Source organism: Notolabrus celidotus, chromosome 7 (assembly GCF_009762535.1).
Source record: "Notolabrus celidotus isolate fNotCel1 chromosome 7, fNotCel1.pri, whole genome shotgun sequence".
Taxonomy (NCBI): Eukaryota; Metazoa; Chordata; class Actinopteri; order Labriformes; family Labridae; genus Notolabrus; species Notolabrus celidotus.
Window position 1 is genome coordinate 37,230,191 of NC_048278.1, and position 71,146 is coordinate 37,301,336.

Consider the following 71,146-nt stretch of genomic DNA (forward strand, 5'->3'; position numbering starts at 1 on the left):
CCACCAAGTCAAACAAACCAAATGAAGGACAGACATCTGCAGAAACCACGGTTACCGCCCCAAACAAACACCAAGGAAACTCTTTTTAATACCTACACAAAGCAAGTCTCTGCAGCCCCCATGGTGGTTTCTCTCTTTGTTTGGTCGTATGGGAACAAAGCAATCAGAGCAAGATGTTACAGAGTCAGAGGTTTCACTTGGACCAAGACCCGTCCATGACCGGTATCCACACAGATATTTAATAAATGAACCATAAGTGGCTCCAAGGGATCTGCTGAGTCCAGACTAAGGGAGAACACTACTCAGTCTAAGGAGCTTCAACACATCCTCCTCTTCTACCCTGTACACTTCTTCCTTCTCATCTTTCTCTCTTAAGATGCAGCGTAGTGGATATGACAAATATAGGGGACAACGCACAGACACCCGAACAGGTTTAATGACGCTTCATTAGCACCATTTTTCTCACTGAGGGGCTGCAGGGGAAATGGTGAGATGATAATTAGAGATGGATGGAGTAAGAGGTAGAGGGAGAGGCTGATGTGGCGATCATTAGGAAAGAAACTGAGAAACAAGGTGTGTGTGGAGAAGGAAGGAGAGAGAGGGGAGGGACTGGGGAGTGATTATGAAACAAGACGAGAGAAGCATTTGGTTACAGAAATAAAAGACTTCAGCTACTTTATGACTGCATGGTGGTGGTTTGCTGGTCCGGTGGAAGTGATGCTTTTAGAACTCAAATATACAAGTTTCTTTTTACAATATGTGAGCATTCCCGGGACCCAAAACCCTGTGTGATGCTACTTTTTTGGTGCTTTATGCAAAACAGAACCTCAGCAGTTCTTGGTAATTTATTGCTGATATCATATTAGGGCAACAATTCACCAGAGTGCACCAACACCGACTTGTGCATGCAGAATCTATGAATCACATGGCTGCAAACCAGCACAGAATATAGTGACCTTTACATGCACGGTCAGCGGTATGTCAATTAGAAGATGGTTTACATGAGGCAGTGTTTTCAGTGGACGTGCCAGACTCCAGCTGCTACAACTACTACTATCCGTCTCCCCACTATCATCTCTCTCTCTCTCTTCATCTCCCTCTATCCCTCTCTCCAACACGGTCTCAGCAGATGTGTGTCTAACATGAGTCTGGTCCTGCTGGAGGTTTCTGCCTGTTAAAGGAAGTTTGTCCTTGCCACTGTAACTTGCTACATGCTGCAAAGTGCTCTGCTCATGGTGGATTAAGATGAGATCAGACTGAGTCCTGTCTGTAAGATGGGACCGGATCTGATCCGGTCTTGATGTTGGGTCTTTGTTAATGATAGAACATAGAGTACGGTCTAGACCTGCTCTGTTTGGAAAGAGTCTGAAGAGAACATTTGTTGGGATTTGGGGCTTTATAAATAAAGACTGATGATTGATTTATTTCAGCCGCACTTGGTACCAATGTTAGTACAACTTGTGACCAAACAGCAACAACATTATCTCTTTACGATGGTACATGTCAGTTGATTGGATATCCTCAAAGTTGATGAGCTAGAAGAGAGGATGTGAGTGACTTTGAGAAGAGTCTGTGTCTCCGGGTCTGCAGGGGTCAGTATTCATACCAAAAGTGGTCCAAGGAAGGAAAACCAGTGAATCGTTGACAGGGTCATGAGCCACCAAGATTTATTGATGCACATGAGGAGTGAAGTCTGGCCCAACAGAGGAGCTACATGAGCTCAAACTGCAGGAAATGTGAATTCTGGTTCTGATAGAAAGGTGCCAGAACACTCAGAGCACCTCAGTAGGTGAAGCTGCAGACTCATGAGGGTAACCATGAGGACTGCTGTCTACCCCTGAAAAAAAAAATGCAGCGTGCACTTGATAATCAGAATTGGACTGCAGAGCGATGGACAATGGTGGAACACAACCAGTCAAGAATCTGTGGGACGTGCTGGGCATCCATGGGGCCCAATTGTGCAACTTCCAGGACTCAAAGGTCTTCGTGTCAGATACCGCAGCACACCTTAAGAGGTCTAGAGGAGTCCTTGTCTTGTTACAGCCAGGCTGTTTTGACCCCAGGGGCCTACACAATGTGAGGCAGGTGGTCTTAATGTTATGGCTGATTGGAGGACCATGTCAGATTATACAGTGTCCTCATAAAGGGGCTAAATCAAGTTTCCTGTGTGTGTTTGATTGCCGTCCAAGCTTGCATGTGGCACCTCAGTTTCCCGCTGTCTGCCCGACTGTGTCTGCGCTAACGCTGATCCTCCTCACACTCAATTAGACGCCTCACTGGCAGCTCCCCTTACTGGCACACACACACACACACACACACACACACACACACTTTGGAACGCACTTCCATGCAAAGCTAGATGAATATTTTTCTCAATGAATCATGCCCAATTTATATAATGATGCATCCAGGAACAGAAATAAACAGACACGCAGTCTGAGAGTGTGTTTTTTCAATTAGCTGTGCCACCGGCTGCTCTGGGTAGTCTCGCTGGTTTCATTTGTTTATGTTTGTGTTGTGGGTATCCAGGAAGTCTGCACTACACACATGCACACAATCACACACAGACACACAAACACACACACAGACACACACACACACACAGACAGACAGACACACACACACTAGTAACCACTTTCCCCTTCAGATACTTAAAGATAAAACATTACTGTCAGATGCAGACCTCAACGTGAACCTTCTCTCATTCCCGTCCGAACGCACACACACACGGACAGAGTTCGCTGAGTTCTTTTAGGGTCAGGCGTAGAGTCAAAGTAGATGCTACAGAAATACCATCATGATGTGTCAATACTGGGAGTTTTTGAAAAGCCTGCAGTCCTGTAGATGTAATTATTAAATCCTGGCGTCAGTCGAGCTGGAACAATCTCCAATAGAATCAGCTGAATCTGTTGATGGGTTTGAAAACCTCTTGAAACCACTGTGCATGATCAGAAGCTTTAGGTTTCTAGGATATTAACAAAATGTCTTTTTTGCAGGCCAACACAAACTTTGCTTTTCTTGGAGAAGGAGTTAATACTGGTGTTGATCAATAATAGTAATGCATGAACTAGGGCGGACACAATCTCAGATTATCATGGCCCAAAAAATGCACAATAACAATATTTACTGAAACTTTGGGGGGGGGGCGCCATGCTGATGTTTCTCAGGTAGAGTACCTAACCCTAACCCCCCAAATGTTTCTCGGGTAGTGTACCTAACCCTAACCCCCAAAACGTTTCTCAGGTAGAGTACCTAACCCCCCAAATGTTTCTCAGGTAGAGTACCTAACCCTAACCCCCCAAATGTTTCTCAGGTAGAGTACCTAACCTAACCCCCAAAAGGTTCTTTAAGTAGAGTACCTAACCCTAACCCCCAAAAGGTTCCCAGGTTAAGTACCTAACCCTAACCCCCAAAACGTTTCTCAGGTAGAGTACCTAACCCTAACCCCCAAAAGGTTTCCCAGGTAAAGTACCTAACCCTAACCCCCAAAACGTTTCTCAGGTAGAGTACCTAACCCTAACCCCCCAAATGTTTCTCAGGTAGAGTACCTAACCCTAACCCCCCAAATGTTTCTCAGGTAGTGTACCTAACCCTAACCCCCAAAACGTTTCTCAGGTAGAGTACCTCACCCTAACCCCCCAAATGTTTCTCAGGTAGAGCACCTAACCCTAACCCCCCAAATGTTTCTCAGGTAGTGTACCTAACCCTAACCCCCAAAACGTTTTTCAGGTGGAGTACCCGACCCTAACCCCCCAAAAGTTCCTCAGGTAGAGTACCTAACCCCCTAAAAGGTTCTCAAATAGAGTACCTAACCCTAACCCATAAAAAGGTTCCTCAGGTAGAGTACCTAACCCTAACCTCACTTTCATCTGTCATCTCCTTGGACATGATTTGCGCAGAAGCCACACTGCTGTAATGGCTAGTAGGCCAGCTAACAACCGAGTGTTCTACGCTTGCTCCTGCTGCTTCTTCCTCGTATGTCCTCCACTTCAGGGCGGGAGGCAACCAGTGACAACAACCACCACCTCCTCCGACTATGAACCAGTTAGTTACGCGGTATTACTGTCTGCTCATTTTTGGCATGATATCAACATTTTGTTTCTTTTAAAAGATCATCAATACTGGTTATTGCAACAGCCCTAGGATGAACCTCATGTTGACAAATGTTGTTTCGTCAATGTTTTTTCAATCCTTTGAAGTTCCTTAAATAAAGGAAGAGTTATAGTTATAGAAACCTGTGTTTGCTAGCTTTAAATCTGCTTTTATTTATGTTTTATTATAAAAGTTTACAAATGGACCCCTAAAAATGATCTGGGACTTGGTTGAAGGTAAACTTCCCACTCAGGGCTGCATGGTTCTGAAAAGAGCAATGGCTCTACGTCCACTTTTTTCACCCTGCCTCATTTTCACACACTTTCCCTCTTTCCTCGTCTCAGATAACCACGCTCATCACCACCCAGAGGGACATCCATTTTTCAGCGTTGCCATGACAATCCGACAGAAGAGGGGGGTGTTTGGTTTGACTGGTGGAGTCACCTTGATAAATGACCCTCTTATTACCGCCTGTCTCCCAGGGAATACTGTACACACACTCTGTCTCTCTCTCTAAAACACACACACCGACTCTCTCTCCCCCAGTGGCTAGCTGTCCAGCTGACACACACACAGACACACACACACACACACACTCAGATCACTTTACATGCTAATTGGGCGACAAGCCCTTTAACAAATAGCTGTTTAATGAGTTCTCCCTCTGCTCTGTCTGAGTCTGCAGGGCGGCTCGCTGCTGCAGCTCTGACAGGAGGAAACAATCCAGGGTCAAAAGGTAACGCTGGCTAAGTCTATGCTGGTCAGTCTGGAAATGTCTCCCTACTTTTAAAGGGTCAGTTATCACATAGACTGAGCAATCCGTTATTATATGAAAGATATTATTATAGTGGAAGAAATGAATAAAAGCAACAGAATGAAGTTTAGTGAAACTGGTGCAGAAAAATGAAATATATTTTGCTCAAGGGTTAGATTTTATTCTTGTGTTCCCTGGGTTCTCCTTTGTGTGTTGGGTTCTCTTGATGGCGGGTTAAGTCGTTGTTTGGGTTCTTCTTTTCTTGTTTGTGTTTTTGATGTTTTGGGTTTTTTTTTTTAAATATATTTTGGGCCTTTTTGCCTTTATTGACAGGACAGCTGAAGAGAGACAGGAAATGTGGGGAGTAGAGAGTGGGGGAAGACATGCAGGAAATGGTGGACCAGCCAGAAGTTGAACCTGCGACCACTGCAACAAGGACTGTAGCCTCTAAACGTGGGGTGCTTAGACCGCTAGGCCACCAGCTCCCTGTTGATGTTTGAGTTAAATTGTTATTCAAGCTCTCTATGCTGTTCGGTTCTTATGCTTTGTTGTTATTATTAATTCAAAGCCACTGTAATGAGTTTTAAGCATATTCAGTTTCAGTGACGTCACCCATTTCTTGTTTCTGAAGCTGAGTTTTGAAGCCTATCAACGGCGGTCACCAGATTGGAAATGCTGACTCAGCCTAACTTTGGTGGATCTAGCATGAGGCAAAGAGGTAGAGTTCAGGCAGGTCTTTAGGCAAGGCAAGTTTATTTATAAAGCACCATTCATACATAGAGCAACAAATCTCTAGAAAGTGATGTCTTCAAGGACAACGGGAATTCTGTGTGCCATCAGAGGATGTCAAGCCACACAACAACGAATATCTTACACCGGATGTCCGGCACAAAACTCTGAAGTACGTCATATCTTTACTTCTGCATTCAAATGTAGGTGAATATGTGCGTGAAAAGATAAATTAGCTCTTCAGACCCCCCCAAAAAAAGTCGTACCAGGCTGTAAACATGTTTATTTCTGCTTTAAAGGGCAGCTTTTTAGGATGGGTGTGTATGTGGCTGCAAAGCTTGTGGCAAGCCCCTAGTGGACATTTAATGAACTGCATTTTTTGGGGGGGGCTTTTTCCCCTTTATTTGTAGAGGAGAGGACAGTGGATAGGGTATGAAACCAGGAGAGAGTGGAGGAATGACATGTGGGTGGGGGGCTGCAGGCTGGAATTCAAACCCGGGCCGCCTGCTACATGGGTGCACAATTTAACCATTGGGCTAAATCCACGCCTGAGGAACTGCAGTTTTTAGCACTTCCACATTTGCTTCTTTCTAAAGACCTGGGGCAACCGCTTTAGTTGAACAAAGCGGAGAGGTTGCGGACCAGTTACAGGACCATGAATGTTTGTCAAACTGCCATTAAAGTTCATCCATTTAGGGTTTTAAAGCTACAGATTCTGGTCCAGTCCTTTGACGTCTGTGCATAAACTGTTAAATGTCACATGTGAGTTTAAACTTCTACTCTATAAACTCCATCTTTCCTCTGCAGGTGCATACATAGATCCTCAAGTCCTCTTTCTGTTTCCCCCACTCTGTCGGTTGTTATTACTCTGTACGGCCTGAAGCCCTCTAGCAAAGGAACAGTTACCATCTCAGCGATATTAAAGACAAACGAGCAAGTGGGTCTGCAGGCTCACTGTTTTTTCCGGGCCATTTCTCTTTGACCGGGGGGGCCCGAGACCTCGTCCCTGATCATAAAGCTATCAGGCTCGGAGGGGGAAAAGCATCTTCCACGCTACAGTAAACCAGAGAGCAGGAGGGATAATGTATCTCTGCTGGCACCCCTGACAATCATCAATTATTCACACACAGCCACTCTAGGACCTGAAATAAACACACACACACTTACAATATACAAGCCAATACATGTTCACCCTGCACTGAGGGCAGCACAGACAGTACATACAGTAAAAACTGTACATGCACGGAACATGATACTTAATGTAGGGACAGATCATGTGAAGGGTTTCTGGATTTATGTAATCCTTCGTCCACACTGGCAGTTTCTACAGGTGTTCAACTTCAGGTTATAAAATTAAAGCTGCAGAATAAAACTTACAGTGGCATGGCTTTTATTTCAGGGCTAATATTTCTGGTGTATTTTTCTTATTCTTCTACTACAGAGCCATGCGGTTGTAATGCGTGCAGAATGTGGTTTGGCTGAAATCTGTAAGGTCTTCCTGAAGAACTCATTGTCTAGATGGCAGCATATGTTGCTCCTAAACCTGTAGATATTGTTCAGCATTAATGAAGCCTTCACTGATGTGGAAGCTACCCATGCCATGGACTCTTATGATCCCCATACCATCAGGGACGCTGGCTTTGAACTGTGAGCTGATAACAAGCCGGGTGGTCCCTCTCCTCTTTAGAGTGGAGGACACAGCGTCCAGGATTTCATCAAACCACAGGACAGTTTTCCACTTCCCCTCAGTCCATCTTAAACGGGCTCAGGTCCAAAGAAGTCTCTGTGGATCTGGATCAGGTTTATATATGGGTTCCTCTTTGCATGGTTCAGTTTTAACCTGCAACTGTGGATGCAGTGACTTCCACTGCAGAGTCATGTCTGTTTTTAATGCAGTGACTTCCACTACAGAGTCATGTCTGTTTTTAATGCAGTGACTTCCACTACAGAGTCATGTCTGTTTTTAATGCAGTGACTTCCACTACAGAGTCATGTCTGTTTTTAATGCAGTGACTTCCACTACAGAGTCATGTCTGTTTTTAATGCAGTGACTTCCACTACAGAGTCATGTCTGTTTTTAATGCAGTGACTTCCACTACAGAGTCATGTCTGTTTTTAATGCAGTGACTTCCACTACAGAGTCATGTCTATTTATAATGCAGTGACTTCCACTACAGAGTCATGTCTGTTTTTAATGCAGTGACTTCCACTGCAGTCATGTCTGTTTATAATGCAGTGACTTCCACTACAGAGACATGTCTGTTTTTAATGCAGTGACTTCCACTACAGAGTCATGTCTATTTATAATGCAGTGACTTCCACTACAGTCATGTCTGTGTTTAATGCAGTGACTTCCACTACTGAGTAATGTCTGTTTTTAATGCAGTGACTTCCACTGCAGAGTCATGTCTGTTCTTAATGCAGTGACTTCCACTACAGAGTCACGTCTGTTTTTAATGCAGTGACTTCCACTACAGTCACGTCTGTTTTTAATGCAGTGACTTCCACTACAGAGTCATGTCTGTTTATAATGCAGTGACTTCCACTACAGAGTCATGTCTGTTTTTTAATGCAGTGACTTCCACTACAGAGTCATGTCTGTTATTTAATGCAGTGACCTCCACTGCAAAGTCATGTCTGTTTTTAATGCAGTGACTTCAACTACAGAGTCATGTCTGTTTTTAATGCAGTGACTTCCACTACAGAGTCATGTCTGTGTTTAATGCAGTGACTTCCACTACAGAGTCACGTCTGTTTTTAATGCAGTGACTTCCACTACAGAGTCATGTCTGTGTTTAATGCAGTGACTTCCACTACAGAGTCATGTCTGTGTTTAATGCAGTGACTTCCACTACAGTCATGTCTGTGTTTAATGCAGTGACTTCCACTACAGAGTCATGTCTGTTTTTAATGCAGTGACTTCCACTACAGAGTCATGTCTGTTTTTAATCTAGTGACTTCCACTACAGAGTCATGTCTGTTTTTAATGCAGTGACTTCCACTACAGTCATGTCTGTGTTTAGTGCAGTGACTTCCACTACAGAGTCATGTCTGCTTTTAATGCAGTGACTTCCACTACAGAGTCATGTCTGTTTTTAATGCAGTGACTTCCACTACAGAATCATGTGTTTTTAATGCAGTGACTTCCACTACAGAGTCATGTCTGTTTTTAATCTAGTGACTTCCACTGCAGAGTCATGTTTGTTTTAATGCAGTGACTTCCACTACAGAGTCATGTCTGTTTTTAATCTATTGACTTCCACTGCAGTCATGTCTGTTTTAATGCAGTGACCTCCACTACAGAGTCATGTCTGTTTTTAATGCAGTGACTTCCTCTACAGAGTCATGTCTGTGTTTAATGCAGTGACTTCCTCTACAGAGTCATGTCTGTGTTTAATGCAGTGACTTCCACTACAGAGTCATGTCTGTTTTTAATGCAGTGACTTCCACTACAGAGTCATGTCTGTTTTTAATGCAGTGACTTCCACTACAGAGTCATGTCTGTTTTTAATGCAGTGACTTCCACTACAGAGTCATGTCTGTTTTTAATGCAGTGACCTCCACTACAGAGTCATGTCTGTTTTTAATGCAGTGACCTCCACTACAGAGTCATGTCTGTTTTTAAAGCAGTGACTTCCACTACAGAGTCATGTCTGTTTTTAATGCAGTGACTTCCACTACAGAGTCATGTCTGTGTTTAATGCAGTGACTTCCACTACAGAGTCATGTCTGTTTTTTAATGCAGTGACTTCCACTACAGAGTCATGTCTGGGTTTAATGCAGTGACTTCCACTACAGAGTCATGTCTGTGTTTAATGCAGTGACTTCCACTACAGAGTCATGTCTGTTTTTTAATGCAGTGACTTCCACTGCAGAGTCATGACCATCTTTCCTTCTGAGAGACTCAGCCTCTGGAGTGTCCTTTGACAGGTAGTGTATGTCTGAAGGTTGATCAGTGCAGCAAGAATACCTGATGATACAGTGTTAAGAAGTTTGCTTCCTTCATAGTTTGACTTCTTTACTAATAGATTAAAATAACACATTTGGCAGCAACGGCTTGGTTCATCCAGATTCAGTGATTTGGCTTTTTTAATCACACTTTAGGCCAAAAAACAAAACAAAAACTAATCCCCTCACTTGTGTGATGAGGTTACTCAGCAGGTGCACACGTTCCTGTTTTCACTTTAATGAATCTCAGGAGAGGAAAGCGACTTCAGAGGAACAACACACAGCCGCATACACTAAGACTGCTGCTTCACTTCTCTGAAACTTGAGCCATTGTTGTGGTTCAGCTGAAACTAGAAACAGAGAAGAAATGAAAAGAAGAGGAGAGAAGAGGAGTTTCAAGGCACAGCTCTCTGACTCCTGAGAGGCAAGCGGTCAGTGAAAGTGTGTGTGATATGAAGTTAAACAGACGAGTGTTCAGAGGACTGGAATGAGCACGAGAGGAGGAAATACTGCAACAAATCTGGAATTACACACAGAAGCGTGGGCAGACAAACACACACACACACACACACACACACACACACACACACACACAGATACATGAAAACTGCTCCGCGGGTGAGTCACGAATAATCAAACGGAGCACTACAGAGCAGTTTTCACTCACACACACTGACACAGATATCTCATGCGTCCTCTCAAGTTTGACACACACACGCCTTTTATCTGCACAAAACACACATTTCTGCACTCGTGAAGAAGGGATTGAAAAAAGCTCCGTGCTCCTTTAAGCGTGGAGTAGCATCATGCCGTCACTCTGAAGGATTCCCCTCATCCATGCATGTCTGATTCTCTGGTCCTCACAAGTATAGAAGCATCTACGTGGTTTCGATTCATGATTACTTACAGCCTCTCGGTGCCTCTGGGGATGCTTTTGGGTACGGAGTGGATCCCCAGGCCGTGACAGTCCACCGTGTTCCCCAGGCAGCTGCAGGGAGACGGGCACGCCTCCACGCCTCCCGGTCCTGCCGCCAGCACCAGGACGACCCACGCCAGCAGCATCCGCAGCCCAGACGGCGGCGAAGAAGAAGCCTGACCCCGGGACGCTGCTACCCTGCAGCCTCCTGACCCGGCTCCATCCCTGCGTCTCCCAGCAGGCATCCTGCTCTCCTGCTGCACTGCAGAAAGCAGCTGAAAGATCCCTATCACCTCTCTTTTCCTGCCTTCTTCTTCTTCTTGGGAGGACTGACCACCAACTACTCGCACCACAACCTCTTCAGAAAGTGGACAGATGGCTTCAAGTGCAGAAAGTGAAGCGGTTCACACACAGGTGAAGTTTTCTGCTGCCACTTGATCCCAAAGTGGCCTTTAAGGGAAAGAGAGGAGGAAAAAAGACAAGTATATCCTCTTCTTCTTCTATCTTGTCCCCGGCTTCAGTGCTCCCTCCAATTGGCTCCTCTTCTTCTACTCTCCTGTGTGTGTGTGTCTCCCTCTCTCTCTCTCTCTCTCCTGCAGCCGTACAGTGTGTTTGCCTCTCCCCTCCACTTTTCATTGAGTCATTGTGCACTGAACAGTGAGCCACTAGAAAAAAAAAAGAAAGGGGGGGACTCCCTCACTCCCTCTATCTCACACACACACAGAGCAATCATCCATCAAAAGCCTTTACAAATAACAGCACAGAGACTCCTCCCACACCCTCACACCCCCCCTCCAGTTACACACATACATGTACACACACAGCAGCAGCAGCAGCAGCAGCACCCGGAGTGAACTCACATCTATTCAGTGACAGCAGAAGCGGGAGCCACCACCTCAAGTGACGGCAGCCTTTTTTCCTCCCCTCTCTTCCCCCTCTCCCTGCTTCTGTCTATCTCTCTCGCCCACATGCGCTCTCCTCTCCTCCCTCAAGGGGGGGGGGGGGGGAGAAAAGAGCCCAAGGCTGCATGGACACGATGAGAAAGAAAAGAGGGAAAGAGGGGGAGAGAGGAAGGAGGAAGGGAGGGAGAAAAGGAGAGGAAATCGTGATCACGCTGAAGCATCCGACCAAGAGAGGCCAGAGAAGGAGGGAGGATTTGTGGAGAAATGTGGAGTGAAAGAAGCGCTGAGGGAGTTCTGTGCTGTGTGTGAAAAAATGATTATATTATTTTGCCACGGATCAGTGCCAAGGCAGCACACCGGGGCGGCAGGAACTTGGTTTGGTTAAGAAGTGGAGGGAGGGGAGGGAGGGAAGGGGTTTCTTGAGAGACTGGCATAACTGGAATGCCATAAGCTGCCAGAGAGCTTACTCAGAAGTCTATTATGAATTCACTGGCAAAGCTCTGAGAATCAAACGGAGCCTAGCTGAGTTTTTTAATCTCCGCAGAAATGCTGGTTTGGGCTTTTGTGATGGCCATATCACCGGGGAGGAAGAGGGGAGAGAAGAAGAAGAAGTGTGAATCATCGGGGATGTGGCGGAGGGAAAAATCCACCACCAAAAAACACCACAAAAACATTTCTACAACACTTTGTAGTTGGGTTTTCTGTTTTAAAAATGACCTTTCAGCACTAAAAAAGTGACCGATAGTCAAAAATCAATGAACGCACAACCATTATGATGATGGATTAATAATTTCAGACATTTCTTAAAGCAAAAACATCAAACATTCAATCATTTGAGCTTCTTAGCTGTAGGACAGTTCTGCGTTTCGTGTCATTTTGAGCCCATGCAGTGACTTCCACTACAGAGTCATGTCTGTTTTTAATGCAGTGACTTCCACTACAGAGTCATGTCTGTTTTTAATGCAGTGACTTCCACTACAGAGTCATGTCTGTTTTTAATGCAGTGACTTCCACTACAGAGTCATGTCTGTGTTTAATGCAGTGACTTCCACTACAGAGTCATGTCTGTTTTTAATGCAGTGACTTCCACTACAGAGTCATGTCTGTGTTTAATGCAGTGACTTCCACTACAGTCATGTCTGTTTTTAATGCAGTGACTTCCACTAAAGAGTCATGTCTGTTCTTAATGCAGTGACTTCCACTACAGAGTCATGTCTGCTTTTAATGCAGTGACTTCCACTACAGTCATGTCTGTGTTTAATGCAGTGACTTTCACTACAGAGTCATGTCTGTTTTTAATGCAGTGACTTCCACTACAGTCATGTCTGCTTTTAATGCAGTGACTTCCACTACAGTCATGTCTGTGTTTAATGCAGTGACTTCCACTACAGAGTCATGTCTGTTTTTAATGCAGTGACTTCCACTACAGAGTCATGTCTGTGTTTAATGCAGTGACTTCCACTACAGTCATGTCTGCTTTTAATGCAGTGACTTCCACTACAGTCATGTCTGTGTTTAATGCAGTGACTTCCACTACAGAGTCCTGTCTGTTTTTAATGCATTGACTTCCACTACAGAGTCCTGTCTGTTTTTAATGCATTGACTTCCACTACAGAGTCATGTCTGTTTTTAATGCAGTGACTTCCACTACAGAGTCCTGTCTGTTTTTAATGCATTGACTTCCACTACAGAGTCCTGTCTGTTTTTAATGCATTGACTTCCACTACAGAGTCATGTCTGTTTTTAATGCAGTGACTTCCACTACAGAGTCATGTCTGTTATTAATGCAGTGACTTCCACTACAGAGTCATGTCTGTTTTTAATGCAGTGACTTCCACTACAGAGTCATGTCTGTGTTTAATGCAGTGACATCCACCAGAGTCATGTCTGTGTTTAATGCAGTGACTTCCACTACAGAGTCATGTCTGTTTTTAATGCAGTGACTTCCACTACAGAGTCATGTCTGTGTTTAATGCAGTGACTTCCACTACAGAGTCATGTCTGTGTTTAATGCAGTGACTTCCACTACAGTCATGTCTGCTCTTAATGCAGTGACTTCCACTACAGAGTCATGTCTGTTTATAATGCAGTGACTTCCACTACAGGGTCATGTCTGTTTATTATGCAGTGACTTCCACAACAGAGTCATGTCTGTATTTAATGCAGTGACTTCCACTACAGAGTACATGGTATCAGTGATCTGTTGGAGATATCATGTAGAGATTAATAAGGTCTCAGGTTTGATGAAGCGTGTCTTTGCAGTTTGGGGACCAGCAGCTGGAGGGCACAGTTTACCCAGCTTTTTATTTACCTCCATACATGAGTGATTATTGCTCGTGGCCTCACTTTGTCTCCTCCCTGCAGACTCGCTATGACGGGTTAATTTAACCAGCCGCTCTTCACAAGTGATGGAAAACAAATTGGCCACAGGCAGCGCCCGTCTGCGGCTGAATTGAATGACTCATTCGGGCGATAATCTGCAACAAAGGGAGGGACGAGATGTTGACATCTCCAGGGAGGGACCCCCTTATTCCTGGGGGGCATAATAGCTTTCTGAGGCAGGGGGTGGGCGGGGAGACGCGTCTGAATTGATTTCTGGGAGGACAGAGCAGATGCTTTTGTTTAAAGACGTCAATCCACCAGACCCTCAGGTTTCAGGAATGAATGAACGTCATGTAGCACAAAAACTATCATACCACTGACAAGAAGCGGATTATCCTCTGATATAGTCAGCCAATGAGAGCATGTTTTGTCAGTTTGATCTATTTAAACAGCAGATTACATTATTATACACATATTTATAATCTGGCATGTCAACGAAGTTCAATCAGGGGACGAAGTTAAAACAATCGACCATTATCATTTCATCTTTAAGCAGATATCAACTAACTCTTAAAACCTCTGCAGGAAATTAAAGCTCATCTGTGAATAAATCAATAAAATTCAAATACCTACCTTGAGTCTTAGACCGTCACAGGAGGTGGAAGAATGCACCTTCAAAAATGTCACACAAATAAAATCAAGGCCAGGGTCTGAGCTGAAATAAAAAGGAAAAACTGCAGTTCCTCGAGTGTCCACTAGAGGCTGGTTGCACAAGCAAAGGACTCTCCATTAGGTCCAGTGTTAAAATGACTATAATTCAACAAAATTTAAGAAGTTCAGGGGAGTACAAGGAGGGTCCATTTCCGGTCCGCTGCTGTCTAGCGTAGCAGGACCTCCGGACAGCTGGAGTCATGTGACCGAGGTTTTCCCCGCAGTAATCACTGAATCAAGGATCCTCCTCCTCCTCCTCTCCTCATCCATGTTGTCTTCCTGGTCCTCTGAAAACCTCTGACCTGTTGACTCCAGGCCTGGCTCCGCTCATCATGACTTTGGTTTGTTGTTGCAGTTAAGTGAAATACGATCTGGTGATAACACAGAGTGTTTTATTCTGAAAATTAACCGGATGTTTTCATTTTGTTTTGGTGAAACCTGACTTCCTGTCCCGCTCCATCTGCTCCGTTGAGATTGATGCGTCGTGCTCCGGCATCCTGCAAAATAGAAGTCTTGAGTATCTGATCCAGAGGGCTCCGACTTGCTGGATCAGAGACGCAGCCGGAACGCAACGGAGCAGATCCAGTGGAAGTTAACACATTGACTAGAATAGAAACCTATCAGATCCAGTGTTGTGATGGATTGGTGATGGATCTGGTGGAGTTATGTTCATAACTTTTTGTCTTAATGTCTTTGAAACAGATGAGTTTAGCTGGTATCTAAATATGGGCGTAAATGAGGATGTGGGGCGTTTGGAGCCAGCCTCAAGTGGACACTCCTGCTGAAGCTAAACTGATGCACTACTGCATTTTTATTGTCCTGTCTTCCATCAGTAATTTGAACACCCCATCAGGCACTCAACCCAATCTAATTAAAGCTCTAAATGTCACTTTGAGCTCTGGGAACCTTTTTCACTGCAGGTAAAAACCTAAAGCCCAGCCCTCATTAAGAAACCTGTCAGATTTCCTTGAGCATGCATGAACAGTTAATCTAAGATTCAGGGTAAAGCTCTATTATCAAGGGTTATATACTCATCTTAAAGCTGCTGGGATGAATCTTTGTTTGAGTCAACTTTGGCGCCCCCCTGTGGAGAAAGCTGATCTCATCATGTTCATGTCTAAGTCATGTTCCCACTCCTGCTTTCTTTTAACTGTCACAATTATCAGACATCATGAAGGCGAATCTGCTGGTTGAAAGGTGTCATTCCATGAAGTCTAGACTAGAATTTAAAACCTGACCTACAAAGCTCTTAATGGTCAGACACCTTCGTATCTTAAAGGGTTCATAGTGCCCTATTACCCCTCTAGACCTCTACGCTCCCAACATGCAGGCCTGCTCATCGTACCTAAAGTCTCTAAAAGTAGTATGGGAGGTAGAGCCTTCAGTTATCAGGCCCCTCTCCTTTGGAATCATCTACCAGTCAGGGTCCGGGAGGCAGACACCCTCTCTACTTTTAAGAGTAGGCTTCAAACTTTCCTTTTTGATAAAGCTTATAGTTAGAGCTGGATCAGGCTTGGACCAGGTCTTAGTTATGCTGCTATAGGCTTAGACTGACACACTGGGATCCTGTCTTTCCCTCTCTCTCCTCTCTCTGCCTGTCTCTCACTTTAACTCTTCCTGTCCCATTAAAGTTACTAACCATAGACCTTTCTGGAGTCCCTGAGCTCCCTTGTCTCGTAGGTTCCTCTGGGTCTCTGCTGTGGATTCCTTTTTTGGGGTCTGTTATTCATCCTTTCTTTCTTTCTTTCTTTCTTCCTTATTCATTTCATTCCTTCTTTCCTTTGATTCCTTTCTGCTGTCTTTTTTTCCTTCTTTTCTTTCTTTTTTCATTCCTTTTTCCTTTCTTCCTATCTTTCTTTCTTTCTTCACTTCTCTCTTTTCTTCTTCCTTCCTTTCTTTTTCTTTCCATGTTTCTTCATCCTTTATGTCTCCTTTTCTCATCCCTTCCTTTCCTTCTGTTATTCCTTCACCATTTATTCTCCTCTTTTTCTTTCTTCTGGTCTCCCTCTCTTTTTTCTTTTCTTAGACCTTTCTGGAGTCCCTGAGCTCCCTTGTCCCCGTAGGTTCCTCTGGATCTCTGCTGCAGATTCCTTTTTTGGGTCTGTCATTCATTCTTTCTTTCTTTTGTATTACTTTAATTACTTTTTTCCTTTTATTCCTTTCTTTCATTCTTTTATTCATTTTTCCTTTCTTTGTCTTTCTTTCTTATATTCCTTTACCTTTGATTCCTTTCTGCTGTCGTTCTTTCCTTCTTTTCTTTCTTTCGTATTCCTTTTTTTCTTTTTTCTTTTATTCCTTTCTTGTCTTCTTCCTTCCTTTCTTTTTCTTTCCATGTTTCTTCATCCTTAATGTCTCCTTTTCTTATCCCGTCCTTTCCTTCTGTCATTCCTTCACCATTTCTTCTCCTCTTTTTCTTTCTTCTGGTCTCCCTCTCTTCTCTCTTTTCTTAGACCTTTCTGGAGTCCCTGAGCTCCCTTGTCTCGTAGGTTCCTCTGGATCTCTGCTGCTGTGGACGTGCCAGACTCCAGCTGCTACAACTACTACTATCCGTCTCCCCACTATCATCTCTCTCTCTCTTCATCTCCCTCTATCCCTCTCTCCAACACGGTCTCAGCAGATGTGTGTCTAACATGAGTCTGGTCCTGCTGGAGGTTTCTGCCTGTTAAAGGAAGTTTGTCCTTGCCACTGTAACTTGCTAAATGCTGCAAAGTGCTCTGCTCGTGGTGGATTAAGATGAGATCAGACTGAGTCCTGTCTGGAAGATGGGACTGGATCTGATCCTGGATCTAGACCTGCTCCGTTTGGAAAGAGTCTGAGGATAATGTTTGTTGTGATTTGGCACTTTATGAATAAAGATTGATTGATTCAATAAAGGTGATTAAATGCTCAAGGCTACCTGTCAGCAGAGTTAAGGTGGCATCTCACTCAAGAAGAAGAATGACTGTCTGCTCTGCTGAATCTCTTTCGACTCCTCTTCACTCTGCACTGACTGACCCTGACCTCTGATTCACCTGGAGGAGGAGGAGGAGGAGGAGGAAGAGGAGGAGGAGGAGAGAGAGAGAATCACTCACATGTAGTAAGATTACCTCAATCACCAACCTGTACAAAAGCTTTCACAAACACGATGAAGAATGGACTACACCTCATTTGAAAGAGCTTTACTCAAACACTCATATTTTTGACCAGTTACAACATGTCTCTGCTCCCTGGCTCTAGATTATACCACAGCGCCCTCTAGTGGATAAGAGGAAGCATTGCAATGATGTAAATGCATCAGGTTTTCTATGAGCAGGTTATTCCATACACTGACTTATTTTGCAAGCAACATGTGGACACTGCTAGTGCCAAGCTTAAGATAAACAAGAAATCAGAGGTGACTGGTTTGCTTTTAGTTTTGATTGTAAAGATTCAAAGTGGAATTAAAGAGCTTATCTCTGGGCACTGATTTGGCCTAATGGTAGCGGTTGGCACTGGTTCAGTTCCAGCCTGCCGCCCCCTTTCCCTGCATGTCATTCTTCCAGTTTCCAGCTATGTCTACTGTCCTCTCCTCTCTGATAAAGGTACTAAAGCCCCCCAAAAATATACCTTTAAAGAGCTTATCTTTTCTGGAAACTTCCTCCCCAGATGTGATTTTCTTTTACTTGGTACTGACCACAGACTGTTTAATAAACGGACGTAGTATCCGTGACGTCACCATCAGTTTCTGAAGCGGTTTTGAAGCCGATCGTCGATGGGTGCCATATTGGAAATGCTGACTCAACCATAACTTTGTATGAGCTAGTGTGAGGTAAAGAGAGGGGGCTTTAGCCTCTTTGCTAACAGCTACAGTGTTCCCGCCTATCAATCAAGTCAGCCATGCCCTTATTTGGGCATACCTCGTTAGTTTAATATCTTACAATATAACAAGTCATAAAAAAAATTTCACCCCTGTACAGTGTGTGCCGATAGAGAAATTAGCTATTCAGACCTAAACAGTTTTTTGAACCAGGCTGTAAACATGTTTATTTCTGCTGTAAAGATCGTCTCTTTGAATGGGTGTGTATGTGGTTTCCTGTGTTTCTGCAGCCAGCCTCAAGTGGACGCAAAGCAGCAACCTCTGGACTCAAAACTATGAAGCTCATGCAGAAGCAGTTCATCAAGAATCTTCTTGAGGCTGGCTGCAGAAACACAGGAAACCACATTGACGCCCATTCAAAGAAGATGATGTTTGCAGCAGAAATAAACATGTTTACAGCCTGGTTCAAAAAACGGCTTGGCTCTTCGTAGCTAATTTCTCGAGTTTTAGCCCAAATAAGGACATGACTGACTTGACTGACAGGAGGGAACACATAGCTGTTGGCTAGGGGGCTCAAACCCCGCCTCTTTACCTCACACTCTATTGGATGAGTTCAGCATTTCCCAGTCCCTCCAGGATTTCGCGGGAATTTTTGGGATTGTTGCGGCCCTAAAAGCCTGATTTTGCGGCAGCTTTTAGAAAAAATTGCGGTGAAAGTTGCGATTTTTTTTTTTTTTTTCCCAATAACATCTCAGGGGCAAGTAAATACGCTAAATTACAGTTGTTTTTAGATTAAATTCTTGATGTGACCACTGTGACTGTATTTTGATTCTCTTGATTCACAGAAGAATGCCATGAAAGGGCTGTGTTTCACATTTACGACGGTCCCTGAATGCACCTCGTAGTGACGGGCACTTGACAGGCAGTTCACGGCACTCTGAAATTAATCTGCATCTTTGACTACAAGGAGTTGATCAAAACTTACTAAATGTGTCTGATGTTTCACCAAACTAGAATAAATCAAGCTGTAGACGCAGAGCTTTTTACGATGATGGCGGCAACAACGTCAAACCTCAAATAGTAATACCTTAAATAGTAAACAGACGCCCCGTGGATGTGTCTGTGTCACTAACACACACACTGGGGGTAAAATCATCAATGAAGATGAGACAGATGCATGGAGGTGAGGAGAGCTGGTTCATAAAGCACACCTGCTGCAGGTAGAGACCAAGCTAACACTGAGCCCCTCAATCTATAAATAACAACGTTGTCATGGTCACTTGTCCTGCCTGCTGTCCTCTCTTTTCACCCGTTCTCTGTGCGTGTTTTGCTGTTGAAAAGTGCCGATCAAGTGAGGACTTACGTTTAAGGAAGTGAAATTGATGACAAAACCGATGACGTACAGGGGCTGAGGTTAAGGTAATTGGGTCAAATTTGCGGGAAAGTTGCGGTGATTGTATAAAATTGCAAGGCCGCGAAAAAATCGCGCTGATTGGTTGAATTTGCGTTAATAGTTGCGATCGCGAAATCGCAACTTCCTGGAGGGACTGATTTCCAATATGGCTCCCGCCGACAATTGGTTTCAAAACAGCGCTCAGGAACAGACGGGTGACGTCACGTATACTACGTCCATTATTTATACAGTCTATGCTGTAAACATGTTTATTTCTGCTGTAAAGATCGTCTTCTTTGAATGGGTGTGTATGTGGTTTCCTGTGTGTCTGCAGCCAGCCTCTAGTGGACGCTCAACGAACTGCAGTTTTTAGCACTTATGCATGGGCTTCATATTTTAAGACCGGAGGTTGCCGCTTGGTACCGACACTGAAAGTTGAAAAGCAAGCTCAAAATTTCTTGGCTCTACTTCTGAATCTCACAGCTCGTCATAAAAATGCATCCAAACATGTAAACACACAACAGAATCAAAAGAAACTTAACAACAGACTTTAGTTTGGAAAACATAAAAAAGTTTTAATCCAAAGTGGATGTTTGACCAATCATCTGTACAGGGTTAACTTATTTTACACCAAAATACAAACAGGTTACCACAGAAGAGGAGTTCACTGAAAGGGGTTTAAACTTTACCTCCAGATGAAGTGCTTAAATCATGTCCAGAGGAACTCGTGTACAAAAAGATATCAGTAACAAAGTGTCACATTTAAGTCAGGGGGAAAAAACAACATATTAATGCAACACTGACAGTGAGACAGTGTTTCAGAGTAACAGCTGAGGTCTTGGGGGGGACAAAAATAAACAAAGTACCTTAAATATGTCTCGTTAATTCTCCCATACAGAAAGACGGCGATCTGTCCTCAGCGTCAGTTTGCTCTCTGTGCAAACACGTCCGTTAGAAGCTGCCTGAAGACGCCTCGGGGAGATCCCAGTTTAAAGTTTGACGCGTATTCCCCTCCTGAGATGAATCCGCTCGGATTGATCCGAAACAAAACGTTCAAAAAAAAGTCAAATATAAAAGTTTAAGGTTTAAATATCCATCTGCATCCATCTTTATCACTTTCAACAGACCCTTCATGACAACGTCCACAACACCTTCAAAGACACCAAGATGCTCCGGTAACAGACTCCAAACACCCGGCAGAGAAAAAACAAACACGGCATACAAGTTATAAACCGTTCATCGAAGATTATCCAAGAGATTTCTCCCATCATTCTGCAAAATCAGCAACTTCTGGGGTTTTATTTAGAGCTGGTAGCGGTTCATCCGTGTGTGCTACGACACAAACTGAGCAGAGGTCGGTTAAGTCGAGTGAAGTCTGAGTAGAGCTGAAGGAAATGGCTCTTTGGATCGTACAGGTTTTTGTGTTAAGGGAAGATCCTGGAGGATGCTCGGGCTCTAAACACGGCTTTTAGAAGATCAATGCAGACCGCCAGGAAGCTCTTAATGCTGCAACCTTCCTCCTTTCCTACTTCTTCGTTTCCTTTCTTTCTCTCTCCTCAGACTGAGATGGTGCCCTCAGGCACCAGAAGGAGTCCACCTGACTGTAACCGATCTCAATTTGAGTGAAGTCTGAGTAAAGTTGAAGGAAACGGCGCTTTGGATCGTACAGGTTTTTGTGTTAAGGGAAGATCCTGGATGATTCTTTAGGGTTGTTTTGAGGTAAATGTCTGCACAAAGCTCAGGTTCTAAACACAGCTTTTAGAAGATCTAACAGAATCCTCTTAATGCTGCAACCTTCCTCCTTTCCTACTTCTTTATTTCCTTTCTCTCTCTCTCCTCAGACCGAGAGCGTAGCCTCAGGCACCAGAAGGAGTCCACCCGACTGTAGCCGATCTCAAGTCGAGTGAAGTCTGAGTAGAGCTGAAGGAAACGGCACTTTGGATCGTACCGGTTTTTGTGTTAAGGGAAGATCCTGGAGGATTCTTTAGGCTTGTGATGAAGCAAATGTCTGCACAAAGCTCGGGCTCTAAACACGGCTTTTAGAAGATCTATCAGAAACCTCTTAATGCTGCAACCTTCCTCCTTTCCTACTTCTTCAGTTCCTTTCTTTTTCTCTCCTCAGACCGAGATCGTAGCCTCAGACACAAGAAGGAGTCCACCTGACTGTAACCGATCTCAATTTGAGTGAAGTCTGAGGAGAGTTGAAGGAAATGGCGCTTTGGATCGTACAGGTTTTTGTGTTAAGGGAAGATCCTGGAGGATTCTTTAGGCTTGTGATGAAGCAAATGTCTGCACAAAGCTCGGGCTCTAAACACGGCTTTTATAAGATCTATCAGAAACCTCTTAATGCTGCATCCTTCCTCCTTTCCTACTTCTTCATTTCCTTTCTTTCTCTCTCCTCAGACCAAGATCATGGCCTCAGACGCCTGAAGGAGTCCACCTGACTGTAACCGATCTCAAGTCGAGTGAAGTCTGAGTAGAGTTGAAGGAAACAGCGCTTTGGATCGTACAGGTTTTTGTGTTAAGGGAAGATCCTGGAGGATTCTTTAGGCTTGTGATGAAGCAAATGTCTGCACAAAGCTCAGGCTCTAAACACGGCTTTTAGAAGATCTATCAGAAACCTCTTAATGCTGCAACCTTCCTCCTTTCCTACTTCTTCATTTCCTTTCTCTCTCTCCTCAGACCAAGAGCGTAGCCTCAGACGCCTGAAGGAGTCCACCTGACTGTAACCGATCTCAAGTCGAGTGAAGTCTGAGCAGAGTTGAAGGAAACAGCGATTTGGATCATACAGGTTTTTGTGCTCAGGGAAGATCCTGGAGGATTCTTTGAGCTTATTTTGAAGTAAATGTCTGCACAAAGCTCGGGCTCTAAACACGGCTTTTAGAAGATCTATCAGAAACCTCTTAATTCTGCAACCTTCCTCCTTTCCTACTTCTTCATTTCCTTTCTCTCTGTCCTCAGATCGAGATGGTGGCCTCAGACACCAGAAGGAGTCCACCTGACTGTAACCGATCTCAATTTGAGTGAAGTCTGAGTAGAGTTGAAGGAAACGGCGCTTTGGATCGTACAGGTTTTTGTGTTAAGGGAAGATCCTGGAGGATTCTTTAGGCTGGTTTTGAGGTAAACGACTACACAAAGCTCAGGTTCTAAACACAGCTTTTAGAAGATCTAACAGAATCCTCTTAATGCTGCAACCTTCCTCCTTTCCTACTTCTTCATTTCCTTTCTCTCTATCCTCAGACGCCAGAAGGAGTCCACCTGACTGTAACCGATCTCTGCTCCACAACCAGAGTAAACTCAGACTTCACGTAAAACCATCGACACACTTTCGTTTTTTAACTTTTCACCTTAAAAAAATAATAATTTAATAATTTCATCCGACACTCTGGGAATGTAACGTCTCCTTTCTGAGAGAGCTCTAGTGTTTTCATCATAAAGTGTGTTAAAAGAAGAGTTGAATCCAGCTCGTACACGAAGGAGAAACATTAAAATATAAAGTGACCTGCTCACTCATTCTGTACAACACACACACACATACACACACACATCGTTTTCCAGTAACCAACACACTCTAAAAAACGTAAACACAGACTGTACAACATGTATACACACCCTACACTCTACGGCGGACGGTTAGTGGTCATCGTTTCTGATACAGCAGATTACAAAAGTTCAAGTTATTACTGGCACAAGCCGGTCTGAGGCCGGCGGAGCCAAACCAACGCGCAGAGATCCAGAAGATGAAGAGATTTAATCACAGGTGCTTCGTCTCTCATCGCTCGTACTGGAGAGATGAGCTCAGAACATGTGCTGTAAAAACCAAACACACTGTCAAACACTCGGTCCATGTGTGAAGTCAGGGCGCCCCCTGCAGGACAACCAATCCTTCCATGAGTTGCTCTGCACCTGGAGGATTTGTACACCAGGACTCATTTTCTGCTTGTTCTCGCCTGGAGCTTTTGACACTTCGGTCTCGGCCAGGTCGCTCGTAAAAGGAAGCTCTTTTCAAATCACAGGCTCAAGGCGAGACACGTTCACCCCTCGCCTTCCGTGTGAAGGTCACAGAGGCTTGATGGCGGGACGGAGGAGGTAAATGGATCAGTATGAAAGTCTGAAGACGTGCGGCACGAGGAAGATTATATCGTGCATTCCCTGACGCTCATGGGTGAGAAGTTTCACGTTTCAAAACATGATCTTCTTCAAAGTGACGTCCAAACGAAGAGGAAATATAAACAAAGGATATCCTGTGATTTGAAAAGAGCAAGATTTAAAAGCTTGGACCATCATTCAGGATCTTAACTAGATTTAAAGAATATCAGAAGTTCCTCACAGAAGAAGTGAGAAGTGGAAACTCTCTCCGGTCTTGATGAACGAGCAGGAGGAGTTCTGAGCGTTGGTTTGGCTGCTCTGGCGGAGACTCAAGCCGCTGTATGTTAGTCACAGTTAAATCAAACGTACTACCATGAAAGCACCGAGATAAACACGGGGGAATAATAATATTAATACTGCCCAGGTCCTGCTCCAGAGGACGAGGACGAGGACGAGGAGGAGGAGGAGGTGTTGTCTCTTAAGCCGGAGAGAAATACGTCCTGGTGACGGAGGGAGAGTCCTGCTGAGAGACGGGAGGTGGATGGAGGGATGGATGGATGGATGAGGAGAGGAATTTATAGCTGACACTTCTCTAAGAAACATTTGGAAACATAAAAAAAAGAGAGCTGGCATCACGTGTGTGTGTGTGTGTGTGTGTGAGGAGCAGGATGTGAGTCTATGTTTGTGTGCTGTCCTGAATGAAGAAACGGCCGCCTGTGTTTCGGAGTGGATTCTGCATTCAAGTTTCTGTTCATGGATCTAAGAAGAGCGATGTCAGGTTTGCCAAAGTCTCCTTTATTGTGGATACTGCAGTGTGTACCGGACATGCGGAGGACTGAAATTAAATCTGTTGGGCAACCAATCAGGCGTTTTTCAACCGGAGGAACTTTACCCTGGAACTAGGTGTGTTTTGACCGGTGGACCCAGGGTCTAAATTTAGTTCAGGGGTAGATAATCTCCCCCCTGAAAAGCCCCTGCTAGGGGGGTAGTACTTTTCAAATGTCCTATCGGGGGGCGGGGCCTGCAATGCTGAACTTGTCTGATTGGTAGATTAACCGCAGTGCTTTTATTCAGCCCTCCGTCCACAACAACATCACACACTTCTGTGATTCTCTTGATTTAGCAGCTTGTAACAGTAGTCTTCTCTCAGCCCACCGTGAATGCGTGACCCTGTAAACTGGAGACCTTCAGCTGAACGTGTCAGTGTTTGTGGAGTTTACACAGCTGTTGAAACACAGAGGGAGTTCCTGGGAATTCAAACTAGTTTAGTTTTTATTAAGATTTCAAAATATCCTCATCAGATATTTAATGATGGTCTACAGACGTTTATGAGGGATGCATCCGGCTGAGAGTCTCCAGTTAACAGGGTCGCTGTTTGAACCAAAACACCGGCCGATCTCTGCGATCACGGCTTTTTGAGTTCAAAAGGATTTTGAAGCGTTTTTATTTTTTGTCAAAACATTTTTTTGTCAATTTTTTTTTTCAAATATTTTTTTGGGGCAATATTTTTTTAAATTTTTTATTTTTCAAATTTTTTATTTTTCAAATTTTTTTTGTAAATTTTTTTTTTTGTAATTTTTTTTTTTTTTTTTTTTCAAAATGGCGGATTTCATTTCTGTGTTGGGCAACCAATCAGTGGCTGGCAGTCGAGTCCGTCGATGTCACCTTGTAGTATCGGCTCAGCTCACTTGGAACCAGAGCAGAGCAGGTACGAAAAACTGGTATCTGACACGAGGTGCCGCCGCGCCCCGTGGAAACACAACACAAACCGAGTAGAGTCGAGTCAAGGGCCGGTGGAAAGGGGCCATTTGATTCTCTCTCTGTACGGCTTCCCCAAAACTCTGTGACTCTACCTGTTTTTAAGGGATCAGGAATAAACAGGAGCTCACTGTGAGGACAAAGACTTGAATCCAGCTATCGGTTGTCTTAGGAAGTTAGCTCTGCTCCCTTTAGCATAGCCGGCTTCCACATTCAATGTCTGCGAGCTCAACCTTGTTTGATAACAGGCTGGTGTGTCGCAAAAATTTGCACCTCGATTTTGACACGCAAATTGAGCGAGTCATTCGTGCGAATGGAGCGATCTTTTGCGTCTTGTGCGAACGCGACATAACACTCCGTCATATGTAGAAAAGCGGGCGGCACGTATTGACAGGTCAGCCCGAAAGATGGCGCCGTGAATGCTGTGTGACGTCATGAGTTGGGAAAATGTTTTGACACCAATGAAATAAAAAAAACAAGAAAGGGAAAACTGAGTCATACCTTAGAAACTTTCAGAACTTTGTGCTTGTGGAAAGTAAAATCTGGGTTTTTTACAACCAGCCCCGCCTTCCCCAAGACAGGACCGTTTAGTGGACTGTTCACCTGCACACACACACACACACACACACACAAATATTAAGTTATAAAGTCACAAAGAAAACAGCAGAGTGCATCAGATTCTGACGTTACTAAACAAAGTCTGATAGAGATTTTTAAAAAGGCTCACAGATTGCAGGATGACGTTTTCTTTGCCGGCTTTCCTTCCTGTTCTGGTGACGGTATCGGGGGAGATGTGTCTGCCTCGCCGCTCCGCTGTCAGCTGCTCGCCTCGAGCTTTACGCTGTGGGAAAGTCAAAAGTGTTTCTTTACGATCTTAGCTTTGACGAAAAAAGTAACTACAGTCAGTATCAGAGGCGTGAGGGGATGCAGGGTGAAAGTGTGAAAGGGGGAGACCCAGCAGAGCTTCTTTATCGCACGGCAGCAGAAGCACAATGGAGCTATCGTTTGACGTCCAACTCTTACCTGTCAATACAGATTAAGTTGATGCATATAACGCATGGGAATGATCAGGGTCATGTCTTATACTTTCTATAAAGCCTTCTGTTGTACTCCTGCAGGATGGTTGAGTGTAACATGCACCAACCGTGCATGCAGCCGGCTAGAGTTGCTCCTCTTCGTTCATTCTTCTTTCTTCATCAAACTTTGTCAGATTTTTCTCTGGCAGTTTTTTGAAGTTGCGACCTCTTTTGGCCTTCCAGTTGTGGACTGTTTTAAATCACCGACTCATGCCCAGCTGGTTGAGCTGAAGCCGGCCGGCTCATCGGCCGAACCGCTAGCTGTTCCTGCAGGACTCTGGAGATTTAGGACCCACAGAGGCAGAGGAGGGAAGAGAGCTGGTATAAAAAGCCATAGGTTTATAGAGAGGAGATCGAAGCCGTGTCTCTCCTCTCTCATCATGGGCAACGTGAGATCTCTGGATAATAAGATGGACGAGCTGACAGGACTAGCCAGGAGTCAGACGGAGTTTCAGGAATGTCATCAGGATGTTCCCGACTACAACGTCTCCATTGATGACTTCCAGACTGTCCGGGCAGACCGGGATAGCACTGAGAGCTCTGTGGGCCTCCCACCATATTATCTGCACAGGGAGATCTCATGTCATACTGGTAGCTGTTTACATCCCCCCTCTGCCAACCCGACTACGGCGTCCAACTTTCTCAACGCTGCCATAGCGAGACTCCAGACAGACCACCAGAGCGCCCTCTTCCTGATCTCCGGGGACTTCAACCATGTATTTATTTGTATAACTTATTGTGTATAGGGCAACTGTAATGACTGAATTCCCCCGCAGGGAGAAATGATTCTGATTCTGATACCTTGATGAGTCCCCCAAAGGAGCGGGAGCGGGGATGTTTCTTGCTGGGAGCTGGAGGGCCTTGATGATGCTCGTTGGTCGGCGTCCCTGAGGTCGTCTGTTTGACTAACTGCTCAGAGGAAACAGAAACAAAAACACAACCTCTCACTCATGAAGCTCTTCTGCAGCTAAACTCCTCCTGTTCTACCTTTATAGGACTGTATAAACAAAGAGCATGGAAGCGAACCTGTCTGACGAGCTTCTTCTTCTTGGCTGAGTCGGGCATGTTGTGGTGGACGTGTCTGAAGAGCTCCTTCAGAGCCTCCTCTGTGTATTGTTGAGCAGGTGATTGGTATTGCTCCTGAGAGCCGGGGCCCAGAGCGGCCGTCCTCTTCTGGGGCAACACTCGCCTCTGAGAGGGAGAGCTGCTCGCCGCCAGCAGCTCCAGATCATCCTGAGAGAGGAGACGAGAGTCAGGCTTTTGTCTTTATCGGGCAGTGGAGTGTTGAAAGGTAGAGGAGAGTGAATTTAAAGGGACAGTTTGTTTTCTTGTATGAGGTACTTGGCAACATTGAGAGTTTTACCCCTTTGTTGAGAAACCAGGCGGGACTTTTATTAAATGTATCTTAATAACATGGCAGAGCTGACCCTGTTGCTTCTGTGCCGGTTCTCCGGCTGGTTTCTCAAAAAAGAGGCGGAGCTGACCGGGATCCACAAACAGACCAGGATCCAGCAACACTTCTCGATAATGTTTCATGTTTTTATGAGGTTATGAGAGGTTTAGTTCCTCTAAAGCTTCATTTCTTCATGAGGGTAAATAAGAGAGGGGTTATAAATGACTTCCACGCCACCTAGAGGCTCGGTGCGTCATTTTTTTTGATGCAACTTTTGTTATGTTTGCAAGATTTTTCTTTAAAGGTGACATATCACGCTTTTTTCATCAACATATATTGGTCTAAGAGGTCCCCAAAACATGTCTTTAAAGTTTATGCTCAAAAAAACACTTTGAAATCAGATTTTGGTCTGCCTGAAAAGTCCTCTTCTTCATTCCTCATCAGAACACTCTGTTTTCTCTCTGACCACGCCCCCTCAGGAAGTGGATGTGCCTCGGCTCTCCAGCACGTTGATCTAATGTTTACATGTTGGCTGAATATACACGGCTGCTCACAGACCCGCGTTACTTCAACCCTCTGAATCTGATCCTGACGGAGAGGCGCCTGCAGCAGGACCTTTCTGAAGGATTGGTCACAGATTTAGTGTTTCTTGTTGTTTTATTTATCAGTATGTCGACGTGTGTCTTGGTACACAGCTACGAACATGTAGCTATGTGGCTATGCTAACTAGCGCTAGCACTTATCCATGATAAATAAAAATCATCCACTAGATCTTCAAATCTGCAGACGTGGGGAGTCAAACCGACCTCTGCCAGAAAGGCAGCAGGACCTTTTATGAAGGATTGGTCACAGATTTAGTGTTTCTTGTTGTTTTATTTGTCAGTATGTCGGCGTGTGTCTTGGTACACAGCTACAGCTACAGCTACAGCTACAGCTATGAACATATAGCTATGTGGCTATGCTAATTAGCGCTAGCACTTATCCATGACAAATAAAAGTCATCCACTAGATCTTCAAATCTGCAGACGTGGGGAGTAAAACCGACCTTTGTGTTTATTAAGACAGCCTACAACTAGCATGCCTCCCTCCTAAGCTCCTTGTTAGCACACATTTGTGCAGGTAATGAAAAACGGGGGAGGGATTCAGTATTATTTTATACAGTCTATGGGCTGAACAAGCTCCGAGCTCTGACTCCGTGACAGACCGGATATTGTTGTTACGTAACAAAAACACTGAAGTCTGAAACGGCTCGTTTCACACACATTTACAGAAAGGTGGAGAAATCAGAACAGGGGCAGGATGGATTTTTTCATTCTCGGGGGGTTTGTAGACATGCCAGGGACACATATTTCAGGTAAAGAACCATTAAAAAGTCAATTTTGCATGATATGTCACCTTTAAATCAAGACGGCGAACGATAGACAACTTATCCTCCATCAAACACCAATGCGAGAGAGACTTGAGCATATCCCTGACCACTCTACAGTGGGAGACTGTTCTTAAAAACACAACAGCCTTATCTAAATGTGTTAGATATAAATTTAAGCCCTGTGATAGGTTGGCGACCTGTCCAGGGTGTACGCTGCCTTCCGCCTGAAGCCAGCTGGAATAGGCTCCAGCCCCCCCCTTGACCCCTAACAGGATAAGCAGTCAAGATAATGGATGGATACAAAATTACTCAATTAAAAATTTACATAGGACTTACATCACGCCAACCAGATTGAAGAAAATCAATTATTCCCTCTCACATTTGTGCTGATATTTGGCTGTGGCGGGACAGGAACACTGATCCACCTATTGTGGCGCTCTCCTTCCGGGACGAGTTTCTGGAATGATGGTTATCTCAAGATTGAGTTTTATTTTGAAAGTAAAAATACCACGCTGTCCGCTCGCTCGCTCGCCTTCTCGGCACCAGAGTAAGCACCATACAGTCAACGCTCCCACAACGAATCGTGACGCTCGCCTTTTTGTCAGTGAAGTGTATTATTATGATGAATTGGAAAATACGAAGAGCAAATTGCTTTAACATTGACGGCTGGTTAGAAGAAGTCATGGATTTATTGTCAATGGAACGGGCAGCTTCATCCCTCTCTGAGTTTGACTGTGGAGATGAAGGACCCTGGAACTTTATAAGGCAATTTTTGGAAAATAATGTTATATGATTAAATTTTCTGTAAATGACCTGCGTGAGGGACTAAAATTTAAACTAATGAATTAATAAATGAAGTAAGCTGGAATAAGACTTGGTTAAAAACAAGACTAAACAGGTAGGTTTCCAGTTTTCTCTTAAATTATTCCTATTGATTTATTTAGAATATTTTTTCTTTAATTAGTTTTTTTCTCTATTTTCGCTCTGTTATGCTACTCTTGCTTCCATGTCTGTGTTGCTGCAACAACCAAAATCCCCACGGGGATCAATTAAGTATTATCTTATAACTCTAACTCAGTCTGCTCAGGTTCAGAGTCAATAGGAGACTACTTCAAATCTTACCTTGGTCTGCAGCGCTTTGGTCCCAGTGAAGTGAACTTTGGCGTAGTCCCTCAGGTAGGCTGGAGCCTGAACACACGGCAGACACATGTACACGTGTCACATAATATGATGTTCCTAAAGCCTGATACATCTTAGAAGCATGTTTGAACCATGTTGTGTTTGGTAAATAATCACCCTGAAGAGTTTCTGTGAGTGTTTGATGAGAAAGGCCATGCTGTTGTTCAGCTTCTTCAGATTGTCCTTCAGGTCTCCGGCGGTCATCTGGAGCAGAAGAGAGAAGAGCAATCCTTAAAAGGCGTTTTTCAACCGGAGGAACTTTACCCTGGAACTAGGTGTGTTTTGACCGGTGGACCCAGGATCTAAATTTAGTTCAGGGGTAGATAATCTCCCCTCTAAAAAGCCTCTGCTAGGAGGGTAGTACTTTTCAAAGGTCCCGGGACTCTTTTTTCAAAAAAAAATTTGGTCAAAAAATTTTGGTCAAAATTTTTTTTGGGTCAAATTTTTTTTTGTCAAATTTTTTTTGGGTCAAATTTTTTGTCAAAATTTTTTTTTCAAATTTTTTTCAAATTTTTTTTTTAAAAACATTTTTTGTCACATTTTTTTTTTTGTCAAAATGTATTTTTTTTTTTTCAATTTTTTCCAAAAACCATTCACAGTCATTGTTTTTTCCATCTGTGATTCACTTGATTTCTCTTTCTTTCATTAGTTTTTATTTGTTTTATCTTTTTTGTATGTGTGTGTACTTTTCAAAAGAAGAAGCTGTGATTCTCTTGATTTAGCAGCTTGTAACAGTAGTCTTCTCTCAGCCCACCGTGAATGCGTCTCTCCTCCCGGTGTTTTGGTTTTAAAAGTGACCCTGTAAACTGGAGACCTTCAGCTGAACATGTCAGTGTTTGTGGAGTTTACACAGCTGTTGAAACACAGAGGGAGTTCCTGGGAATGCAAACTAGTTAAGTTTTTATTAAGATTTCAAAATATCCTCATCAGATATTTAATGATGGTCTAAAGACGTTTATGAGGGATGCATCCGGCTGAGAGTCTCCAGTTAACAGGGTCGCTGTTTAAACCAAAACACCGGCCGATCTCTGACACAGCTTTTTGAGTTCAAAGGATTTTGAAGCCGTGTTTTTTTTTGTGAAAAAAAATTTTTGGCCCAAAAATTTTTTGGTCAAAATTTTTTTTCGGTCAAATTTGTTTTTTGTCCCAAAAAAAATTGTCAAATTTTTTTTGTCAAATTTTTTTTTCGATTTTTTTTTTCAAATTTTTTTTTAAAACATTTTTTGTCAAAATTTTTTGGTTTTTTTTTTCTCCAGTTAACAGGGTCGCTGTTTAAACCAAAACACCGGCCGATCTCTGCGATCACGGCTTTTTGAGTTCAAAAGGATTTTAAAGCCGTGTTGAAACGTCTTTGCTACTCGCGCTTCTCTCCTCTCACGTGTTGATTCAGTGAATCCATCTGTGATGAAATATAGCACCATCTAAAACAGACCAGCTGAGTCTCTTCATGCCAACAGGCTAACTGTTGTGTTGCTCATAATGATACCTGCCTGTCCGTCTGCTCCTATGGTGTCATGTGTGATGAATGGCATTGGTCTTTGTTTTACTGCCCTCTACTGGTCTGGTGGTGTAGTGCATTTACTGTTTTTTTTTTTCCATATGTCACTGGCCTGATTTACACAATCTACCCGGGACTTCAGCCCGCGGTCGAAACGCAGACAACAATAGGGGCACAGGAACCTTTTAGTTCAGGGGAAAGTAGTTCTTGGGGCTAAAAGACCCCGGGACCTTTGATTGAAATGCACCTCGTTGGACCACATATGTGCAGTAACAAATAGCAAGTCTTACATGTCGGGGCCAGAGGACGTGCGGGGCAAACATGAGTGCCAGGTTGAAGGCGGACATCTTGTTCTTGTCCTGCTGCTTGGCCGTGTGGTAGAGCAGGTCCAGCAGCAGCTTGAGCAGAGAGCGGTTGGCCTGAGGTAACAGCAGGAAGAGGAGCTGCAGGGCTTCTATCTGACGCTCCTTGTTGGGGACCGCCGTCTTGTTGCCGTGTTCGTCAAACAGAGTCATATCTGGATCGAGGAGGAAATAAAATCAGAATTTAAAAGAATCACTTCTTAGGAATTAGACGCTAAAAAATGAGGATGTGCGTTTCTTATCACCTGCTATCTTTAGGTGTGCGTGGAAGTGTCGGTGTGTGAGCAGAGGCTCAGGCAGCTCTCCCAGGAAAGTCTTGAGCAGTGTGGCCACGTCGTTGGGGTGAAAGTCCCCGGAGTCCAGGTCCACATCGGCCCCGCTGTTGAGGAGCTCCTTCAGGGTCTGCTGCCGGACACTGTTCCCCGGCACACGGAACAAACCCTCCACATGCAGATCTGAGAGCAGAGGAGCAGAGACGGGTATCAGTTAATGAAAACTTCAGTTCCAACCAGTTTGTTCTTTTTCAATCATGTCCTGAAAATATCCCCAGGGTCCCAGGGCATGCATTTTGTGGCGTTTCCATGGACTAAAACCGGGACAGGTCCCCAAATTACCGAGCCGTACCGTCCCACTTTTGGGTACCCTTCTGTTGGGGTGCAAGACATACCGATCCGACCCCAGAAGGTGGAGCTAGAAACACTGCAGTCCGTTGATTGGTTGAAAGAATCGTCACTTCCCGTGCGACAGTGGTAATAAAGAACAACACATGACCCCGCCATGTTTAAATCTCCAGTGGACTTCAGGAAGATAACTTGGCATCAAGAAACAGCGTTCCGTGGTCGACCGTGGAGGTGCAGACTTTCCACGCATTTTTCTTCTTTGTTGCATTTATTAGCGGGGTACACTGTGTCATGGAATGGACAGATTGGCCTCTATCGTGTCACTGAGACACACTGGATGTGGATCAAAACCGATATAAATAAATAAAATACTCTGAACTGTTCAAAAAGATTCACTTCTTATCCATTATTGTGGTTTATCAACTCACACCACCTTTAAAAGGTGACCTATTCTGCTCTTTTTCATCAACATATATTGGTCTAAGAGGTCCCCAAAACATGTCTTTAAAGTTTATTGCTCATAAAAACACTTTGAAATCAGATTTTAGTCCGCCTGTAAACCACTCTTTTTCAGCCCTGCTCAGAACAGGCTGTTTTCTGTGTCTGTGCCTTTAAATGAGAATGAGCTCTCTGACCACGCCCCCTCAGGAAGTGGGTGTGGCCTCGGCTGTCCAGCACGTTGATCTAATGTTTACATGTTGGCTGAATATACACGGCTGCTCACAGACCCGCGTTACTTCAACCCTCTGAATCTGATCCAGAATCTGATCCTGGCGGAGAGGCGCCTGCAGCAGGACCTTTCTGAACCATTGGTCACAGATTTAGTGTTTCTTGTTGTTTTATTTATCAGTATGTCGACGTGTGTCTTGGTACACAGCTACGAACATGTAGCTATGTGGCTTTGCTAACTAGCGCTAGCACTTATCCATGAAAAATTAAAATCATCCACTAGATCTTCAAATCTGCAGACGTGGGGAGTCAAACCGACCTTTGTGTTTATTAAAGGTGACATATCATGCAAAATTGACTTTTTAATGGTTCTCTACCTGAAATATGTGTCCCTGTCTACAAACCCCCCGAGAATGAAAAGAATCCATTCTACCCCTGTTCTGATTTCTCCACCTTTCTGTAAATGTGTGCTGAAACCAGCCGTTTCAGACTTCAGTGTTTTTGTTACGTAACAACAATATCCGGTCTGTCACGGAGTCAGAGCTCGGAGCTTGTTCAGCCCATAGACTGTATAAAATAATACTCAACCCCTCCTTCGTTTTTCATTACCTGCACACATGTGTGCTAACAAGGAGCTTAGGAGGGAGGCATGCTAGTTGGAGGCTGTCTTAATAAACACAAAGGTCGGTTTTACTCCCCACGTCTGCAGATTTGAAGATCTAGTGGATGATTTTTATTTATCATGGATAAGTGCTAGCGCTAGTTAGCATAGCCACATAGCTACATGTTCGTAGCTGTGTACCAAGACACACGTCGACATACTGACAAATAAAACAACAAGAAACACTAAATCTGTGACCAATCCTTCAGAAAGGTCCTGCTACAGGCGCCTCTCCGTGAGGATCAGATTCAGAGGGTTGAAGTAACGCGATCTCTGAGCAGCCGTGTATATTCAGCCAACATGTAAACATTAGATCAACGTGCTGGAGAGCCGAGGCACATCCACTTCCTGAGGGGGCGTGGTCAGAGAGAAAACAGAGTGTTCTGATGAGGAATGAAGAAGAGGACTTTTCAGGCAGACCAAAATCTGATTTCAAAGTGTTTTTTTGAGCATAAACTTTAAAGACATGTTTTGGGGACCTCTTAGACCAATGTATGTTGATGAAAAAAGCGTGATATGTCCCCTTTAAGACAGCCTACAACTAGCATACCTCCCTCCTAAGCTCCTTGTTAGCACACATGTGTGCAGGGAATGAAAAACGGAGGAGGGGTTGAGTTGTATTTTATACAGTCTATGGGCTGAACAAGCTCCGAGCTCTGACTTCCTGTTACAGACCGGATGGCGTTGTGACATATGAAAAACACTGAAAACTGAAACGGCTGGTTTCAGCACACATTTACAGAAAGGTGGAGAAATCAGAACAGGGGCAGAATGGATTCTTTTACTTTTCGGGGGGTTTGTAGACAGGGACACATATTTCAGGGAGAGAACCATTAAAGAGTCCATTTTGCATGATATGTCACTTTTAAGATTAGATTGATCCGGTTCTAGGGATGTATCAAAATGTGTATCAAAATCATTTACTTATCTCAAATACTGTCTGCTCCTTAATATCATTTGCACTGTTATCTATTTTCATTTTCATTGTCCATTTTTAAACTGTCACTGCACTACCTGCACTGTGTACATAGGCTGTTTTTATAAAACTGTATTTTATTCTATTTTATATTTAAATTTTAGATATTTGAAAGCTGGAAGAGAGAAACAGCATCTTGTTTTTCCTGTATGTCTCGTATATACAGTGAACAATGACAATAAAAACCTTTGAATCTTGAATCTTGAATCTTAGGACTCTGACTCACTTTTGCTGAGGTACTCTATGAGCTGGTAGATCTGGGCGATGCAGCTCTCTGTCAGTGGGGTTCCAAACACGACACCTTTATCTGAGGAGAGACAGAGCAGGGGATACAGAGAGATTAGTTAAATCTTGCTGGTGTTGCAGCCCAGCCAGAAACACAGGATCTGAATGTACGCATCAGACGAGGTGGACAGAACTTCTGCAGTGACGTATCGGGTCGTTGACGAACATTCATCCTCATAGTTTTGGTTACTGAAATCAACACTGATGGTGTGTAAGAATCTCCGCTTGTGATCAGTGTAGTTGTCAGTTCTAAATGTGACACAGGTGACCTCTGACCTTTGCGTTTGAGGAAGTTGAAGGAGCGAAAGAAGCCTCCATTTCCACCCGTTGGCGTCTTGGGACTCTCCTCGCCGAGAAGCTGAGCGAACTCTGTGCCAGGAAGGTCGATGAGGCGAGTGATGTTACTCAACACCAGCTCCAGGAAAACATCCGGGTTCTCGTGGCGGAGCTTCTCCACGAAGAAGTCTGGATTGAAGATGACGGGTGGTCGGCCGGCCCGGGAGCCTCCGGGTGAGTCCTCGTTGTTGGTCACCATGTTGCTCAGTGTTCCTCTGAAGGGGGGACACGGGGGGGGGGGGGGGGGATCAAACCCAGGTACTGACGATGTGAACAGCTCAGGTTACTCTGTCATATACGATCACAGCTACGCCTCAGAATATCAGAGAGACTGAACTGAACCTAAGCAGCATTAATCACCTCACACGCAACAGAGCTGCCATTCTCGCTCACACACCTCTCCTTTGGAATCATCTACCAGTCAGGGTCCGGGAGGCAGACACCCTCTCTACTTTTAAGAGTAGGCTTCAAACTTTCCTTTGTGATAAAGCTTATAGTTAGAGCTGGATCAGGCTTGGACTGCTATAAGTCTAGACTGTTATAGCTTCAGGCTGTCATAGACTTAGACTACTATAGGATCAGACTGCTATAGGTCTAGACTGCTACAGACTTAGATAGTCATAGACTTAGACTGTCGGACTTAGACTACTATAGGATCAGGCTGCTATAGGTCTAGACTGCTATAGACTTAGATAGCCATAGACTTAGACTACTATAGGTATAGACTGCTATAGACTTAGACTACTATAGACTTAGACTGCTATAGGCTTAGACTGCTATAGGTCTAGGCTACTACTGGCTAAGACTGCTATAAGTCTAGACTGCTAAAGGCTTAGACTGCTTTAGGTCTAGACTGCTATAGGCTTAGACTGTTATAGGGTTAGACTACTACTGGCTCAGACTGCTATAGGTTTAGACTGCTATAGGCTCAGACTGCTAAAGGTCTAGACTGCTACAGATTTAGACTACTACAGGCTCAGATTGCTATAGGCTCAGATTGTCATAGACTTAGACTACTATAGGTCTATACTGCTATAGACTTAGTCTACTATAGACTTAGACTGCTATAGGCTTAGACTGTTATAGGCTCAGATTGTCATAGACTTAGACTACTTTAGGCTCAGACTGCTGTAGGTCTAGACTACTATAGGTCTAGACTACTACTGGCTAAGACTGCTATAAGTCTAGACTACTATAGGTCTAGACTGCTATAGGCCCAGACTGTTATAGGCTTAGACTGTTATAGGCTCAGATTGTCATAGACTTAGACTACTATAGGCTCAGAATGCTGTAGGTCTAGACTACTATAGGTTTAGACTACTACTGGCTAAGCCCGCTATAAGTCTAGACTGCTATACGCTTAGACTGCTCTAGGTCTAGACTGCTATAGGTCTAGACTACTACTGGCTAAGACTGCTATAAGTATAGACTGCTATACGCTTAGACTGCTTTAGGTCTAGACTGCTATAGGTCTAGACTGCGATAGGTCTAGACTACTACTGGCTAAGACTGCTATAAGTATAGACTGCTATAGGCTTAGACTGTTATAGAGTTAGACTGCTATAGGTCTAGACTGCTATAGACTTAGTCTACTATAGACTTAGACTGCTGTAGGCTTAGACTGTTATAGGCTCAGATTGTCATAGACTTAGACTACTATAGGTCTAGACTACTACTGGCTAAGACTGCTATAAGTCTAGACTGCTATACGCTTAGACTGACACACTTGGATTCCCTCTCTCTCCTCTCTCTGCCTGTCTCTCACTTTAACTCTTCCTGTCCCATTAAAGTTCCTAACCATAGACCTTTCTGGAGTCCCTGAGCTCCCTTGTCTCGTAGGTTCCTCTGGATCTCTGCTGCTGTGGACGTGGTCCAGACTCCAGCTGCTACAACTACTACTATCCGTCTCCCCACTATCATCTCTCTCTCTCTTCATCTCCCTCTATCCCTCTCTCCAACACGGTCTCAGCAGATGTGTGTCTAACATGAGTCTGGTCCTGCTGGAGGTTTCTGCCTGTTAAAGGAAGTTTGTCCTTGCCACTGTAACTTGCTAAATGCTGCAAAGTGCTCTGCTCATGGTGGATTAAGATGAGACCTTGATCCACAGTGAATATTGCTGCATCATGTTGAGGATTCCAGTCAGCTACTAATGACAGAAACTCCTGAAACACAGGCAGGTGTGTCAGATCTGTTACTCTCTCTGTAGCTTTGAGGCTAACGACAGTAAGCTAGGAGCCCAGACCTGAAGCTCACTGACAGACCCGTTTAACGTCACCACGTCGTAATAAGTGGAGTTCTGCTGAAGCCAGGACTATAAAACATCACTTTACCTGTTTAAAGAATCCTTTAAATGTTAATACCTCCCTCAGAATCCGGTCTTACCGTGTATTTTGAGTGTTTTCATCGACATCTTTACCGGCTGCCATGTTCCGTTTGAATCCTCCGCTGTTATCCTCCAGGCCCCGCCCACATCAACACCCATTGGTCGTTTGTCGAATGTGGGCGGGCGTATCTGCTGCGATTTGCATGTCCCTGTCTGTGATTGGTCGGTTTGAATTCCCCTGTCTGTGTCAAGCAAGAGGAAAACAACATCTGTATGCAAAAGCAATGAGACCACTTCAATAAAGCTGTAAATAAATAACAAAAACATGTAACAAAAAACTTTTGAACTCTAAAAATTTAAATTATTATTTTATTTAAGGACATTTTTTAAAACATTTTTTTTTATGTTCACCGTCTTCCCTGTTAATCCTTTAAAATCATTTTCAGCTTTCTTCTTTTGTGAAGAAAATGAAAGTCACAGAAGACAAAATAAAGCAGTTGCATTGACAGAAGAAGTTAGGATAATGAAGTCATAATTTATAATAATAATCTGATGTTTTATCCTCTGTGCAGTTTCTTTGAGTTCTCAGTAAAGCGCTTTATAAATAAAATGTATTATTATTATTCTGGGGGGAAATTCAGCAATTACAGTTGCTCTTATACAGTGTGTAAGACAGTCAAAATATTAATAGAAAGAAGGAAAAAAATAAGATATAAATATGAGTAAAATAAAATAGCAATTGGATATCAACATCACTTCATAAAAAATAAAAAAAATTCAAAATGTAAAATAAAATAAACAAAAATCTATGTCATGTGAAACTGTTGTATTTATATTTAGGGCGTTTCAATGTACATTTTACATTTTTTTAACTTAAATTTAAAGGTGACATATCATGCAAAATCAACTTTTTAATGGTTCTCTCCCTGAAATATGTGTCCCTGTCTACAAACCCCCCAAAAGTAAAAGAATCCATTCTGCCCCTGTTCTGATTTCTCCACCTTTCTGTAAATGTGTGCTGAAACCAGCCGTTTCAGCTTTCAGTGTTTTTTATATGTCACAACGCCATCCGGTCTGTAACAGGAAGTCAGAGCTCGGAGCTTATTCAGCCCATAGACTGTATAAAATACAACTCAACCCCTCCTCCGTTTTTCATTCCCTGCACACATGTGTGCTAACAAGGAGCTTAGGAGGGAGGCATGCTAGTTGTAGGCTGTCTTAATAAACACAAAGGTCGGTTTTACTCCCCACGTCTGCAGATTTGAAGATCTAGTGGATGATTTTTATTTATCATGGATAAGTGCTAGCGCTAGTTAGCATAGCTACATAGCTACATGTTGGTGGCTGTGTACCAAGACACACGTCTACATACTGATAAATAAAACAACAAGAAACACTAAATCTGTGACCAATGGTTCAGAAAGGTCCTGCTGCAGGCGCCTCTCCGCCAGGATCAGATTCTGGGTCAGATTCAGAGGGTTGAAGTAACGCGGGTCTGTGAGCAGCCGTGTATATTCAGCCAATATGTAAACATTAGATCAACGTGCTGGAGAGCCGAGGCCACACCCACTTCCTGAGGGGCGTGGTCAGAGAGCTCATTCTCATTTAAAGGCACAGACACAGAAAACAGCCTGTTCAGAGCAGGGCTGAAAAAGAGGGGTTTACAGGCAGACCAGAATCTGATTTCAAAGTGTTTTTATGAGCAATAAACTTTAAAGACATGTTTTGGGGACCTCTTGGACCAATATATGTTGATGAAAAGAGCGTAATATGTCACCTTTAAGACCTTGATCTCAGACCACTGTGTCTCAAATTGTATCTGTTTTAATTAATATATTATTTTGTGAAGGATTGTGTGTTTGTTTGTTGTTTCTAATGTGACTGTAATCTCGACGATGTTGGAAATGAGGGACACCTTAATGTCTCTTTGAGAATAAATAAAGGTTTTGAATTGAATTGAATTTATACAGTCTATGGTGTTTGCAGGTATTTCATCTCTGGCAGTCCGACCTGCAATTGTGAATATATTAAACATGTTTGATTTTTATGATCCGAGGTCGAGAAGGCTCTGACGCAGTCTGGAGAAGTGAAATAGTCGTATTGACACCACACACTTGAGAATTATTTGGACAAATAATCAGTAACAATGAAACCGCAGTGACATAGAGTCATCATTAAAAACAACAGTGCTGCATTTCTGCATTTTGTCCGGGTGTTAGAGGACGCCATCTTTGTGTAAAGTTGTGAAGAGGAACAGAATTGACCAAACAAGTATGTGGTTAATGCTAACTAAACAACACCATAGCTGTTAACAACAATTCCCACCCTCTTTCTTCGACTTAAATGTGACTCGTAACTTTGAGTCCCACAGTAGTCGACCTTCCTGCTGATCAACAGAGACCTGAGGAGCAGCGATGAGTTCTACTGCAGCAGTGACTGGATTTGTTGTCCTACTTCTCTCTGTACAAGGTAATGAACATCTACATTCATACTGTAAGGCAGGTATTCCTAGATATTCTTATTCCTGTAGAGAGGTCGAACAAAGGATACAAAGGTGGTAAAAAGTTGAAAAAGTTCTACAGTTGAATAATAACACAGCACTTTTCTGCTCTGGTCTCTGTTTGTGAAGTTTAGAGGCTGTTCTCCCTCTGATAGCTTATTATCAGTTAGTCATGACTGAGAGACGAAGAAAGAGGAAGAAGAGAGAGAGAAAAAAAAAGGAAGAAGAAATATTTTTTATATTAAATGTATCTTTAAAGTATAAGATAAGATAAGATAAGATAGTCCTTTACTCGTCCCACAACGGGGAAATTCAAGTGTCACAGCGACAAAGTAGACAAAGTGCAAAATAAATATATAAAGCAAACAAGAGCCTATAAAGTAACAATTATTAAAAAGTTATTAGCAATTAAAATTAAAGAGGTAAAAATAAGCATATCTTACAACATATATATATAAATTATTGGTTATAGAGTCTGACCACTGCACTGTATGTTTCTAGTAACCCTTGTACATGTCTGTGGGCATGTTTAATCTTCATCACTCAGGACTCAAATTAAAGAGTGAAGACCCTGAGTAATGTTTATTAAATACTTGTAAATGTACTTATATAGTTGTGTATATACGTCGTAAGATATGCTTATTTTTACTTCTTTAATTTAATTGCTAACACCTTTTTAATAATTGCTATATATGCTCTTGTTTGCTTTATACTGTTTTGCATTGTCTACTTTGCTGCTTTAACACTTACATTTCTGCTGTGGGTCGAATAAAGGATTATCTTATCTTATCTTAAAAAGTCCTGACCTTGTTGAGCAGCATGCCAAGTGAGAGTCTAGAAACAGCTCCAGTGTGTGACTTCAACAAGATTGAGTCTGATGGGAACTTTTGTCAAAAACTCTCACTAGAATAATTATAAAATGAAACCTACACATCTGAGTTAGTTTGTTGGGACAGTTTGTGTAAGCTTCATGGTTTCCTGATCTGTTGCATGTTTGTTAGTTTTATGTGGAACATGCAAAGTACATGTATAGTTTCTGAGGCGTTGTTTTGACACCTATCAACCACGGCTGCCATATTTAAAACGCTGACTCAATCTCACTAACAGTCGATCTGGCAAGAGACAGAGAGGAGGAGTTGAGGCGGGCCTTCAGCCTCCTCACTGACAGATACAGTGTGCCCGCCTGTCAGTCAAGTCATAGTTAGATTTTAAAATCACCCTGTACCGTGTGTGACGATGTAGAAATGAGTTAATCAGACTAAACTCATTTTTTGAACCAGGCTGTAAACATGTTAATTTTTCTCTTGTGAAATGAATTTTCAAACTCTGAAGCACCTTGGCTTCAGTAAAGTCTGTCTCCTACACTGGAAAAAATGCCCCTCCAAAAACAAGGAAAAAAAACATATTTCAAAAAACTTTTACCCTGAAACAAGCAAAAAAATATTGAACCATGTTGTTTTTTAGGATAAGGCAGCTCTGCTCTAAAGGAGGTGTTTCATTGTGTGCATGGAGTTTGAGGAGGACGATTTTTATCTGATTTAAAGAAACAGTGTCTGAAAACTGAAACCCACCCTTAAAAACAACAACTTCTCTTTCTTTCTTTCTTTCTTTCTTTCTTTCTTTCTTTCTTTCTTTCTTTCTTTCTTTTATTCCTTCTTCCTTTCTTTCTTTCTTTTATTCCTTCTTCCTTTCTTTCTTTTATTCCTTCTTTCTTTCTTTCTTTCTTTTATTCCGTCTTTCTTTTATTCCGTCTTTCTTTCTTTCTTTTATTCCGTCTTCCTTTTTTTCTTTCTTTCTTTTATTCCTTTCTTTCTTTCCTTTATTCCTTTCTTTCTTTCTTTCTTTCTTTCTTTCTTTCTTTCTTTCTTCCTTTTTCCTTTCTTTCTTTCTCTCTTTTATTCCTTTCTTTCTTCCTTTCTTTTATTCTTTCTTTCTTTCTTTCTTTTATTCCTTTCTTTCTTTCTTTCTTTTATTCCTTCTTTCTTTCTTTCTTTCTTTCTTTTATTCCTTCTTCCTTTCTTTCTTTCTTTTATTCCTTCTTCCTTTCTTTCTTTCTTTTATTCCTTCTTTCTTTCTTTCTTTCTTTTATTCCGTCTTTCTTTCTTTCTTTTATTCCGTCTTTCTTCCTTTTATTCCGTCTTCCTTTTTTTCTTTCTTTATTCCTTTCTTTCTTTCTTTCTTTTATTCCTTCTTTCTTTCTTTTTTCTTTCTTTCTTTCTTTTATTCCTTTCTTTCTTTCCTTTATTCCTTCTTTCTTTCTTTCTTTCTTTCCTTTATTCCTTCTTTCTTTCTTTTTTTCTTTCTTTTATTCCTGCTTTCTTTCTTTCTTTCTCTCTTTTATTCCTTTCTTTCTTCCTTTCTTTTATTCTTTCTTTCTTTCTTGCTTTTATTCCTTCTTTCTTTCTTTTTTTCTTTCTTTCTTTCTTTCTTTTATTCTTTCTTCCTTTCTTTCGTTCTGTCTTTCTTTTTCGTTCTTTCTTTCTTTCTTTTATTCCTTCTTTCTTACTTGTATTCCTTCTTCCTTTCTTTCTTTCTTTTATTCATTCCTTCTTTCTTTCTTTTATTCCTTCTTTATTTCTTTCTTTCGTTTATTCCTTCTTTCTTTCTTTCTTTCTTTCTTTCTTTCTTTTATTCCTTCCTTTCTTTCTTTCTGTTATTCATTCCTTCTTTCTTTCTTTTATTCCTTCCTTCTTTATTTCTTTTATTCCTTCTTTCTTTATTTCTTTTATTCCTTCCTTCTTTATTTCTTTCTTTCTTTTATTCCTTCTTTCTTTCTTTCTTTCTTTCTTTCTTTCTTTCTTTCTTTCTTTTATTCATTCCTTCTTTCTTTCTTTTATTCCTTCCTTCTTTATTTCTTTCTTTCTTTTATTCATTCTTTCTTTCTTGTATTCCTTCTTCCTTTCTTCCTTTCTTTCTTTCTTGTATTCCTTCTTCCTTTCTTCCTTTCTTTCTTTCTTTCTTTTATTCCTTCTTTCTTTCTTTCTTTCTTTTATTCATTCTTTCTTTCTTTTATTCCTTCTTCCTTTCTTCCTTTTTTCTTTCTTTTATTCCTTCTTTCTTTCTTTCTTTCTTTTATTCCTTCCTTCCTTCTTTCCTTCTTTCTTTCTTTCTTTCTTTCTTTTATCTGCTGTTTTCTGATAGATTCTCCAATAAAATGCATTTACTTAAATCCAGATTATCTGTCTTCTACAAATAAGATCTCAGCTTGAAAAATGTCTGAAATGTTAAATAAACCTTGTTTCTTCTAAATGAAAACTCAAAACAAGATCATTTCAAGATTGTTTGACTTAACAAGATATTTAAGATGTTTTAAAACAAGTCCTCTATCTCACTCAAATGTTACTTGTTAAGTAAATTTATCTTAAATCAAGAGGGAGAAGACATTTAGACTAAAAATGAGAATATTTCACTTGGTAAGATTTGGAGTTTTTGCAGTGTGATGCTGTAGTGATTCTGATTTTAGTTTCTCATGTGCTCTGTGTTTCAGTGGTACAGGGTCAGAATGTCTGGGGAGTGACTTACACCTCTACTGAAGTCTGTGCCTTAAAAGGATCAACTGTGGAACTAAGCTGCACCTACACACACCCAGCACCAACATATGGACAAACATATTCAGCTGAGAAATCAATCTGGTTCACTAAAGTGAAGAATACAGAACATGTAGATCTGACTACAGACTCTGAGTACGCAGGTCGAGTGACGTCCAGATGTTCCAGGAAACGCTGCACTCTGAGAATCACAGACCTGAGAGAGAGCGACTCAGCTGTGTACAAGTTCAGGCTCATAACAGACCAGTATTATGGGAGATATACTGGTGAACCAGGAGTTACTTTGTCTGTCACAGGTAACATTTTCATTCATATATTCCATAATTTCACAGCATCCCAAAAAACCCCAATAGCTTTAATGTTTTTTGTGTATTTGTATAGCGGACACAAAATATCCAGCTCTCATGGTTCTGGTGAGCACAAGTTCAAGGACCGCAAATCTGAAGTGCCACAGCGGTTGTTCTCTACCTCCTCATCCCTCCTTCATCTGGTACAAAAATGGAGAGAGAATCCAGACAGTAACATCTTCTTCTTATTCAGACCGTTATGACTATCCAGACCGTTACTCCTGTGCTCTACAAGGACACGAGGATTCCCCCTCTCCTCCAGTCTGTGAGTTTACTTCTCAATCTGCTGCTAACAGAACAACATCTGGTGATGGTGACTTATAACAACTTGTTGATTTTTAAATGGTGACCACTCAACAACATGACTTTAAAACAGTCATCATGTTTCTCTTCTTCCAGGTGCCTATGAGGATCGGTGTAACAGAGTGACGTACACTGACAGAAGAATCTGTGCTCCCAAAGGCTCATCAATGGACATCTCTTGTACTTACAACAGTTACGACAGTTACTACAGTAACACAAAGATCGCATCAAAATTCTGGTTCAATCCTGAACTCAGTGGAAACTGGCAGAGTCCCTCTCTACCTGAGGACCTGATTGTGGACTCCCAGTATGCAGGTCATGTTCAGGTCCTTGAAACAAAGAGAGGACACTCTGCTCTGAGAATCTCTGACCTGAGAGAGAGTGACTCAGCAGAATATCGCTTCAGATTCAGTTCAGGAAGCTTTGAATGGAGGAACAGTTTACCTGGTACAACTCTGACTGTCACAGGTACTCATGAACACAAACTGATATGAATACATCAACACATTTAAAGTGCTGAAAATGTTGGCTTTGTTCAGTCCTCATGAGTTTGTGTACTTCCTGTTGTAAATGACATTGTTTCTTGTTCTCATGTCCAGCTTTACAGGTACAGGTACAGGTGATAACAGCTGGAGAGTCTTACACCAAGGCAGAGCTGAGGTGTCTCAGCAGCTGCAGTCCACCAGGTCGTCTTTCATACGTCTGGTTCATGAACAGAGAGAAAATTAATGGGGAGGAGACACCTTCTTTTACAGGCTGGATTCCTCTAGGACACGAAATCTCCTGTGCTTTCAAAGGACATGAAGGATTCCCCTCTCCTCCAGTGTGTGAGTTTACTTCACTGCCCTCAGACAAAAAACACACCTGCACACTCCCATTACATACACGCTTCAAGCTAACCTTAAAACCTCCTGGAATTGTTTAGATCTAAATGCAGATTCTGCAGGATTTTCTGTGTAAAGGAAACAGTAAAGTACTAAGTGTGGAAGAGGAAGAGTATCCGGTCTCTGAAAGTTTATTCGTAACATTGAGAGAAAAACAGTCTTCGTCTTTGAGTTTGATAAATCTGAGATGTATCCAGAGAAGTGGTTGTGGGCTGGTTATAACAACAGTCCCCCACAATAAAAATAAAAAAAAATAAAAAATTGTAACGTGTTTGAAAACATTTCCTTTTCTTGTGGTAATGCATGTTTAAATCTTCTCCAGATGCTCCAAAGCTTCCCTCTGTGTCAGTGAGTCCCTCTGCTGAGATAGTGGAGAACAGTTCAGTAACTCTGACCTGCAGCAGTGATGCTAACCCAGCAGCAGTTACATATACCTGGTACAAGAACGGAAATCCAGACTTCCAACCTTTCAGTAAAGAAGCCCAGCTTGTCTTTAGCTCCATCCAGCCCTCTGACTCTGGAGAGTATTACTGTGAAGCTGAGAACCAGCTGGGAAAGAGAACATCTGAGCACCTTACCATTGATGTGAAATGTGAGTGACAAAAAGTCTTAATCTGTCTTTGTGGAGATATATTGCTGATCATTCCTACTTCCTGCAGCTCTCATGCTCAACATGAAAAATTAGCTTCAATTAAAGGAGCAGCTACAGAAAGATTTAAAACTTTACACAGTTACTGCCATATATTCATCCAATATCCAATATTCAAAGCTGCTTCCTATCCATGAAGTATAGGTGCAACACTTGTAACACTCAACTTACACATCCATCTCCAGATGCTCCAAAGCTTCCCTCTGTGTCAGTGAGTCCCTCTGCTGAGATAGTGGAGGGCAGTTCAGTGACTCTGACCTGCAGCAGTGATGCTAACCCAGCAGTTACATACACCTGGTATAAGAAGAATGGAAATCCAGTTTTCCAAGCTTCCAGATTAAAAGCACAGCTTGTCTTCGGCTCCATCCAGCCCTCTGACTCTGGAGAGTATCACTGTGAAGCTAAGAACAAACTGGGAAAGAGAACATCTAAGCACCTTACCATCAATGTGAAATGTGAGTTTAACTTTTAATTAAAAAATAACAAATTCAAACTCAAAGTTGTCTCTAAGAGTGGCCATTCTGGCCCCTCCTGTGAAAGCTGTTAACAATCATCAGGGTAAGATTTACTATAAACATAAATCATCCAGAGTGAAGACAACAGTCTCTTTTTATCTCCTCCAGATGCTCCAAAGCTTCTCTCTGTGTCAGTGAGTCCCTCTGGTGAGATAGTGAAGAACAGTTCAGTGACTCTGACCTGCAGCAGTGATGCTAACCCAGAAGCTAACTACACCTGGTACAAGGAGAATGAAGACTCAGTCCTGGCAAAGGAACAAATCTTTGTTATTGCTAACTCTAGAGCTGAACACAGTGGGAATTATTCCTGTGTAGCTGAGAACAGGTGGGGGAGTCAGAACCTCACCTTCCATCTGATTGTTCATGCAGGTAAGTGGCACCATATTAGCTCACTGGTGGACTGAATCCCCTGTGAAGCTTATTTATGAACTTGTTAGTTCCAATAAGTGTATGTAATAACACTCTCTGTCTTTATTCCTCTAGATAAATCTATACTGATGATGAATGCCATCAGGCTGACTCTAGTGATTGTGATCCCACTTCTTGTCCTTCCTTGTTCTCTGTGGATGAGGTGAAACTTTAACTAGCTTCATTGATTTGAATATTTACTTTATAGTGTGGGAGTTTGAAATGAAACTTGAATCTGTTTTCTTTACACGTTTCAGGAAGAAGACCATTCTGAGCTCCACCACTGAACCAGATGAACCTGCAGAGACTGTAGAGGTCAGAGAGATATCGGGTCACTCTCATAGAATAACCCAATGTTATTAACTGTACGTTTATTAGAGAGCCAATGAGAGGCACTGATTGAGATTTTTAAATGTGCTCTTACCCTCTATTTGTCAAATGAAGCAGCTTAGCATGTGGTCAAGATAGCTGAACTCAAGATTCACATGGTGTTAATTTTGGACAGGCAACTGACAGATTGTCATGATTTGAAGAAAAAAATGGCTCTAGCAGTGAGTTATTGAGGTTTAAAGTTTTTGGCAGATTGCCAAGAAAACCTCCAACTTTGACCCTCTGCCACGCCCACACCCTTTGACATCCAAATTTTCTTTTTATAACTTTGAATGTTCAATATGTTCACTATTGAATGTGACTGGTTTGGACCTGATCAGACAGAGAGCTCTTAAATACATACAAATTTGGGTGTCAGAATTTACAAACAAAGATGGCCGACTTCCTTTTGGGATTTCACCACAACATTAAGAGGCTTTTTTGTAGGTCTTGACCTGATAGATATGCGAAAAAAAACTCCATGCATGTAGGTTGAACCGTGTTGAGGGGCTGGCCTTTTGAAATGTGAAAAATTGAAGGGGGCGCTATTGAGCCAATTTTTTGACTTTTTGCATGGGACCAAAAGAATATAAAATATTTCACCAGGCCTGATGAGTGTGTCAAGTTTGGTAAGTTTTGGGGCATGTTGAAGACTCCAAAAAGGCAATTAACTTTGGGGGTCAGTCTGTACGGAGGGCAAAAGCAGACAAAGAATGTTCCACTGTAATGACATCCCAGCTCCCATTGGAAGTAATCTAGCTATGTTTAATTTATCTCTATAAGCATGTAGCAGTGTAGCAAACAATCGGTTCTAGAAATGATCCATCTGACCTCCATTCAACAAACAAACATTTCAAACCCTGGGGCACTTTTTCAGGGGAATTACCGAACCAAGAAATGACAGCACTTTTTTTGCAGACAAATCTAGAGGACTGAATGTTTCCTTAGTGGTCAACAATGCAGCACACTGAAGTCATGGTTGGAAGTTGTAGGTACTGCTCTAGAGTCATTTCAGGTCCTCAAACTTATTGTTTGTGTTGTTGTGCTGAAATCCTGTGATGTAGAACTTTTATTGTGTAATCATTAGGAAGTACTTTTGGTGCCAAAACATAACCAAATGACGATCTTGGAACCCATTGGCTTGTCAGCCCTTGTTACAACTGCTATCTAATTCAGGTGCAGCTAGTAGTTAGCAATGAACAGTCATAGTTTTAAGCACTGTCCAATCTGCCTTCTTGTAAGACTTGTGAGAACAGGATGATATTAACCTGAACAAAGTCCCCTGACACATTTACTGTTGTTGTCTCTTTGCCAAAGATTACTTTCAGGGAATAGTTTTGGTTTGAACATGTCTGAGCACATCTTACAGCCGACTTCAAGTTTCATTCATGATGCTTTTTGATGCTCATCCTAATGTCCCTCTCTTTCAGTTGGATTCTGATCCTGACGACTCAGCCTTACACAGAACCTCTGCATTATAGACAAGCTCTTGGATGTGAAGGTTAGAGTGGTTTAAACCTGGTGTTTGGAAATAAATTAAACTTCCAAGTTTCATTTCTGAAAACCCACTCATCAAAACTTGTTGGTATTTTCTGCAGATGCAGTCAAACCAGAGGGGTCACACCTGGATGGAAACAGAGAGAAGCACAACATTTCAGAAGTGGACTGGAGAGCGAGGCTGTGCAGGAAGTGGATGGTAGCAGAAGATTTAAGCTTTAATTTCACATGAGCAGGTACAATAGATATGATATGTTTAGGATGTGCAGGTATAATACATACTTTTATGATTTAAGTTGGCATGAAAAATAAGTTTTACCCTGTCACATCCAGCCGTCTTGTCAGAGAGAGACAGTTAAATCTGCTCAGAATAGACGTGGTGAACAGGAAGCCACACATTTCACAGACTTTGCTGTGTAAAGGACAGGAAATGTCTTACTTTGTGGAGATCTCATCTCAAGCTATATTTAATAAGTAGTGTACAACAGCTTCTTTTGAATGCATGCTTATGGCTTACACCAGTTTTTATGTTATTCTGTGCAAGGTGTCTGTGCTAGTGTTGATAAAGGAGCAACAAAGTTCGGACTTCGAATCACATTTACCCTTTATTCTTGCAAAAAATATACTGAGTGCCAGCAAGCTGACCCTTGTATACTGTGAAAGCAACTGCTCTAAGTAGGCACCAGACTACACAGAGTACATATTGATCACTCATTGATATGCAGAACGGGTGCAGACGGGTAAAGTGGGAGGCAGGTCTGCACAATAAATTGAATTTAGCACAGACAGAAACAGACGGACACTGATTCTGTATTTGGGCTGATTCACCAGATTAATAATCAGGATGTATAAACCACAGCTAAAGACCCAGTTTTAAAATGTTTCTGAGCTTGGTCCATGTGTAAAACTGTGATTCATGTCATGAACTCTTTCTGTTCCCATTGTGCAAAAACAGCATGCGTTTTAATGTATAATGTACTCTCTGTCCTAAAGATGCTCTATAAATAAACTTCTCATTCTTAATACTCATGTCAAAACCTGTTCTAATCCCTGCTCATCACATACCAACTGTTTAGATGCTTCTATATGATTCTGATCTGTTACAAAGCTCCTTTTATATTGATCCCATCTCTGTTACTAAACTCTGGTGATGTTGTTAGACCCACAAGATGTCCCCATCAATCAGTATCTGAGCTCCAGGGATGGTCAGCATCAAGCTGTGATGATTGGTAACATGTTCACTTCTCTTCTTCTCTGCACGTTTACTTACATCACAAACGCACAGTTTGTTGTCTGAGCTTTAGATCTCACAAACATCCAGTTTAAGGCTTTTTAATGAAATGGGAGCTTCAACCATCAGCGTCAAAGACAACGTATCGACATTACCGTTAAGAGAATCAACACTCTTGACCTAAGGTCAACAAGCAAGCAAAGTTTGACTTCCTGAAATGACTAAACCTAACATTATCTGTCATTAAAAAACAACAGTGCTGCATTTCTTCATTTTGTCTGGGGTGTTAGAGGACGCCATCTTTGTATAAAGTTATGAAGAGGAACAAGGACAGAATTGGATACTTAAGTATGTGTTAATGCTGACTACACAACATATTATCTATTTACAACAATTCACATCCTCTTTTTTGGATATAGATGTGCCTTGTAGCTTTGAGTCCCACAGTAGTCGACCTTCCTGCAGATCAACAGAGACCTGAGGAGCAGCGATGAGTTCTACTGCAGCAGTGACTGGATTTGTTGTCCTACTTCTCTCTGTACAAGGTAATGAACATCTACATTCATACTGTAAGGCAGGTATTCCTAGATATTCTTATTCCTGTAGAGAGGTCGAACAAAGGATACAAAGGTGGTAAAAAGTTGAAAAAGTTCTACAGTTGAATAATAACACAACACTTTTCTGCTCTGGTCTCTGTTTGTGAAGTTTAGAGGCTGTTCTCCCTCTGATAGCTTATTATCAGTTAGTCAGGACTGAGAGACGAAGAGAGAGGAAGAAGAGAGAGATGAAAAAAAGGAAGAAGAAATGTTTTTTATATTAAACGTATCTTTAAAGTATGTTTCTCATAACCCTTGTACATGTCTGTGGGCATGTTTAATCTTCATCACTCAAGTCTCAAATTAAAGAGTGAAGACCCTGAGTAAAAAGTCCTGACCTTGTTGAGCAGCATGCCAAGTGAGAGTCTATAAACAGGTCCAGTGTGTTACTTCAACAAGATTGAGTCTGATGGGAACTTTTGTCAAAAACTCTCACTAGAATAATTATAAAATGAAACCTACACATCTGAGTTAGTTTGTTGGGACAGTATGTTTGTGTAAGCTTCATGGTGTTCTGATCTGTTGCATGTTTGTTAGTTTTATGTGGAACATGCAAAGTACATGTATAGTTTCTGAGGCGGTGTTTTTGACACCTATCAACAGCGGCTGCCATATTTAAAACACTGACTCAATCTCACTTACAGTCGATCTGGCAAGAGACAGAGAGGAGGAGTTGAGGAAATGACTTTTATTGGTGAATCTATCAGAAAACAACTCCAGTGATAAAAGAAAGAAAGAAAGAAAGAAAGAAAGAAAGAAAGAAAGAAAAAAGAAAGAAAGAAAGAAAGAAAGAAAGAAAGAAAGAAAGGCAGAAAAAAGAAAGAAAGAAAGAAGGAATAAAAGAAAGAAAGAAGGAATAAAAGAAAGAAAGAAAGGAAGAAGGAATAAAAATAAGAAAGGCGGGCCTTCAGCCTCCTCACTGACAGATACAGTGTGCCCGCCTGTCAGTCAAGTCATAGTTAGATTTTAAAATCCCCCTGTACCGTGTGTGACGATGTAGAAATGAACTATTCAGACTAAACTCATTTTTTGAACCAGGCTGTAAACATGTTAATTTTCTCTGCTCTAAAGGAGGTGTTTCATTGTGTATGTAGATTTTTATCTGATTTAAAGGAAGCAGTGTCTGAAAACTGAAACCCACCCTTAAAAAAAACAACTTTTCTTTCTTTCTTTCTTTCATTCTTTCTTTCTTTCTTTCTTTCTTTTTTCATTCCTTCTTTATTTATCTATTTATTTTATTAATTCTTTCTTTCTTTCTTTCTTTTTATCTTTCTTTCTTTTATTCCTTCTTTATTTATTTATTTTATTCCTTCTTTCTTTCTTTTTTTTCTTTCTTTTATTCCTTCTTTCTTTCTTTCTTTCTTTCTTTTATTCTTTCTTTCTTTTATTCCTTCTTCCTTTCTTTCTTTCTTTTTTCATTCCTTCTTTATTTATATCTTTTTTTTATTCATTCTTTTTTTCTTTTATTCCTTATTCCTTTCTTCCTTTCTTTCTTTCTTTTATTCCGTCTTCCTTTTTTTCTTTCTTTTATTCCTTCTTTCTTTCTTTCTTTCTTTTTTCTTTCTTTCTTTCTTTTATTCCTTATTCCTTTCTTCCTTTCTTTCTTTCTTTTATTCCTTCTTCCTTTCTTTCTTTCTTTCTTTCTTTCTTTCTTTCTTTCTTTTATTCCTTCTTTCTTTCTTTCATTTTTCTTTCTTTCTTTCTTTCTTTTATTCCTTCTTTCTTTCTTTCTTTCTTTCTTTTATTCCTTCTTTCTTTCTTTCATTTTTCTTTCTTTCTTTCTTTCTTTTATTCTTTCTTTCTTTTTTTCTTATTTTTATTCCTTCTTCCTTTCTTTCTTTCTTTTATTCCTTCTTTCTTTCTTTTATTCCTTCTTTCTTTCTTTCTTTCTTTCTTTCTTTCTTTTTTCTTTCTTTCTTTCTTTCTTTCTTTCTTTTATCAGTGGAGTTGTTTTCTGATAGATTCACCAATAAAAGTCATTTCCTTAAATCAAGTAAAGTGTTTGTCTTAAATCAAGATTATCCGTCTTCTACAAATAAGATCTCAGCTTGAAAAATGTCTGAAATGTTAAATAAACCTTGTTTCTTCTAAATTAAAACTCAAAACAAGAAGTCCCTCTATCTCGCTCAAATGTCACTTGTTAAGTAAATTTATCTTAAATTAAAGGCCCTGTGAGGAGTTTTTAACTGGCTGAGAAACAGGCTGAAACTGATACTGATGCTTCTTTATGACCCTCAAAAGCAAACAAGACCATCTACAACAACACTGATACTTTCTCTGTTGTCATTTTAAGGTCTAAAACTGCTCTGAGGGGGTAGGTGTCAGAACAGATGATTGACAGAAAACACCCTTTTTTGGCTGTTTTCATTGCAAATAATCACATTGTAAGATAAGTCTAAATGTTAAAAGACAACAGGATGAGGTTATTGCCTGAAGACAATTATTTTGCATGTACAGTCATGGCCAAAAGTTTTAAGAATGACACAACTATTAATTTTCACAAAGTCTGCTGTTTCAGTTTTTATAATGGCAATTTGCATATACTCCAGAATGTTATGAGGAGTGATCAGCTCAACTGCAATTAATTGCAAAGTCCCTCTTTGCCTTGAAAAGGAACTTTATCACCAAAAACACATTTCCACTGCATTTCAGCCCTGCCACAAAAGGACCAGCTAACATCATTTCAATGACACACAGGTGTCACACACATTAACACAGGTGTGGGTGTTGATGAGAACAAGGCTGGCGATCAATCTGTCATGATTGAGTGACTGGACACTTTAAAAGGAAGATGGTGCATGACACCATTGTTCCTCATCTGTTAGCCATGGTTACCTGCAAGGAAACACGTGCAGCCATCATTGCATTGCACAAAAAGGGCCTAACAGGGAAGTTTATAGCAGCGAGTAAGATTGCACCTCAGTCAACCGTCTATCCAATTATCAAGAACTTCAAGGAGAGAGTTTCAATTGTTGCCAAACAGGCTCCAGGGCGCCCAAGAAAGTCCAGCAAGCGCCAGGACCGTCCCCTGAAGGTGTTACAGCTGCGGGATCGGGCCACCACCAGTGCAGAGCTTGCTCAGGAATGGCAGCAGGCAGGTGTGAGTGCATCTGCACACACAGTGAGGCGAAGACTTTTGGAGGAAGGCCTGGTGTCAAGGAGGGCAGCAAAGAAGCCACTTCTCTCCAGTAAAAACATCAGGGACAGACTGATATTCTGCAGAAGGTACAGGGACTGGACTGCTGAGGACTGGGGTAAAGTCATGTTCTCTGATGAGTCCCCTTTCCGATTGTTTGGGGCATCTGGAGGAAGGCTTGTTCGGAGAAGACGAGGTGAGCGCTACCATCAGTCCTGTCTCTTGCCAACAGTGAAGCATCCTGAGATCATTCATGTGTGGGGTTGCTTTTCGGTCAAGGGAGTGGGCTCTCTCACAATCTTGCCTAAAAACACAGCCATGAATAAAGATTGGTACCAGAACGTCCTCCCAGAGCAACTTCTCCCAACCATCCAAGGGCAGTTTGGTGATGAAGAATGCCTTTTCCAGCATGATGGAGCACCTTGCCATAAAGCAAAAGTCATAACAAAATGGCTCGGGGAACAAAACATTAAGATTTTGGGCCCTTGGCCAGGAAACTCCCCAGATCTTAATCCCATTGAGAACTTGTGGTCAATCCTCAAGAGGCGGGTGGACAATCAAAAACCCACAAATTCTGACAAACTCCAAGCATGGATTATGCAAGAATGGACTGCCATCAGTCAGGATTTGGTCCAGAAGTTGATTGACAGCATGCCAGGGAGAATTGCAGAGGTCTTGAAAAAGAAGGGTCAACGCTGCAAATATTGACTTATTGCATGAATTCTGTGTAATTCTCAATAAAAGCTTTTGATACTTATGAAATGCTTCTAATTGTATTTCATTATACCATAGAAACATCTGACAAAAACACCTAAAAACCCTGAAGCAGCAGACTTTGTGAAAATGTAATATTTGTGTCATTCTCAAAACTTTTGGCCATGACTGTACAGGACAAGAGATAAGAGGTATCACTTTGTCCACAAGGGGGCGCCAGAATCGATACAAGCTAAAAGTTCCTCACAGCAGCTTTAAGTGGGAGAAGACATTTAGACTAAAAATGAGAATATTTCACTTGGTAAGATTTGGAGTTTTTGCAGTGTGATGCTGTAGTGATTCTGATTTTAGTTTCTCATGTGCTCTGTGTTTCAGTGGTACAGGGTCAGAATGGCTGGGGAGTGACTTACAACTCTACTAAGGTCTGTGCCTTAAAAGGATCAACTGTGGAACTAAGCTGCACCTACACACACCCAGCACCAAGAAGTGGACAAACATATTCAGCTGAGAAATCATTCTGGTTCACTGAAGTGAAGAATGGAGAACATGTAGATCTGACTACAGACTCTGAGTACACAGGTCGAGTGACGTCCAGATGTTATGAGAAACGCTGCACTCTGAGAATCACAGACCTGAGAGAGAGCGACTCAGCTGTGTACAAGTTCAGGCTCATAACAGACCAGTATTATGGGAGATATAGTGGTTATCCAGGAGTTACTTTGTCTGTCACAGGTAACATTTTCATTCATGATTTCATAACATCTAATAAACAGCCATGACTGTGTTTTTGTGTTTGTTGATAGTTTTATTAAAGTGACCTTCCTGTTTCTTCTCACAGACCCAGTCCTCCAGGTTCAGGTCACCAGAGATCTGGTTATTTTTTGGGTAAATCTGAAGTGTCACAGCAGTTGTTCTCTACCTCCTCATCCCTCCTTCGTCTGGTACAAAAATGGAGAGAGAATTAACGCAGGAACATCTTCTTCTTATTCAGACAAATATGACTTTGCAGACAGTTACTCCTGTGCTCTACAAGGACACGAGGATTCCCCCTCTCCTCCAGTCTGTGAGTTTACTTCTCAATCTGCTGCTAACATAACAACATCTGGTGATGGTGACTTATAACAACTTGATGATTTTTAAATGGTGACCACTCAACAACATGACTTTAAAACGGTCATCATGTTTCTCTTCTTCCAGGTGCCATTGATGATCAGTGTAACAGAGTGACGTACACTGACAGAAGAATCTGTGCTCACAAAGGCTCATCAGTGGACATCTCTTGTACTTACAACAGTTACAACAGTTACTACAGTCACGCAACGATCGCATCAAAATTCTGGTTCAGTCTTAAACTGAGTGGAAACTGGCAGAGTCCCTCTGGACCTGAGGACCTGACTGTGGACTCCCAGTATGCAGGTCGTGTTCAGGTCTATGAAACAGGGAGAGGACGCTCTGCTCTGAGAATCTCTGACCTGAGAGAGAGCGACTCAGCAGAATATCGCTTCAGATTCAGTTCAGGAAGCTTTGAATGGAGGAACAGTTTACCTGGTACAACTCTGACTGTCACAGGTACTCATGAACACAAACTGATATGAATACATCAACACATTTAAAGTGCTGAAAATGTTGGCTTTGTTCAGTCCTCATGAGTTTGTGTACTTCCTGTTGTAAATGACATTGTTTCTTGTTCTCATGTCCAGCTTTACAGGTACAGGTACAGGTGATAACAGCTGGAGAGTCTTACACCAAGGCAGAGCTGAGGTGTCTCAGCAGCTGCAGTCCACCAGGTCGTCTTTCATACGTCTGGTTCATGAACAGAGAGAAAATTAATGGGAAGGAGACACCTTCTTTTACAGGCTGGATTCCTCTAGGACACGAAATCTCCTGTGCTTTCAAAGGACATGAAGGATTCCCCTCTCCTCCAGTGTGTGAGTTTACTTCACTGCCCTCAGACAAAGAACACACCTGCACACTCCCATTACATACACGCTTCAAGTTAACCTTAAAACCTCCTGGAATTGTTTAGATCTAAATACAGATTCTGCAGGATTTAATCTTGAAAGGAAACAGTAAAGTACTAAGTGTGGAAGAGGAAGAGTATCCGGTCTATGAAAGTTCATTTGTGACATTGAGAGAAAAACAGTCTGCGTCTTTGAGTTTGATAAATCTGAGATGTATCCAGAGAAGTGGTTGTGGGCTGGTTATAACATATATATACATACTTCTTGTAGTAATGCATGTTTAAATCTTCTCCAGATGCTCCAAAGACTACATCTGTGTCAGTGAGTCCCTCTGGTGAGGTAGTGGAAAACAGTTCAGTGACTCTGACCTGCACTAGTGATGCTAACCCTGCAGCTAACTACACCTGGTACAAGAATGGAAATCCAGACTTCCAACCTTTCAGTAAAGAAGCCCAGCTTGTCTTCAGCTCCATCCAGCCCTCTGACTCTGGAGAGTATCACTGTGAAGCTGAGAACCAGCTGGGAAAGAGAACATCTGAGCACCTTGCCATTGATGTGAAATGTGAGTGACATAACCGTCTTAATCTGTCTTTGTGGAGATATATTGCTGATCATTCATACTTCCTGCAGCTCTCATGCTCAACATGAACAGTTAGCTTCAGTTAAAGGAGCAGCTACAGAAAGATTTAGAGCTTTACACAGTTTATGGAACCAGGAACTATCATATGTCCTTCAGTATTCAAAGCTGCTTCAGAGCCATGAATCACTTGTAACACACAACTAATACATGCTCTGCAGATGCTCCAAAGCTTCCCTCTGTGTCAGTGAACCCCTCTGATAGTGAGCGAAAGAGCTCCACAGCTGCAAAGACTCCGTACTTTGTAAACTTTGGTAGACACAATGGAAATCATCACACAGAGTGACAGTGAGTGAATAGTCACGTGGTACAATTTGAGATACACTATGCTAAGAGTTAGGTTTGCTCACTCTGGCAATGTAAAGGTTAGGGTTAGCCCAATATCTAAAGTGCCACATCCAATGAAAGTTTAGCATACTCCTTATCTTATATAAATAGATGATAGACCTAGAAACTAACCTCTTTTTTCCCCAAAACAACAGGTGTTAAATGTTACCTGTGTATCCTTATGAGACGCCATGATAAAGTTATGGTACTTGATGAGAATATGATTGAAATTTTCTGTCAAAGGTGGCGTATTCCTTCACAAACCATAGATAAATTATGCTCTGTCTTTAAATTCTGTTGACAAAGATTCATGATTTTTATTTATTTTTTTCAACCAGATCCTCCAAAGCTTCCCTCTGTGTCAATGGATCCTTCTGGTGAGATTATGGAGGGCAGTTCAGTGACTCTGAAGTGTAGCAGTGATGCTAACCCAGCAGCTAACTACACCTGGTACAAGGGAAATGATCGTACACCTCAAGGATCCGGACCGGTCTTCACCATCAATGATGTTACATCTGAACACAGTGGGGATTATTACTGTGAAGCTGACAACAGAAGAGGGCGCCATAACTCCACCTTACAGCTTGTTTTGTCAAGTGAGTCAAGCTTTTGAACTTTAATACACACACTTTCACTTCTGCATCATCTTAGCTATCCAGGAACAAGTACCAGCCAGCTTTAGTGACACTGCAATCTCAGAATAGCTTGCTGAAAGCCCAGTTGCCAAAGAGTTGATTGCAAATTGACTTATGTGGTCTAATTAAATGGTTGTACCACCGGCTGCCACTGTAACTCAATAGTGTTAGTGCTTCTTCAGTCCCAGTTTTTCTATTATATTTATCACTTTGTGCCTGAAGACTCTTAAAGTATTTTTTTATTTTTCCAACTTTATTTATAAAAGATTTTAAACATTTTAGACAGACAGTGTGATATACAACATAAAGTATAAAAATATAGAATAAACATTAATTGTCACATCTGAATGTCAACTCCCTTCCCCACCCAACACCCATTACAAGACCATTCAACAACTACAAATACATACTTAAAAAAAAGTTAATAAATAGGAAAAAAAAAAAGAAGAAAATAATAAATAATATTCAATTAAATGAATAACAAAGAGTAAGTTAAAATTGCACATATCAATCCTCCAACTCTGAGGAGAAATCTAGAGAATGTACTATATAGTTCAAAAAGGGATCCCAAGTAACATGGAATGATTTCACAGTCTTTTCATGTAAACCTGAGCTTCTCAAGCTTCATATTATAAAGCACCTCACGGATCCAATGAGAATGCGAAGGAGGGCGGGGGAAGCCTCCAACTGAGGAGATCCAACCAACGGGCCAACAGGGTGGTGAATGCCAAGTCCTGCTTTGAGTTTTTAGGAGCACCTGTAGAGAGAACAATGCCAAAAATTGCAGACAGACTATTCGGAGCAATCGCGTATCGACTCTTAAAGTATCTAACCCGGATATTTGAGCCCTGGAAGTGCCCAACTGGTAAAGGACCATATCATCTGCAAACAGTTGAGATGCATTCAAACACTGTCCATTCCTCTGCTGGGACCAACGGTTCTGTCAATGAATCTTCTTTATGAACTTGTTAGTTCCAATAAGTGTATGTAATAACACTCTCTGTCTTTATTCCTCTAGATAAATCTATACTGATGATGAATGCCATCAGGCTGACTCTAGTGATTGTGATCCCACTTCTCGTCCTTCCTTGTTCTCTGTGGATGAGGTGAAACTTTAACTAGCTTCATTGATTTGAATATTTACTTTATAGTGTGGGAGTTTGAAATGAAACTTGAATCTGTTTTCTTTACTCGTTTCAGGAAGAAGACCATTCTGAGCTCCACCACTGAACCAGATGAACCTGCAGAGACTGTAGAGGTCAGAGAGATATCGGGTCACTCTAATAGAATAACCCAATGTTATTAACTGTACGTTTATTAGAGAGCCAATGAGAGGCAATGCGTGAGTAGGCCTTCGAGTCAACTTATCACCAAGAGCTCAAGTCAGCCTGGAAGCATGGGTGCTGGTGTTATCTGTTTGGTCACTGGCACTGGGGTCATTTCCCTGGGTGCAGGCACAGGAATTGGTGTCGGCAAAGCCCTTGAGCCAGGAAATGGAACTGGTGTCAGCAGGGCACCAGAGGGAGGAACTAGAACTGGTGTGGGGAGAGCATCCAAACCAGGAAAGGGAACTGGTGTCAGTAAGGCCTACAAGTGAGGACCTGGAACTTAGGTGGGCAGGACATCCAAGGGAGGAGCTAGAACTGGTGTGGGTAGGGCATCCAAGCAAGGAAATGGAACTGGTGTCAGTAAGGCCTACAAGTGAGGACCTGGAACTTGGGTGGGCAGGGCTCCCGAGGGAGGAACTAGAACTGGTGTTGACAGGGCATCCAAGCCCGGAAAGGGAACTGGTGTCAGTAAGGCCTACAAGTGAGGACCTGGAACTTAGGTGGGCAGGGCATCCAATGGAGGAGCTAGAACTGGTGTGGGTAGGGCATCCAAGCAAGGAAATGGAACTGGTGTCAGTAAGGCCTACAAGTGAGGACCTGGAACTTGGGTGGGCAGGGCTCCCGAGGGAGGAACTAGAACTGGTGTGTGGAGGGCATCCAAGCAAGGAAATGGAACTGGTGTCAGCAGGGCACCAGAGGGAGGAACGGGAACTGGTGTGGGGAGAGCATCCAAACCAGGAAAGGGAACTGGTGTCAGTAAGGCCTACAAGTGAGGACCTGCAACTTGGGTGGGCAGGGCTCCAGAGGGAGGAACTAGAACTGGTGTTGACAGGGCATCCAATCAAGGAAACGGTAGCAGTGGGTCATTTGAGGAAGGAACTGGTGTAGTAGATCATGTCTGAGCACATCTTACAACTGACTTCAAGTTTCATTCATGATGCCTTTTGATGCTCATCCTAATGTCCCTCTCTTTCAGTTGGATTCTGATCCTGAATATATCAACGACTCAGCCTTACACAGCACCTCTGCATTATAGACAAGCTCTTGGATGTGAAGGTTAGTGTGGTTTAAACCTGGTGTTTGATAAATAAAATAAACTTCCAAGTCTCATTTCTGAAAACCCACTCATCAAAACTTGTTGGTATTTTCTGCAGATGCAGTCAAACCAGAGGGGTCACACCTGGATGGAAACAGAGAGAAGCACAACATTTCAGAAGTGGACTGGAGAGCGAGGCTGTGCAGGAAGTGGATGGTAGCAGAAGATTTAAGCTTTAATTTTACATGTGCAAGTACAATAGATATGATATGTTTAGGATGTGCAGGTATAATACATACTTTTATGATTTAAGTTGGCATGCAAAATGAGTTTTACCCTGTCACATCCAGCCGTCTTGTCAGAGAGAGACAGTTAAATCTGCTCAGAATAGACATGGTGAACAGGAAGCCACACATTTCACAGACTTTGCTATTTAAAGGACAGGAAATGTCTTACTTTGTGGAGATCTCATCTCAAGCTATACTGACTAAGTAATGTACGTCGGCTTCTTTTGAATGCATGCTTATGGCTTACACCAGTTTTTATGTTATTCTGTGCAAGGTGTCTGTGCTAGTGTTGATAAAGGAGCAACAAAGTTCGGACTTCGAATCACCTTTACCCTTTATTCTTGCAAAAAATATACTGAGTGCCAGCAAGCTGACCCTTGTATACTGTGAAAGCAACAGCTCTAAGTAGGCACCAGACTACACAGAGTACATATTGATCACTCATTGATATGCAGAACGGGTGCAGACGGGTAAAGTGGGAGGCAGGTCTGCACGATAAATTGAATTTAGCACAGACAGAAACAGACGGACACTGATTCTGTATTTGGGCTGATTCACCAGATTAATAATCAGGATGTATAAACCACAGCTAAAGACCCAGTTTTAAAATGTTTCTGAGCTTGGTCCATGTGTAAAACTGTGATTCATGTCATGAACTCTTTCTGTTCCCATTGTGCAAAAACAGCATGCGTTTTAATGTATAATGTACTCTCTGTCCTAAAGATGCTCTATAAATAAACTTCTCATTCTTAATACTCATGTCAAAACCTGTTCTCATCCCTGCTCATCACATATCAACTAGAGATCGACCGATTATCGGTCGGGCCGATTATCGGCGCCGGTATTCGACATTTTGACGCATATCGGCATCAGCCTTTTTTAAAAATCCGACGGCCGATAAGAGATCGATTTAAAACTGGGTTATTTCAGCTCTGATGCAGCCACGCCTCTCTGTCTGCTGTCACTTCTCTGTCTCCAGCATTGTCCCACCCACAGCACGGGTAACAGCCAACCAGCCAATGAGAAACTGCAGGGAGAAATGGAACGCAAGCTAGGCTACCGTTTCTGCAGACGGTGTCATTTCTGCCACATGATTTAGCGGATTTTGAAAGATTCCAACCCGAGCACTCACTTCTGTTTAGGCGTTCCCTCCACTTGGACTTTTTTTCAGCACTTTAATTTGCAGCCAGAAAGTCCGTTTGTTTTTGCATTATTTACGGCTGCAAAACAGGCGTGCTTCTCCGCCTGCATCGCATATACAGTGGGGCAAAAAAGTATTTAGTCAGCCACTGATTTTGCAAGTTCTCCCACTTAGAAAGATGAGAGAGGTCTGTCATTTTCATCAGAGGTACACTTCAACTATGAGAGACAAAATGAGAAAAAATAATCCAGGAAATCACATTGTAGGATTTTTAAAGAATTGATTTGTAAATTATGGTGGAAAATAAGTATTTGGTCACCCACAAACAAGCAAGATTTCTGTCTCTCACAGACCTGTAACTTCTTCTTGAAGAAGCTCTTCTGTCTGTTATCTGTATAAAAGACACCTGTCCACAGCCTCAAACAGTCAGACTCCAAACTCAACCATGGCCAAGACCAAAGAGCTGTCCAAGGACACCAGGAAGAACATTGTGGACCTGCACCAGGCTGGGAAGAGTGAATCTACAATAGGCAAGCAGGTTGGTGTGAATAAATCAACTGTGGGAGCAATTGTAAGAAAATGGAAGACATACAAGACCATTGATAATCTCCCTCGATCTGGGGCCCCATGCAAGATCTCATCCCGTGGGGTCAAAATGATCATGAGAACGGTGAGCAGAAATCCCAGAACTACACTGAGGGACCTGATGAATGACCTGCAGAGAGCTGGGACCAAAGTAACAAAGGCTACCATCAGTAACACACTACGCCGAGAGGGACTCAAATCCTGCAGTGCCAGGCGTGTCCCCCTGCTTAAGCCAGTACATGTCCAGGCCCGTCTGAAGTTTGCCAGAGAGCATATGGATGATCCAGAAGAGGATTGGGAGAATATCATGTGGTCAGATGAAACCAAAATAGAACTTTTTGGTAAAAACTCAACTCGTCGTGTTTGGAGGAAGAAGAATGCTGAGTTGCATCCCAAGAACACCATACCTACTGTGAAGCATGGGGGTGGAAACCTCATGCTTTGGGGCTGTTTTTCTGCAAAGGGGACAGGACGACTGATCCGTGTTAAGGGAAGAATGAACGGGGCCATGTATCGTGAGATTTTAAGCCAAAACCTCCTTCCATCAGTGAGAGCATTGAAGATGGAACGTGGCTGGGTCTTCCAGCATGACAGTGATTCCAAACACACCGCTCGGGCAACGAAGGAGTGGCTCCGTGAAAAGCATTTCAAGGTCCTGGAGTGGCCGAGCCAGTCTCCAGACCTCAACCCCATAGAAAATTTGTGGAGGGAGTTGAAAGTCCTAGTTGCCCAGCGACAGCCCCAAAACATCACTGCTCTAGAGGAGATCTGCATGGAGGAATGGGCCAAAATACCAGCTACAGTGTGTGCAAACCAGGAAACGTTTGACCTCTGTCATTGCCAACAAAGGTTACGTTACAAAGTATTGAGTTGAACTTTTGTTATTGACCAAATACTTATTTTCCACCATAATTTACAAATCAATTCTTTAAAAATCCTACAATGTGATTTCCTGGATTTTTTTTTCTCATTTTGTCTCTCATAGTTGAAGTGTACCTCTGATGAAAATGACAGACCTCTCTCATCTTTCTAAGTGGGAGAACTTGCAAAATCAGTGGCTGACTAAATACTTTTTTGCCCCACTGTATCAGCTCAGTCTTCCCCTTCAGCAGCTAACACAGTTTATTTTGATCACGTAGACATGTCGTGCCAATCATGGGTTGTGTCACTGTGATTATTATTATAACTTGAAGTCGAGAAGGCTCTGACGCTGTAGGGAGAAGCAAAATAGTCGTATTGACACCACACACTTGAGGATTATTTGGACAAATAATCAGTAACAACGAAACCACAGTGACATAGAGGCATCACTAAAAACAACAGTGCTGCATTTCTGCATTTTGTCCGGGGTGTTAGAGGACGCCATCTTTGTGTAAAGTTGTGAACAGAAACAAGGACAGAATTTAACACACAAGTATGTGGTTAATGTGAACGACACAACACCATAGCTGTTAACAACAATTCCCACCCTCTTTCTTCGACTTAAATGTGACTCGTAACTTTGAGTCCCACAGTAGTCGACCTTCCTGCAGATCAACAGAGACCTGAGGAGCAGCGATGAGTTCTACTGCAGCAGTGACTGGATTTGTTGTCCTACTTCTCTCTGTACAAGGTAATGAACATCTACATTCATACTGTAAGGCAGGTATTCCTAGATATTCTTATTCCTGTAGAGAGGTCGAACAAAGGATACAAAGGTGGTAAAAAGTTGAAAAAGTTCTACAGTTGAATAATAACACAACACTTTTCTGCTCTGGTCTCTGTTTGTGAAGTTTAGAGGCTGTTCTCCCTCTGATAGCTTATTATCAGTTAGTCATGACTGAGAGAAGAAGAGAGAGGAAGAAGAGAGAGATGAGAAAAGGAAGAAGAAATATTTTTTAAATTAAATGTATCTTTAAAGTATGTTTCTCATAACCCTTGTACATGTCTGTGTGCATGTTTAATCTTCATCACTCAAGTCTCAAATTAAAGAGTGAAGACCCTGAGTAAAAAGTCCTGACCTTGTTGAGCAGCATGCCAAGTGAGAGTCTATAAACAGGTCCAGTGTGTGACTTCAACAAGATTGAGTCTGATGGGAACTTTTGTCAAAAACTCTCACTAGAATAATTATAAAATGAAACCTACACATCTTAGTTAGTTTGTTGGGACAGTATGTTAGTGTAAGCTTCATGGTGTTCTCATCTGCTGCATGTTTGTTAGTTTTATGTGGAACATGCAAAGACTGTATAAAACTTGGGCGTGATCTCAGTTTCTGAGGCGTTGTTTTGACACCTATCAACCACGGCTCCAAAATTAGAAATACTGACTCAATCTCACTCTCAGTCGATCTGGCAAGAGACTTTGGGCCTGATCTACTAAAGGTTTGCGTGTATAAAAACGTGCAAACTTGATTGCGCCCGCAACACTGATGTACCATCAGGGAGCACTGAGGATTGTGTCTGTCAAATGAGCAAAATAGCACTCGCAATCCATTTAGCGTGTTTGCCTTCATGAATATGCAGAATACATGCAGATTATCAGAACGCACAAAGTACTGTGAGGAGGAGAGGCAAATGTAATCATTTAGTACCCGCAATGTAATTTATCAAACCTGAAACAGTAGCGGTCGGTGTTTTTGCGTCTATATTTAAGACGTCTGAAAGGCAGGTGCAAACTGGCACAGCGTTACACACAAATGACTGCGGTCACTGTGGAGAGAAGGAGGTATAGGTACAATGACAAACGATGGAGAGAAAGAATCCTCCTTGTGCGTGTCAACATATTTGGACTGTCAGAAATAAAAATATTAGAGACATATCATCTCTCCAGCAATGCCATTTTTGAGCTGCTGGATGACCTAATTAAGGGCTGATTTGGAGCCAGTCACAAAAAGGAGCCATGCCATATCTCCTATGGAGACACTCCATGCAACACTGCATTTTCTTGTGTCTGGATCAGGGGTATTCAACTAAAATCGCAAGAGGTCCAGTTAAAGAAAATTTCTTCAAGCAAAGGTCCGAACATCATAACATACAACTATGTAGTGTGACATACTGTATCTACATTTAATAATACCTGACTGTCAACTCAAATGAATTCAGTACAATTCAAAAACTTTTGAAAATAGTATTTAAACCAGGGTTGCCAACTTTGAGTGTTTGGCAGGAGAAAGGTTTTTATGACATGGACCTTATCACACCTTCAATTTACTCACAAGCACTTCTTTTGATCACACAAGATTAAACAGAAAAATTATCAGTGGTGTACTAGGGAAATAGAACAGCACTCACTTTCAGACCTGATACCAAAAATCTAGGATTAATTTAAACATATCAAAGCAGAGGGGCGTCTGTGGGTCCTCCCCCAGGAAATTTTGAGGATTTAACACTGAATTCCCTGAGCTATTCAGACTACAATCAACTTTTGAACCAGGCTGTAAACATGTTCATTTTTCTCTTGTGAAATTAAGTTTCAAACTCTGAAGCACCTTGGCTTCAGTAAAGTCTGTCTCCTGATGCTGTAGTGATTCTGATTTTAGTTTCTCATGTGCTCTGTGTTTCAGTGGTACAGGGTCGGGATGACTGGGGAGTGAATTACAACTCTACTAAGGTCTGTGCCATAAAAGGATCAACTGTGGAACTAAGCTGCACCTACACACACCCAGCACCAAGAAGTGGACAAACATATTCAGCTGAGAAATCATTCTGGTTCACTGAAGTGAAGAATAGAGAACGTGTAGATCTGACTACAGACTCTGAGTACACAGGTCGAGTAACGTCCAGATGTTATGAGAAACGCTGCACTCTGAGAATCACAGGCCTGAGAGAGAGCGACTCAGCTGTGTACAAGTTCAGGATCATAACAGACCAGCCTGATGGGAAGTATAGTGGTTATCCAGGAGTTACTTTGTCTGTCTCAGGTAACATTTTCATTAATGATTTCATAACATCTAAAAAACAGCCATGACTGTGTTTTTTTTTTTATGGACAGTTTTCTTAAGTTACCTTCCTGTTTCTTCTCACAGTCCTCCAGGTTCAGGTGAGCACATATATGCTTTCTATGTGGGCAGATCTGAAGTGTCACAGCGGTTGTTCTCTACCTCCTCATCCCTCCTTCATCTGGTACAAAAATGGAGAGAGAATCCACGCAGGAACATCTTCTTCTTATTCAGAGTACTTTCTATACCAAGACAGTTACTCCTGTGCTCTAGAAGGACACGAGGATTCCCCCTCTCCTCCAGCCTGTGAGTTTACTTCTCAATCTGCTGCTAACAGAACAACATCTGGTGATGGTGACTTATAACAACTTGATGATTTTTAAATGGTGACCACTCAACAACATGACTTTAAAACAGTCATCATGTTTCTCTTCTTCCAGGTGCCCATGGTAATCAGTGTAACAGAGTGACGTACACTGACAGAAGAATCTGTGCTCCCAAAGGCTCATCAGTGGACATCTCTTGTACTTACAACAGTTACAACACTTACTACAATAACACAAAGATCGCATCAAAATTCTGGTTCAGTCCTGAACTCAGTGGAAACTGGCAGAGTCCCTCTCTACCTGAGGACCTGATTGTGGACTCCCAGTATTCAGGTCGTGTTCAGGTCCTTGAAACAAAGAGAGGACACTCTGCTCTGAGAATCTCTGACCTGAGAGAGAGCGACTCAGCAGAATATCGCTTCAGATTCAGTTCAGGAAGCTTTGAATGGAGGAACAGTTTACCTGGTACAACTCTGACTGTCACAGGTACTCATGAACACAAACTGATATGAATACATCAACACATTTAAAGTGCTGGAAATGTTGGTTTTGGTCAGTCATCATGAGTTTGTGTACTTCCTGTTGTAAATGACATTGTTTCTTGTTCTCATGTCCAGCTTTACAGGTACAGGTACAGGTGATAACAGCCCAGTCTGGCATCAATGCAGAGCTGAGGTGTCTCAGCAGCTGCAGTCCACCAGGTCAACTTTCATACGTCTGGTTCATGAACAGAGAAAAAATTAACGGGAAGGAGACATCTTCTTTTACAGGCCGGATTTCTCTTGGAGATGAAATCTCCTGTGCTTTCAAAGGACATGAAGGATTCCCCTCTCCTCCAGTGTGTGAGTTTACTTCACTGCCCTCAGACAAAGAACACACCTGCACACTCCCATTACATGCACACTTCAAGCTAACCTCAAAACCTCCTGGAGTTGTTTAGATCTAAATGCAGATTCTGCAGGATTTTCTGTGTAAAGGAAACAGTAAAGTACTAAGTGTGGAAGAGGAAGAGTATCCGGTCTATGAAAGTTCATTCGTAACATTGAGAAAAAAACAGTCTTCGTCTTTGAGTTTGATAAATCTGAGATGTATCCAGAGAAGTGGTTGTGGGCTGGTTATAACAACAGTCCCCCACAATAAAAATAAAAAAAAATAAAAAATTGTAACGTGTTTGAAAACATTTCCTTTTCTTGTGGTAATGCATGTTTAAATCTCCTCCAGATGCTCCAAAGCTTCCCTCTGTGTCAGTGAGTCCCTCTGCTGAGATAGTGGAGAACACTTCAGTAACTCTGACCTGCAGCAGTGATGCTAACCCAGCAGCAGTTACATACACCTGGTACAAGAACAGAAATCCAGACGTCCAACCTGTCAGTAAAGAAGCCCAGCTTGTCTTCAGCTCAGTCCAGCCCTCTGACTCTGGAGAGTATCACTGTGAAGCTGAGAACCAGCTGGGAAAGAGAACATCTGAGCACCTTACCATCGATGTGAAATGTGAGTTTAATTTTTAATCCAAAAATAACAAACTCAAACTCAAAGTTGTCTCTAAGACTGGCCCTCCTTTAAAAACTGAAAAATCAGGGTAACATTAACATCACACAACTTACACGTCCATCTCCAGATGCTCCAAAGCTTCCCTCTGTGTCAGTGAGTCCTTCTGCTGAAATCATAGAGGGCAGTTCAGTGACTCTGACCTGCAGCAGTGATGCTAACCCAGAAGCTAACTACACCTGGTACAAGGAGAATGAAGACTCAGTCCTGGCAAAGGAACAAATCTTTGTTATTGCTAACTCTAGAGCTGAACACAGTGGGAATTATTCCTGTGTAGCTGAGAACAGGTGGGGGAGTCAGAACCTCACCTTCCATCTGATTGTTCATGCAGGTAAGTGGCACCATATTAGCTCACTGGTGGACTGAATCCCCTGTGAAGCTTATTTATGAACTTGTTAGTTCCAATAAGTGTATGTAATAACACTCTCTGTCTTTATTCCTCTAGATAAATCTATACTGATGATGAATGCCATCAGGCTGACTCTAGTGATTGTGATCCCACTTCTTGTCCTTCCTTGTTCTCTATGGATGAGGTGAAACTTTAACTAGCTTCATTGATTTGAATATTTACTTTATAGTGTGGGAGTTTGAAATGAAACTTGAATCTGTTTTCTTTACTCGTTTCAGGAAGAGGACCATTCTGAGCTCCACCACTGAACCAGATGAACCTGCAGAGACTGTAGAGGTCAGAGAGATATCGGGTCACTCTAATAGAATAACCCAATGTTATTAACTGTACGTTTATTAGAGAGCCAATGAGAGGCACTTATTGAGATTTTTAAATGTGCTCTTACTCTCTATTTGTCAAATGAAGCAGCTTAGCATGTGGTCAAGATAGCTGAACTCAAGATTCACATGGTGTTCATTTTGGACAGGCAACTGACAGATTGTCATGATTTGAAGGAAAAAATGGCTCTAGCAGTGAGTTATTGAGGTTTAAAGTTTTTGGCAGATTGCCAAGAAAACCTCCAACTTTGACCCTCTGCCACGCCCACTATTTTTATCTTAGGAAGATCCCTTTGATTACTTTTCATGTTCAATGTGACTATTACATGCTGAGTGATGTATGACTTGATTGGAGAAAAACTGAAGGATATGTGATTTCCTGTTGCCAGTAGGGGGCGTATAAGATATTGGTGAATTTTTGCATACAGATGCATTCAGTCTGGGACACTCATCATACATGAGTGTTTTGGTCCTTTTCCAACACTGTATGTGAGAGTTATTAAGGTTTTAATGAAGGTTTGAAGTTTTTGGCAGATTGCCAAAATGACCTCCAACTTTGACCCTCTGTCACACCCACACCCTTTGACATCCAAATTTTCTTTTTATAACTTTGAATGTTCAATATGTTCACTACTGAATGTGTCTGGTTTGGACCTGATCAGACAGAGAGCTCCTAAATACATACAAATTTGGGTGTCAGAATTTACAAACAAAGATGGCAGACTTCCTGTTGGGATTTCACCACAACATTATGAGGCTTTTTTGTAGGTCTTGGCCTGATAGATATGTGAAAAAAAACATCATGCATGTAGGTTGAACCGTGTTGAGGGGCTGGCATTTTGAAATGTGAAAAATTGAAGGGGGCGCTATTGAGCCAATTTTTGGACTTTTTGCATGGGACCAAAAGAATATAAAAAATTTCACCAGGCCTGATGAGTGTGTCAAGTTTGGTAAGTTTTGGGGCATGTTGAAGACTCCAAAAAGGCAATTAACTTTGGGGGTCAGTCTGTACGGAGGGCAAAAGCAAAAGCAGACAAAGAATGTTCCACTGTAATGACATCCCGGCTCCCATTGGAGGTAATCTGGCTATGATTAATGTATCTCTATAAACAGATTTTTTCATGCAAGTGCAGCAAACAATTGGTTCTAGAAATGATCCATCTGACCTCCATTCAACAAACAAATATTTCAAACCCTGGGGCACTTTTTCAGGGGAATTACCGAACCAAGAAATGACAGCACTTTTTATGCAGACAAATCTAGAGGACTGAATGTTTCCTTAGTGGTCAACAATGCAGCACACTGAAGTCATGGTTGGAAGTTGTAGGTACTGCTCTAGAGTCATTTCAGGTCCTCAAACTTATTGTTTGTGTTGTTCTGAAATCATGTGATGTAGAACTTTTATTGTGTAATCATTAGGAAGTACTTTTGGTGCCAAAACATAACCAAATGACGATCTTGGAACCCATTGGCTTGTCAGCCCTTGTTACAACTGCTATCTAATACAGATGCAGCTAGTAGTTAGCAATGAACAGTCATAGTTTTAAGGACTGTCCAATCTGCCTTCTTGTAAGACTTGTGAGAACAGGATGATATTAACCTGAACAAAGTCTGCAGACACATTTACTGTTGTTGTCTCTTTACCAAAGATTACTTTCAGGGAATAGTTTTGGTTTGAACATGTCTGAGCACATCTTACAGCCGACTTCAAGTTTCATTCATGATGCTTTTTGATGCTCATCCTAATGTCCCTCTCTTTCAGTTGGATTCTGATCCTGACGACTCAGCCTTACACAGAACCTCTGCATTATAGACAAGCTCTTGGATGTGAAGGTTAGAGTGGTTTAAACCTGGTGTTTG

General features: G+C 42.1%; 3 protein-coding genes across 11 annotated transcripts; 1 reads left to right on the forward strand and 2 right to left on the reverse strand.

Moving 5' to 3' along the window:
* Positions 1-10,426: 10,426 nt before the first annotated feature.
* On the reverse strand, positions 10,427-11,109 carry LOC117815616 (slit homolog 1 protein-like). The gene has a single exon (XM_034687424.1). The coding sequence runs from the start codon at positions 10,682-10,684 to the stop codon at positions 10,427-10,429; it is 258 nt and encodes an 85-aa protein (XP_034543315.1). The 5' UTR covers positions 10,685-11,109.
* A 6,037-nt stretch (positions 11,110-17,146) lies between these two features.
* On the reverse strand, positions 17,147-38,275 carry LOC117815930 (rho GTPase-activating protein 19-like). Of its 9 annotated transcripts, none has more exons than XR_004631866.1 (13): positions 38,196-38,275; positions 35,754-36,028; positions 35,419-35,499; positions 32,512-32,721; positions 32,195-32,421; positions 30,524-30,610; positions 30,350-30,415; positions 27,492-27,698; positions 27,267-27,374; positions 26,117-26,230; positions 25,891-25,992; positions 17,271-17,385; positions 17,147-17,186 (listed from the first exon to the last, which is right to left on the reverse strand). XR_004631866.1 is itself a non-coding variant. In XM_034687962.1 (12 exons), the coding sequence occupies exons 1-12, from the start codon at positions 38,237-38,239 to the stop codon at positions 17,350-17,352; spliced, it is 1,557 nt and encodes a 518-aa protein (XP_034543853.1). In that variant the 5' UTR covers positions 38,240-38,275; the 3' UTR covers positions 17,163-17,349. The 9 variants fall into 9 exon arrangements, 5 of the variants coding, with proteins under 5 accessions (XP_034543853.1, XP_034543854.1, XP_034543852.1 ...); XR_004631865.1 differs by lacking the exons at positions 17,147-17,186; positions 17,271-17,385 and adding exons at positions 20,092-21,055; positions 22,180-24,223; XR_004631864.1 differs by lacking the exons at positions 17,147-17,186; positions 17,271-17,385 and adding exons at positions 20,092-21,898; positions 22,180-24,223.
* A 6,313-nt stretch (positions 38,276-44,588) lies between these two features.
* On the forward strand, positions 44,589-61,799 carry LOC117815617 (B-cell receptor CD22-like). Its single transcript, XM_034687425.1, has 9 exons — positions 44,589-44,796; positions 44,931-45,302; positions 45,434-45,661; positions 46,041-46,310; positions 58,097-58,354; positions 59,412-59,499; positions 59,594-59,651; positions 60,698-60,777; positions 60,876-61,799. The coding sequence occupies exons 1-8, from the start codon at positions 44,589-44,591 to the stop codon at positions 60,755-60,757; spliced, it is 1,542 nt and encodes a 513-aa protein (XP_034543316.1). The 3' UTR covers positions 60,758-60,777; positions 60,876-61,799.
* The last annotated feature ends 9,347 nt before the right edge of the window (positions 61,800-71,146 follow it).

Excerpts from the sequence above, each read along its gene's own strand:
- LOC117815616 (XM_034687424.1), bottom strand. The coding sequence starts at position 10,684 with ATGCCTGCTGGGAGACGCAGGGATGGAGCCGGGTCAGGAGGCTGCAGG.
- LOC117815930 (XM_034687959.1), bottom strand. The coding sequence starts at position 38,239 with ATGGCAGCCGGTAAAGATGTCGATGAAAACACTCAAAATACACG. Across the intron at positions 36,029-38,195 it reads GAAAACACTCAAAATACACG|AGGAACACTGAGCAACATGG; the intron begins GTAAGACCGGAT and ends TCCCCCCTTCAG. Across the intron at positions 27,375-27,491 it reads AGAAGAAGCTCGTCAGACAG|TTAGTCAAACAGACGACCTC; the intron begins GTTCGCTTCCAT and ends TCCTCTGAGCAG.
- LOC117815617 (XM_034687425.1), top strand. The coding sequence starts at position 44,589 with ATGGTTCTGGTGAGCACAAGTTCAAGGACCGCAAATCTGAAGTGCCAC. Across the intron at positions 44,797-44,930 it reads TTCCCCCTCTCCTCCAGTCT|GTGCCTATGAGGATCGGTGT; the intron begins GTGAGTTTACTT and ends CTCTTCTTCCAG. Across the intron at positions 59,652-60,697 it reads AACCTGCAGAGACTGTAGAG|TTGGATTCTGATCCTGAATA; the intron begins GTCAGAGAGATA and ends CCTCTCTTTCAG.